This window comes from Halichoerus grypus, chromosome 7, assembly GCF_964656455.1.
Source record: "Halichoerus grypus chromosome 7, mHalGry1.hap1.1, whole genome shotgun sequence".
Lineage (NCBI taxonomy): Eukaryota > Metazoa > Chordata > Mammalia > Carnivora > Phocidae > Halichoerus > Halichoerus grypus.
In genome coordinates, this window is record NC_135718.1 from 127,476,774 (window position 1) to 127,529,740 (window position 52,967).

Consider the following 52,967-nt stretch of genomic DNA (forward strand, 5'->3'; position numbering starts at 1 on the left):
GGCTTCCAGGGGCTCCGTGAAACCCCATAGACAAGGAGGAGCCAGCTCGGACCCAGCATGGGTGACTCGGCTTCCCCACACCTTGAGCCCTTGAAAGGGGCTGGTGACAAATTACGACTAGAATGGCCTTATCGATGGCTACGTGCGCTCCCCACTCCCCATGCACCAAGCGCTCCTCCAGTTTCCAGACACACTACCCCATTAGCCTTGCTGACAATCCCCGTTTTTCACAGAAGGGAAACAGAGAAAGGGGGTAACTCGCCCGGAGTCGCGGAGCTGGGAAGTGGCGGGGCCAGAATTTGATGGGAGAAAGCAAGACTCTGGCTTCAGAGCATGGAGTCTCCGGTGGGAAGAGCTGGATGCCAAGGCAAGCAGCCCCTGGAGAATCCATCATTCTCTCCTGGCTTTTCCTCCTCAAAAGTGGGTTTATCATGTGAATGCATTTCATGACCTGAGCTTGTTAGGAGAGAAAATCTGATGACAGGAGGACGGCGGGGCCGACGGGTGAGCAGAGCTCGGAGGTCATTTCCCTGAGCATATACACAGGGCACCAAGAGCTCTGCCAGGTGAGAGGTGCGCCCAGAGCAGGGGGAGGTGGGAACCTCGTGGAGACAGTGGTGCCTGGGGGATTGCAGGGGACGGTGCAGGGCGGAATCAGGGTGTCTGGTGGCACAGGTCGACCTGCTGCAGCCTCACCCAGGTCCCGAGTATGGCTCTCGGCCATACTCGCTCCCTCCCTCAGTGTTTGGTTCGGCTCGCGCTGCACGGTGAGCACAAGAGTGACAGAGTCATGAATGAACCAGGGGGGATGTGTGCATGCCTCTCTGCACCTTGCCACTCGCTTGTGAACCCATCACAGCGTGCTTCTGTGCACGCATCCGTGGTCCCTCCGTTCTCTAGGAATGTCATGGGGGAAGCACAGGACGAGGCCCAGAGCCCATGCCATCGCCTGTCGGATTTGGAAGGGCCCCTGCCTTGCGCTGATGACCTAGGTATGCCCCTGCACCCTGACCCCCGTCTGCTCTCTCCTTGGCGAGTAGGACAGGACAGGGCCACCTGCCCAGTCTCTTCACTTAGGGACAAATGCCCCAGGGCCCGTGCAGACCAGCTATCCGCGGGGCTCCCATCTGGAGACAGAACCCATGTCACCCTGCAGAGTTCTTGTTCGGGTGATAGGGACCTCGACTGGATTCCACGGAGTCAGAGCAGGGGAAGCCCTGTGTGGGGACAGCGTCTAGGGTACTCACAGGGTCTTCCCGAAACACTGGGTGACTTCAGGAGAAAAGAGATACATGGGACCTGGCCTCAGGGAGGCTCAGAGTAAGACAGCAAGGCTGCCTCCATGTCCCCTTCAGAGTATGGTCATTGAAGGAGACACCACACCTGCTAGGGCAGAGGGATGATCATGAGGACCCTGGTGGGAAAGGAGGTGCAGGAAGCAGAACCCAGGACCACACCATCAGTCCCTCTTGCTGCTCCAAGGAGAGGATGAGACAGGGGGTGGAGCCCCCATGGGGATTTGGCGGTTGGAAAATTCTGGAGTTTCAGTTCTGGATTCCATGCCCCTCTCTCTGGCAGCAGGGAGGGTGGGGCTACAGTGGATCTCCCAGAGACAGTGGTGGGAGCCCTCTGTGGGCCTAAGGCCCTGTATCCCGCCTCCTGCCTTTTGGCCACTTACAGAGGCCCTTCTCGTTCCCCACCAGAAGCCCTTGGATTCTGTGATAACCGGGGCTCTTCAAACACACCAGGCCAGCCCTTCCTTCTAGGGCTTTCTATGTGCTGTTCCCTCTTCCCATCCCTGACCCCTGGCCTTGACTTTCTTCTTCTCATCTTCTGAGACTTGATGTAGAAACCTTTTCCTCTAGGGCGCCTGGGTGGCTCAGTTGGTTAAGCGACTGCCTTTGGCTCGGGTCATGATCCTGGAGTCCTGGGATCGAGTCCCGCGTCGGGCTCCCTGCTCAGCAGGGAGTCTGCTTCTCTCTCTGGCCCTCCCCCCTCTCATGCTCTCTCTATCTCATTCTCTCTCTCAAATAAATAAATAAAATCTTAAAAAAAAAAAAAAAAGAAAGAAACCTTTTCCTCTAGAAAGCCCTCCTGCTCACCAATGCCAGGTGGGGTGGCTCTTGTCTGTGCTTCCCCAGTACCTTCTGCCCTGCCTGCTGTGACACTGAGCTGGGATCTTCTGTTGGCCGCCCCTCTCCCACTGGGCTCTGAGCTCCACGAGGGCAGGGATGTGCCTATTTAAATCACAGCATCACCTACGCCTGACACAGCACCTAGCACATATTTGGTGCTCAGGAGACATTGGATGGATGGATGGATGGATGGATGGATGGATGGATGGATGGGTGGGTGGATGGATGGATAAGAAATGAGGCCAAGACCCCAGGCTAAGCCCCTCCTCATTGCCCAGGGACCATATCCTTTCCATCTCTGTATCCTGGCCATCTATCACAGTGCTTGGCACGTGGCACAGGATAAGTGGGTCTATATTGTCTCTTGAGAGTCACAGGGGTGATGCCCGCAGGTACAGACAAAGGGAATGCAGTGTAGGATTAGAAGCATAACTGTGGTAGCAGTAACAGGAGGGTCCAGGGTGCTCAGAGCAAGGAGAAATCAATCACTCTGCGTGGAAGAGTATGGGAAGGCTTCCCAGGGACAGTGGGGCTCCCTTTGGTGGATGACAAGTGGAGAATTGAGGGAAGGCCTTCCAGGCAGAGGGAGCAGCTGGAGCAGAGTCATGGGAGCACCACATTCAGGGGGTTCCTCTAGGGAGCTGTTGAGTTAGGTGCTCTCCCATCCCATATCGTTTCCCTTCTGCCAACTGGGCTCAATGCCGCCATGCCATCTTCTTCAATTCAGGGACCCTGTGGGCCCTGGTTTACACTCAAGCCCTAGAGGACTTGCAAATGGCGGGACCAGCCCATGGCTCTCAGCAGCTCATCTCTGCCTGAAAAGCTACCTGATGAAACCGGCCCTCTTTCCTCCCTCATCGGCTCCCTGCCCCTCAGACGCCTGCTTCCTAGTCCCCCGCCAGGAAGAGAAAGAAAACAGGCCCATACAAAAAGGCCTCCATTGTTCCCAAGGAGTGACTCACACAGGGACAGGAACACTTGTCCCCGCACTCAGCGCTTGCCCCCAGTGGGCCTCCAGGTGACTCACAGCAGCTCCCGTCACAAGCCCTTCTGCTGTCGTGAGGCCTGGGCCCTGAGTAAGCCTGTGCCTCCCCCGGGGCCAGCCGCCCTCTCCCCTCCCCAAGCAGGTGGGAGGGGGCTCCTTTGAGTTTGGCAGTTCCCAGGGGCCTGTGTCCCTGAGGGTCTGCTCTGGGCCCTGACTCACTGTGAGACAGGTTCTCACCTCAGTTTCCCTCCCTCTGAAGGGGAGCTGACAGACAAGGCATGCGATGTGTGCTGGCTTTTATTATCGGCATGCGTGGGCATGTGGGGGTACAGGCACGAACAGCAGCTCCCAGCCGGGCCAGCTCCTGGTTTCCAGACCCGAGTCTGCCTCCCATGCCCAGGAGGGCCCCAGAAGCTGGGGGCGAGCAGGGCGGGGACACAGCGAGGATCTATGGTGAAGGGGAACTGCTGCCCCTACTTCCAGCGCCCAGTGACCTTGGCCTTCCCGCGGGTCTTGGAGCTGCAAAAGAAGCAGGGCCCAGTCAGAAGCGGGACCCAGGCCAGGGCAGCAGGTCTCCACAAGGAGGAGGCAGAGGGGGTTGATGCGGAGGGCTGAGAGGGGCAGCCTGGAGCTGCCTCCAGATGTAGAGTAGGGCAGCAGGCTGGAGGGAGTCCTTGCGGGCCCTGCTGCAGTGATCATGGGGGAGCCCAAGGCCGAAGCAGCCTGTGCCCTGAAGGGGAGGGGGAAGGGGTGGGAGCCAGAGCCCTCAGAGGAGGAGTGGGATGGCTGGAACACAGGGAAGGAGGAGGCAGGGCTGGGTGTTGGAAGGACCTAGAAACTTACACTTTCTGGTTATCATTGATCCTGTTTCGGAGAACATTGATCTGTAAGTGGGAAAGATAGAGTAACTTTGGAGCTCATTGATTCAGGTCCCAGGTGGCTGGGGGTGAGGGAGAAGCCGGCTTAACACAGTTGTGGGGGAGGAGGGAGGAGGAGGGGAAGGAGGGAGGAGGAGGAAGGGGGAGGGGAGGGAGGAGGAGAGGTGGAGAGGAGGCCAGGCAGCGAAGCTGTGAGGGTCAGAACGGTTAGAGATCCAGAAGGGCCCAGGTCCCACACGCAGAAGCTGAGGAGAGGCTTCCTGACCACCCCACTGGCCTGTCACTGTGGGGGTCCCAGAGCCAAGGAGGGCTTGGGACAAGGGTGGCATAAAGAGGCTTTCTGAGAATCTGGTGCAAGGCTGGGCCTCAGGAAGCCCTCCAAACAGCCCCAGCCCAGCCCGAGACACCCCCCTCCCCAGGCACTCCTGCCCAGTCGCTCAAGAGGGGCAGCACCCCCATGGGCCACACCCACAGTTCACCGCCCTGTATTTCGGCCAAATCCAAGCCCGGCAGGCCAGTTGCAGAGTTAAATATGGAACCAGAGGAAAAGAGGAAGGCCCAGGCCTGGAGAGACTGTAATAGTAGCTAATAGCTACCGAGCACTTAGTGGGGTACCCGGCATTTTCTGTTCCGTTATGAGCACTTTCCCAAATATTAACCCATAGGATTACTGTGAGGTAAAACTTCGTACATGTAAAAGTGCTTGAACAGTGCTTGGAACACGTTATTACTGTTATTATTACTATTGTTACCTCTGTAACCGTCACAATAGCCCTGTGAAATAGGGCCTGCCGGCATCCTTGTCATTTAGATGGGAAACGGAAACAAGGAAAAGTAAGTGACTTGCCCAGGGTCACACAGCCGGTAAGGGGCAGAGCTAGCTACAGAACCCAGGCAGTGTGGCTCCGAAGTCCCTGCTCACTGTCACTGCACAAAATTGCCTCTCTGCAGCCACGGGGGCCTGAGCTGTGCTCAGAGGAGGGGCCCGTCACATGCGAGATGCAGGAAAAGCAGGCCCCGAAAGGGAAGCTGGACTCCTCGAGGCAGAAGGGCCCCCCGGGGAAGTGCGCAGGACCCGTCCCGGCTGAGCCGATCCTTGCCGGCTGTCTGTACACCTGGGACCCTCCGGGCTGTGAGCCGGAGGCTCAGCTGGCTGCGCCCACACCGGGGCTTCAGGGGCCGTAGGGAGAGGTGAAGGGGCTACCTCTCTTGTGAGCCCTCCTCTCCACCGAGAGGCCTGGCTCTGTGCATCCTACTCCTCCCGTCTGGCTCAGTGCATCTGAGCTGCTGCCTCAAGGCCTTCAGGGACAGAGGGAGGGAGCCCCCCCCAGGGCTGGAACCCCAGAAATGGGTCTTTGCTCAGCCCCAGCCAGTGAACCATCAGACTTCAACAAGCTGTAGCCCAGGGGTGGACGCGCAGCCTTGTCAGGGACAAGACACCCGGGCAGGTGTGTGAGTTGGCGTGGGTGATGGATGACAGGGACCGGGGAAAGGGGCCTGACTGGCAGCGGCAGCGCGGGACCTGATCAAACCAGGAGGAGCATGGGATGGGGGAGGGCAGCAGTGAGCAGGCTCACTTCGTATTTCTGCTGCTTGAACTTCTCCTGAAGGTCGAACTTCTCTGCCTCCAGGTTGTAGATGCTCTGCCATAGCTCCTTGGCCTTCTCCCTGCACCGGCCAGAGTGGGGATGCGGGGGAGGGACAGGGAACGATAAGGAAGGGTCTTCATCTGCCTTTATCCCAAATCCGACCCAGCCCCCAGAGGCCCCAGCCCTCCTTCCCACCTCCAGGCCTGCTAATGGGACCCCCAGCCCACCTGGCTCAGCATGGGGCCCAGATGGCAGTGCCCAGTGCTTAGGAACAGGTACCAGGGGCTGCTAGGGCAGAGCTCGGGGGGAAGAGGGAAAAGCCCTTCCAGCACTATAGAGCGTAGTCCAATCCCCCTTCCCACCACCTGGGTGCAGGTGGGTAAGGAGAAGCTCAGAGGGGTGAGGTGCCTGTTCAGTTCTCTTTCCCTATTCCCTGGAGGCAAAGCACTGAGATGGCCTGACCGGCTCCCTCCCAACTCCACTCCCACCGGAGTCTTGGGAAAAAATATGTGGTATGGCAGCGCCCCCTGGTGGTTTATGTGGAGAATGTGCCCTCTGCCCCGCCTGCCCTCCCCACGCAGATGTAAGCAAGGTCCCGAGGACCACCAGCCCCCACCTCAGCTGATCTTCATTCAGGTGGTCGATGGCCAGCACCTTCCTCCTCTCAGCCAGAATCTTCTTCTTCTTCTCCCTCTCTGTCTGCCTCTTCCCGCTTTTCCGCTCCGTCTGGAGAGGGTGACAAGCAGGGGGCGTTGGCTAGAGAACACAAACCCCCTCTCCCCTAACCCACCCCAAACCCAATAGGGAGTAAGACAAGGCCTGCAGAAGGACTAGGTCCTAATCCTCTTCTTCCTGAGACACCCACGCCACCAACTGCATGGATTTCCAGGAGAAACTGAGGCCGGGGCAAGGAGGGCCATTTCAGTCCTGTGTTCCTTTGCCTCTCCAAATTCTTCCATCTCTCTCCCGGCTCCCTCCTCCCACTTACGCATTCTCCACACTCCTCCCCTCCAGGCAGGCACCCTCCCCTCCCAGGGAGCCCCCAAAACCATGAGGAGGAAGAGGGTTAGAGGGTTTTGTACCCACCTGGGCCTGCAGGGCCAGGACACCATGAGAGAAAGGCCCAGAGAGAAAGAACGAGACCCGGACAGAGACGCAGAGAGAGAGCAGAGCACAGGGCCGGAGGCAAAGGCAGAGAGACAGGGGAGAAGGAGAAGGTGATTCAGACGCTCCTGCAGGCAACCTTGTTTATTAGGACAGGAGTCTGGGGGTGAGGCACGGACTGTTTAGAGAGCGGGGCCTCGCCAAAAGTCTGGCTGGAGTGGTCGCTGTGGGGGCGGAGGCAGGCAGGCTGGTCTGGTTCTGAGCTGGGGACTTTAGAAATCTAAGAAAATGTTCTGATCTCTCCACTGCCTAGAGAAAATCAATGTTTTATTTCCTCTCCTCCCTTGAGAATGGAGTACCTAGGAGGAGTGGGACACAGAAATTAGGAGCTGAGGGAGTCCGCAGGAATAAACCATCTCACAGCTGTGTGGGACACAGATGCTTGCCACGGGAGCCCATCTGATCTCCGAGCAGGCAGGGCAGACACCATTAAAGCGACTGGACAGGTGAGCTAGCTGAGGCTCTGAGCTTGCCCGAGGCCACACAGCTGTACCAGAGCTCTGGTTCTAGGCACGGGGCTCTTCCAGATGCGCCAGCCAGCTTGGGGGCCCCCGGGCACCGCTGACATGAGGGGGGGCCTCTGCCTGCAGCCCCCACCCCAGCAGGCCCCTCCTGGGGAAAGCCACAGTCAGGCAGAGAGCCCGGGGGGCGGGGGGCGGGGGGGGGGCAGGAGGAGGCTTCGGTCTCTCACACCAGGTGGGAATTTCCTCCTGGAATCCAACTTGAAGTCTGTGGACACCCCACTCCTCCCCATACGCCAGGACCCCCTGAGACAGTTGCTGCTCCCTGACCTACCTTCTGGATGTAGCCCCCAAAGTGCATCATGTTGGACAAAGCCTTCTTCTTCCGGGCCTCATCCTCGGCCTTCCTCCTGTTCTCCTCCTCCTCTCGTCGGGCTCTCTCTTCCTGGTTTCCATGGGGGGGGGGGGGGGAGGAAGAGAGCAAATCGGGGGGGGGGGCACAAACCCCTGACACTGGGCTGAAGTCCATGGTCTTTATGGGTCAGTTGAGTGGCGCTTTCTCTCCATCGGGCAAGAAGCCTCCTGAGGGGAACCCCCAGCACAGGGCCCGGCACATGGGAGCATGAAGACTTTTGTTGATGAATGAGGGAAGAATGATTCCCAGGTGTGGCTCCTGTCCCCGCCTCAGGCAGGGAGCCCCCCACCCCCACCCCAAGGAGGCCTGGTGCCCTGGAAGGACCTCCAGCAGCAATACGGGAAGAGGGCCATGGGCCCTCCTGTTCCCAGGGAGCCGGCACAAGGGCAGGGAAGAAGGCTGGAGAGGACCTACTTGGGTTATAATGGAAGTTTTGTACCTTTCGGCCCCTTCCATCCATTTCACCCACCTCCACCTGCTGCCTCTGGCAACCACCAGTCTGTTCTCTGTACCTATGAGCTTGGTGTTTTGGTTTTGGTTTTGTTTCATTTTAGATTCCACATATAAGTGAAATCATACAGTATCTGTCCTTCACTGTCTGACTTATTTCACTTAGCATAATACCCTCAAGGTCCATCCATGTTCTCACAAATGGCAAGATTTCCTTCTTTTTTATGGCTGAGTAATATTCCTCTTTGTGTGTGTGCGTGTGTGTGTACACATTTTCTTTATCCATTCCTCCATCGACGGACACATGGCTTGCTTCCATGTTTTTGCTACTATTAAGAAGCTTACAGTGAATGGGGCACAGATATCTTTCCGAATTCATGGTTGCATCTTCGGGTAAATACCCAGACGTGGAACTGCTGGACGGAGGGTCTTATAAAATAGTAAGTCCGGGGGCACCTTGGTGGCTCAGTCGTTAAGCGTCTGCCTTCGGCTCAGGTCATGATCCCAGGGTCCTGGGATCGAGTCCCACATCGGGCTCCTTGCTCAGCGGGGAGCCTGCTTCTCCCTCTGCCGTTCCCTGCCACTCTGCCTACTTGTGATTCCTCTCTCTCTCTCTGTGTCAAATAAATAAATTAAATCTTAAAAAAAAAAAAATAGTTAAGTCCGGGAGGACCCAGACATTTCTGTCTTGTTTACTGTGTATCATCAGAATCCAAACAATGCCCAGCACCCCACCAGGGGCTCGTGGACTGAATCAGTGTGTATGAAAACAGAGGGGCCTGGGGGGCCTGGAAGGAGCTGGAAGCACGGTGGGGGGTTCTGTGGGCCTTGCACTAGGGGTCACTCACAGCCAGGCGAGTCTGCCGCTCCTTCTCCCGCTCATTCCGGATGCGCTGCTGCTCGGCCCGCTCCGCCCGCCGCTTCTCCTGCGGGGAGAGAGGCCAAGCCTGCCCAGTGTGTGCACAGGGAGGAGGTGTCGTCCGAGGTGCCGGGACCAAGCGGGGAAAGCGGCGGCAAGAGAGCCCACGGGGGATGATTCCCACCGAGTCTCAGGGCAGGGCAGGCCCTGCCTCCGAGGGCCTCCGCTCTCAGCCAGCTCCGCGGGCGCGGACGCAGACGGCCCCCCGACAGGTCCGAAGGCCCCGGCTAAATAAAGACAGGCCACAGCGGGCATGCGCAGACGGCCTACACGGACCATCACTCATCATGGGGTTGTCCTCAACGATCTGACAAACGTCAGGCGGGCTTCTCCCGTCTCCCCTGACTGCTATGCCCCTGGCCCCACGCCGGCCCCGGCCCCTGCTGCGTGTTCACCGACAGATGGCCAAATCCTCAGCGGGGGGGCCAGCCGGAGCCGCGCAGCCGTGTGCCAACGCGACAGCGAGTGTGGTGGGGAGAAAAACAAAGGAATCCAAATAACCTCCGCTCTCCCCAGCAGAGGCCGCATCACCCTCCCTGCGTTGGTGGGGGGAGCTGGGTCCAGTGGGAGGGAGGCAGGGGCCGAGGTGGGACGACAGCCAACTGACCGGTCATCCCACAGCCAGAGCCCGGGGCGCCCAGAGACGATCAGCAGCTCCAGCTGCCAAGCACCATCCAGTCTGGTGGGGAGGGAAGCGGGGACCCGAGAAACCACAGTGCAGGGCCTCCGGAGCGGCTCCGGGCCGCAGGGATCCTGGGGGAGAGCCCGCTTCCCGCAGGGTCAGGGGCCCCAGGGAAGGCTGCCCGGAGGAGGCGGTGCCTAGCACAAAGCGGGGAGGACAGAGTGCGCGGCCTCTGGGGGCCTTTCCACGGGAGACTGGACACCCACAATCCTGTCTTTGAGTGAGATGAGCTCCTCCTCCTCTTTCTTCCTGTTCTCAAAGTGAGCGTCGATCAGCGTCTGTAGTTCATTCAGGTCCTTCTCCATGCGCTTCCGGTGGATGTCCTGCGAACGCACAGCACGCTCAGGGCTGCCGCACCCACGGGTCCGGAGGACAGCGGCTGGGTAGGGAGCACCCTCCGCAGAGCAGAAGCGATGGGCGGGCTGGGGGCCTGGCCCGGGAAGGGGCCGCGGCGGCCTGAACCCAGGATCAGGCCCGGCCAGGTCTGTGCCGAGCACCATCCCACCTGCCAGTCACCCCACCCCGCCCCCCGCCAGGCCCCCAGGCCTCCTCGGGGCCTCCGCGCTCCCCACAGGCACACTCACATCAAAGTCTACTCTCTCGCCATCGGGGATCTTGGGCGGCACCAAGTTGGGCATGAATGGCCTGTTGGAGAGAAGAGGAGGGAATCCGTGAATGTCATCCCCACCGTGGCCCCAGCGGACTGTGGGTGCCCCGGGCGGGCAGGGCCCTTCCCCTTCCTGCGGAAGCGCGGCTACAACAGTTAAGCCACATCACGGTCAAGGACAGCAACCTCGCACCCGGGGCCACCGGGCTCTCTCACACGTGCCCTCTCAATTCATCCTCCCCCTACACCCGCAACGTAGGACCGCCCTCTCGCCAAAGACGCCTGAGGCTCAGAGAGGTAGGGACGTGCTCAAACCACACAGCTAGGAAGCGGAGAAGCTGCGACACGTGTGGCTGACCCCACAGGATCTCCCATGAGCCCTGGAGTCCTGTGGTTTGGTCCCAGCCCCAACGCATGCTTGCTTTGTGACACCAGGTCCAGTGGGCTCTGGTCCTCAGTTTCCCCATTTGCCCTCAGGTCTGGGTGGGGCTGAAATGAGATACTGCAGTGGCCATTCAGGTGGCCAGGAAAGGGAAAGGCTCTGGACAAATGAGCAGAGCTGGGATTATCTCCGGGGCTGGTTTCAGGAGGTCCCATGGAAACGGGGAGAAGCCTGCGAGTGTGGGCGGAGACGCCATCTGCTGACAGGTTGAGCATCGCAGAAAGGGAAACCTTAGTTGGCCAACCCCTCCCCCCTGCTCCCCCCTCCCCCGACACCCAGAGCTTGCAGGTGCTTTCACATGTGTGGACCCAAGCCACCCTGCCCCGCTCCTCTGCGACACTGTGAGGCCACCCAGGCTGGCACAGTGTCATTACTTGGCTCCCCCAGATTTTCTTTTTTTTTTTTTTTTTAGGATTTTATTTATTTATTTGACAGAGACAGAGAGAGCAAGAGCCCCAACACAAGCAGGGGGAGTGGGAGAAAGAGAAGCAGGCTTCCCGCTGAGCAGGGAGCCCGACTCGGGGCTCGATCCCAGGACCCCGGGACCATGACCTGAGCCGAAGGCAGACGCTTAACTGACTGAGCCACCCAGGCGTCCCTCCCCCAGATTTTCTTCCCTCTTCCCTCAGGTCCCAACTGAGCTACAGAGGAAGGTGTTCCAGCCTTGGGATAGGACAGGGCATCTGTCCAGGGCCGCAACTAGTCCACCCCTTTCCTCTAGATGAACACAGTGCTGTCCACGACGGGGTACGCAATTGGTAATGGAGTGTGGGTGGACTTCAGTCCCCGCTCTCCTCACGCCGACTCTCGTGCAGTACACAACCTGTACTACCAGGCCTGTGCCTGCCGCACCCCGCAGCCCATGCCCACTGGGCCATACTGCCCTTCTGTCCTGCCCTAATCATCCCTCAGGGCTTCACCACAGGTGTGTCCCACTCACCTCGGCTTTGGTTTGGACTCCTCCACTGGGCCATCTGGAGAGAAGCACAGAGCCACAAGGTCAGGAGGCCCCAGATCTGGTCCCAGATCTGCCCCTGATGAGCTGGGCACCTACGGGCCTCCATTTCCCCATCTGCACAGTGAATTCCTTCTAGCCCTGGGGATCCCTGGTTCCAGGAGCATCATGAAGAATTAAAGCAGCAGGGTCACAGACCCCACACTCGCTCTCCCATAGCAGCTCCCAGGGGGGACATCTCAGGGCACAGCTGGGTCCTAACAGGAAGCACACACTCCCAGAGTGAAATTTCCAAGACTTTTCTCATTCGCCAATTCTGGGCAAGGCAGCTTTGCTTCCCAGTGAGGAAGGGTCCCATGGCACTGTCCCAGGGGATCCTGGCCCCAGGGTCCCCACCCAGGTCTCTGACTCCTTAGTTGCTCCCTGGACTTCCTGGCCTCCAGGAGGGAAGCTGAAGGACAAGACCCAGCTGGCCCCTCCCCTCCGGAGACGTGACTGGGACCACTGCACCCTTGCCAAAGCCTGCCGCATGACAAGGACCACCACAGTGACCCACCACATGGACCATCTATGTCTTGGGATTTCATCCTATAGACACCACACATTACAAGTGATTTTGCCTGAGTTCCAGGAGCCTTGTATGAGTAGGTGACTTCTGGGGGCCCTGCCCAGAATGGGGACTGGACATTGGTCCCCTCTCCCACAGGGCACCACCCAGGCAACTTCTCTAGAATGAGGGGGACAGAGGTTTGGAGCCCAACACCCAAAACCTGCATGGTCACCAACTTCTGTCCTCCCCTCCCCTGAGCCCCTCCTCGCCCACCTCCCTGGAGGAAGCCCTGTGGTCAGTCTCCCCCCAAAGCTGCTTGTAGGGGTTCCCTTGACACCCCAATACCTCTCTCCTGATGTCCAACAATCCTTACCTTCAGCTTCTTTAGCCTCCCCTTCTTGTCCATCTCCTAAACAGAACATGAGACATCAATAAGATCCTTGTTCTAGGCTCAAGTCCCCCTGCCAAGAGTCTCCCCCACACACAGGTCCTAACCAAAGTGCACCCTGCGGCTCCCGTGGTCAGGGGATGTCTATTCACGCACATGCCCCTGGGCGCAAGGCTCTGCCTGACATGAAAGGAGCACACAGTCAAGGTCATTGACCAGACCATCGGCAGCTGAATCCCAGCCCAGGCAAGATGTGCGGCTGCACAGGCTGGAACGTGGCTTCCAGGTATATTTCCTAGTGCCACAGGGGTGCCTCTGGGGGCTCCTGCCACGTCCTGAAGCACCAGGACAAAGCCTGTCACACCCTCACCCCAGACAGACCCTTACCTTCTGCATTGGTCTCCTCCGTCTCAGCCTCACCTTCAGCCTCTTCTGCTGCCGCCTCTTCCTGCTCTGGAGAAGCGAGCCAGACACAGTGAACACCCAGGCCCCTACTTAGGCTAGCAGGCAGAACCCAGATCGGAGAAGGCTCGGGACGGAAGTTAGCAACACCCAGGATCCAGATGAATTTTGGGGTCACCGATATGAATGACAAGGGGCTGCTCAGTTCCAGGTTTAAACCAGAAGTTGGCAAACTATGGCCCAAGGGCCAAACCTGGCCCCCAGACTGTTTCTGTAAATAAAGTTTTATTGGAACACAGCCACATCCATGTAGGTACTGCCTATAGCAGCCTTTGCCTTACTGCAGCGGAGTTCAGTAGTTGCAACAGATACTGTGGGGCCCACGAAGCCTAAAATATTTCTATCTGCTTCCATTACAGAAAATGTTTGCTGACCCTGGTCAACCATGACAGAAGGGCATGATCCGGCCTGTGAAGAGTCCTTTTGTTCTACACTTGCCTCTCCCGGAGTTTGGGAACTGGAAGTGGGCCTTTCTGAGCATGGAGACCTGTTCTCTACCTGAAAGCCACTGGGAGGGCCAGAAGTCTGAGGTGGGAGGGCGTTAGGGTGTGGTAGGTGCCGCGGGTACCCGCGGAGAAGGGCTTGCAGGCCTAGCAAGGCTCATTGCTGGGGGCGGGGAGGTCTGGTGGCTAATAGCTGTTTCTGCCTGACTTAGCGCCTTTCCCCAACAGCCTCCCTGGAAATATGACTCCACCCCATTCCCCAACTTTCCACCCCAAATGTTCCACCCAGGCATCTGACACCACAGGATGTATCCTGCTTAAGGTGCGGTGTTGGGAAAGCTCCTGCCCTGAACTCAGGAACTCTAGGGACCCTTCGGCTATATCTAAAAGAAACCAAACCAGCAAGACTGTGGGTGGGTGGATGAGATGCCCACCCTGTAGACATTTGTACTGTCCAGGGTTGGTAGGATTTTTCTATTTTCATCCCTCTGCTTGGTAGGATATGAACCCCACCCAAGTCAGGCACTTGGAGTAGACAGATAAGACAGGATGACGCCCGGCACGCGGCTCTGCCTGTGGAAGGTGTTTGGGAATGCTCACTGACGGATGGGCTGACATGTGGCGGCCTCCTGGCAGAGGGAGAAGAAAAAGCCTCAGGGCGGGAGAGAGAGGGGCCGTCGTGAAAGAAACACCGGCCACCAGTCACTCTGCCTGATGCTCCCTGTCCTCTTGTCCTAGGTCTGGGCCTGGGGATGCCTCTTTTTTGATCCCCTTCAGGATCCTTACCTCAAAGAAGATCCTTCCAGAAGGGGTGAGAGGAGAAGGCTGGCCAGCAAGAGTATGGCCAGTTTGGGGGTCCTCTTCAGGCCATGTTGTTAACCCCTCCCCCCATCCCCATCTAATGTTTCAGTTCTCTGTAGAATACCCCCCATCCTCATCCAGTGGTCAGGTAACGTGCTCGCCGAGGCACTCCCAGCCTCCCCAGACCACCCACCGCAGCTTGGGACCTGACTATGAGAAAGCTCTTACTCAACTTTAGCCCAAGTCTGTCCCCCTTGCCCTAGTCCTATCCCCGGGGACTGGGAACAAGTCCAGGCCCCCCACCCCCACCCCCAGCAGGGCACATTTGAAGGCTGACGTCATGTCCTTTCTGCTCTGGCTATTTCCAGTTCCCCCAGCTGCTCTTCAGATAACTTTGTCCCCAGGCCCCTCACGCCCTGGCCACCCTGCCTGGGTGCTGTCCAGCTCAGAGCGAGGGCCCAGTATGTGCAGCAGGGGCAGAGAAAGGCCACTCATTCCAGATATTAGTCCCCCTCTGTGGCCACATTCAGAGCAGGCTGGGGGACAAGCCAGCCCGGGTCCTTCCCACCACCACCCAGCCCAGGAGAAAGATCAGGAACCAGGGGAAGAAGCAGTGGTCTGGCCCCTCTGAGGCTGGGAGGAAGTGACTGACCCACACCTGCCCCCCTGCCCCCGCCCCTGCCCCCCCTCCCGTCCCCCACCACAGAACAGGGCCAGGCTCAGGACAGCAGGGAGCAGAAAGCACAGGAAAGTAAAAGCTGTACTACCGTCTTCGTCCTCTCTCCAGTCCTCCTCTTCTGGGGGTCAGGGAGTGGCCGCAGCAAAGGGGAGAAGCAAGACAGGTTAGTCTGGGAGCAGAAGGACGGGGACGGGAGCAGCGGGACAGCGCATGGTTTTGAGCGTGAGCTTTGGACTTAAGCTCCAGTTCCAATTCCTGATTCACCACGTCTAGCAACTTGGGCAAGTCCCTTCTCAGCAGCTTCCCAGGTGCCTTGTCAGTAAAATGGAAATAATCATCCTCCCTTCTCCGTCGACGTAAGGATGAAATGATCTACCATGCGTGCAGCACCCAGCTGTTACCTGGCACTTGGGAGTCATTCAGTAAGCGGTAACCGGCCGTTTCCGGCTCTGCTTCCAGACACGGAGACAGAGGCCCCGAAGAGCAGAGTGGGAACAATGCACTGCCATCCAGTTTCTCCCGTGTTCCTACCCTGAATGAGCCTCTCTGATATCCCACAGAACATCTCCAGTTTCCAGGAGCCACAGTTGTGAAAGCCCCACTGGAGAGCACGGCACAGGGCAGATGTGCCTGGTCTGGCTGAAGGGAGTAGCCCCGTCAAAGGAAGGCACAGCATTATAACACAGGGAACAGACCAGCCCACAGTCAGCAAATACCTGCCCAAAGGAAGAGCTTACAGCAATTGGTACTCTTTCTCTCCTGGAAGAAGAGACAAGCTGTTGTCCATTCTGTAGGCTCAGTGGCCATCCATTTAGACCTTGCTCCTTCTTGGTCATTTATAGCCGGGGACTTAGCTATGTGGGAGGCAGGTGGAGTCCATTCCTTGCAAGCAAGGCAGATGCTACATGGAGTTCAGTCCACCGTCGCAGCAGAGAATTATTTTGTTAATTCACAGCCAAAGCCTACTGTGTGTAGCAGGCAGATTAGTCCCAAATTCAAAGGTCTGTATCTCAAATACAACCCCCTAAAATTCACGAGCCGGCAAGTCCTCCAAAGCAGAGGAAAAGCCACCGTATCGAGCGTATGTGCAGGGAACACAACAAAAAAGTGGACCAGCTGGATTTTTGATTCAAAAAATATTTCAGAGAGCTTCTGACATATTTGGTGTTCCTTGAAAACCAAGGTGACTCCAGTGGCCCCTCTTAGTTTCCCCCGTGAGTTGCTCTGGTGTCTACTCTTTGGCCAGGCACCCTAGAATAGCCTTAAATGTGTGAGAGGCTCCTCGTTTTCCCTAGAAGGCGTAAGGAAGAAGGGGGACAGCTACTGAAGCGCTTGGCTCTCTCCCTAGACCTTCAGGGAGCCCCTTCTTCTGATGTCCACACGCTGTGTGCTGAAATGATACTTCTAAGAATTTGCTGAGCCTCTAAGGGGCAGGATGAAACCCGCCTGGGGCGCAGAAGCCTGAGGGGACTGAGGGCTATTCTGGGGCACTTGGGGGGCTGGGTGGGGACTGGAGTGAGGCCTCTTAGTCACTTCCATGTGTCAAACACTCAGGAAGAGAGAAAGGTTAGGGTGTTCTTTCATTGGGATATGAGGCATAAAGCTAAGGAAAGAATTGTGAGAACAGATCAGAGTAGGAATGGGTCTATGGGTCAAAATGGACTTTCGAAAGATAATGATGTCTTCATGCTTATCTAAAATGTTCCAGAGGGGCGCTTGGGTGGCGCAGTCGGTTAAGCGTCCAACTCTAGGTTTCAGCTCAGGTCGTGATCTCAGGGATCGAGCCCAGTGTTGGGCTCCATGCTCACTGGGGAATCTGCTTGTCCCTCCCCCTCTACCTCTCCCCCTCCCCACTCGTGCTCTCTCTCTCTCTCTCTCAAATAAATAAATAAAATCTTTTTAAAAATGTTTCAGGTAACTGAACACTTCCATAATCTCATTTGAAAAATTATTAAGCTGAATGTTTTTAGGGGTGATAATGGTGTCATGGTTATGTTTTTCTTTAAATAGTGCTTATCTTTTAGAGATACCTACTGAACTTTAAGCATGAAATGATATGAAGTCTGGGGATGATTTGGGATGTCTGCTCTAAAATAAGTGAGGGGAGATGAAGCATAGATGAAAAAAGATTGGCCATAGTTGATGATTCTTAAAGCCAGATGCTGGGCATTTGGGGAAGCAGGGTGGTGCATAATTCTATTTTTGCTACTTGTACATGCATTTAAAACTTATCATGGTTGAAAAAAAATTAGAGAAAAAATCAAAAAAATAATTAATTGGAAAAAGTGGCGATTCTGTGTGAACAAAATGATGGACAGTCGAGACAGGTTTAAACCTTTTGCTTAAGACCTGAGCAACCAAGGCTAGGACTGATTCCCATTTAGGAGCCATGGATCTTGGCTCAGCTGGGAGTGAGGGGCAGTGACAGGATACTGGATTCCCGGGATCTCTCTTTTCTGGCCCTCCCTCTGCCCGAGCTCCGTACCTTCCACAGCTTCTTCTGCTCAGGGGAGAAGACCACGGCCGCAAGAGAGGAGACAAGAGGTGGGTCAGTTTCCAACCAGGCTGCCTTTCATCCGAATGAGTACACAAGCGTGTGCTTACCTTCCTGCTCCCTGCCATGCAAAAGATGCTGTCAGCACCCCACACGCACCCCACACGCACACACTCGTCTTTCCCCAAAGGTAAGTCCATTCCTTATTTCCCTCATTGCCTCATGGAGCTCACCCTCCTAGGCCCACCTACAAAGGCACCCCCGAACGGGCCCAGTCTTCTCATCCAGGGCCTCCTGCCACGGTCCCCAGCAAACCTCTGCTTGGTCTCTCCAGCATCTGCCCGCTTAACAACTCTCTCCCTGCACGAGCTTTGCCAGACTGTACCCTAGAATACCCTGCCCTCACCCTTCGCTCCCTATCCAAATCCGACACAGGTAAGCCTGACTACCCCAGCCCCCACTGCTCTCCCCCTCCTTAGAGCTCCTGCCCTACCCACAGCCCACCCTCCAAGCCCGGTCCCTCTTGGCTGATTACTTCCAACATTTGACATCTTAACATCCCATAGGAGAGCAAATTCCATGAGGGTAGGAGCTCTGTATCCTGATATCCTGATACCTCTGCATCCTTCCTGGTGAGCATCACCCTCCAGGAGATCATTGTTAGATTGGCTGCCAGTGTCCCACCCCAGGGTGTCCCCAAGAAGGGTGGTGGACAGGGCACTTCGGGAGGAATATGGTTCCAAGATGAAGTGCTAGCAGTGAGCTCTGATTTGGGTTTTATGGGGCATGATCAGCTCTGTGGCTTCAGGATAGCCACTGAACGTCTCGGATCTGTTTTCAGGAGACACACCTTCTAAGCTCTTCTGCCTCCTAGTCTCGTAGCCAGGTAGGACCCCAGCTGACCCTGGGAGCTGAGCTTTCTTTATTTCCAAAAGTCTCCCAGCCTGTGGCCAGCCCAGGATCCGCAGCAGAGGCCAGATCCCGGAACGGGCACAGCTGCTCCCCTCCCCATCCCAGCTGGTTCCTGGGCCAGGTGTGAGGGGCGGGGTGGGGAGAGGGCCAGCACCCCAGACAGGATGCTCCAGATACTCACTCCTCGTACTCTTCCGCCACCTCTTCCATGTCAGACATGGTGTCTGCTCTCCTTCCAGAAAGAGAAAAATGTCAATATAGGCAGAAGGGGAAGCCCGTCCTCAGCCCCAGGCTGCCACCCCGAGAGGCCCTGGGGGGGGCGGGGGCTGGTGAAGCAAGCCCGCCCCTCCTCAGCCCTGTGACCTGCAGTGAGGAGCCTGCTTCCTCCTCTGTCGGGGGGGATAGTAACCCCCAGATCACCACAAGGGCAACCAGCCGATGCCCATTTCACTCCTTGCCCCTCAACAGGCAAACCTTTTGGAATGTCCCTGTTCTGGTGCAAATCATTGTAACTCTCAAAACAATGTATCTATAGTTTCTCAACCTTTCCAGCCCACAACCTTGCCAGGCATTCAGGGCAGCAAAGCTGTGCAGCCCCCCTCCATGGGGTCTGCTCGTCACCGCACAAAGCTCCCCTGGGAGGTTGGTTCAACGGACTGTGGCACATCCATAGCGTGGACTATGTCTCGGCAATGAAAAGGAATAAACCAGTGATACTCGAGACACCTTGGGTGAATCTCCAGGGAATTACCCTCACGGAGGAGGAAAAGGCCAATTCACGTGATTTCACTTATGTAACATTCTTGACATGGCAAAATTATAGAAATGGAGACTAGACTGGTGCTTGTCGAGGGCTGTGTGTGGGGTGGAAGAAGGTGAGGGGAGGTGGGCATGGTGATGAAAGGCACACAGGAGGGGCGCCTGGCTGGCTCAGTCCGTGGAGCGGGCCACTCTTGATCTTCCGATGTTGAGCTCAAGCCCCACCTTGGGTGTAGAGAATACTTAACAATTTTTAAAAAGGCACATAGGACTTTTGTGGTTTTAGAACGGTCTAGTGTCTTGAGTGTGGTGATGAACACATGAGCCTACGCAGGTTAAAACCATAGAGAATTTCACACACACCTGGTCTAAGTAGAGCTGGGGAAGTCTGCGTCAGGTTATGGTTTGTAGCGAAGTCCATGTCCTAGTTTCGATCCATACCACAGATGTGCACATGTACCGTTGGGGGGACTGGGCAAAGTGTACATGGGACCCGTATCATCTCGGGATTTCACATTAAACTACCGCCGATCAGTACAAATTCCAATTAAAGAATGTTTGCCCAGGGAACTCAATTTGAGATACTCCCTTAACTGGGATAGGAAAGGACAATTCGAATCCTCTTCCATCAGCTTGCTGAGTGTGTTTGGGCAAGTCTTTGTTTAACACCTCCGAACCACGGAGATACAGCATACACATCCTGGCTACTCAGGGGTCTTTATGAGGAGTAAGTGGACATTAAGGAAAGTGGAAAGCATGAGGCAATGTCAGGTTTTATTGTATTTCCATGCAATTACAGGGAGGGGCGAGACAAACCCAGATGTGAATCCTGGCTCCATCTCACATTTGCCTGTGACCTTGGAAAGGTCACGTAACCTCCTTCCCCCTCAGTCCCCTCTTCTGTGAAAGGGCTCCTCCGCTGGGGAGGCTGTGGGGCTCAGAGCTAATAAAGTACCTGGCCCAGAGCAGACCCCTGATGAATACCCATTATAACCCAACCCTCCTGGGCCACAGCAACGTGCCGCCCAGGGGCGCCACTCACACTGGCTGAGAGCTGAACGGCGCCCCCCAGAGCTGGGCAGCATGAAAGCTGTCCATCTGCCCCAGCGAGGAGAGGGGTAAGGTGGTGTGAGGGCAGCCGCCTCAGTGAGGCTTCTCGTGAGCCACCAACTTCTGACCCAAGCCACAGGGACGGGGCCACAGAGCACCGCTTACCACCCTCTCCACCTCTCCCTGCACATCCTCCTGGAGTGACGCCCCAGGCACCCACCTGCGGACACCCAGGGACAGTCCCTGCTCTGGAGGGGTGGGGTGATGTCTGCTGCCAGGCAGCCGCTTTCAGGTTGAGGAACTCCGAAGGAGCCTCTGCTCACGACTGCCCCTCTGCGTGGAGAACTCCCCCAGACCCAGTGCCCGTGGCAGCCTCGAGCTGGCCGCTCATCTGAACCTGCTCCAGAGCTGTCCGGTCCTGCTGGGCTCAGGACGAGCGCGCCTGTAGCCCGGCAGGGCCCTCCCCAGCTCTCTCTGCAGGAGTAGGGTGGGGGCAGGGAGGGAGGGTTTACACAGAGCTTTGGACAGGAACTCTGAGCCACGGTTTGGCTCCCCTGGGATGGGGGTGGGCGAGAAGAGATGGCCGGCATGAATGGTGTCATGCAGGAGGATGGACCCTCACTGTGCTGAAGAAAGACCCAAACTCCAGAGCATCTCCAAATGGGTCTTCGGATGAGAGTGGCCAAAGAGAATAGCCCCCTAACCCCAGATATGCTCTGCCCCAAGCCCCAGGGCAGTAGCCAGGACTAGCACCCTGGGAGGAGTCTGTCACCTCAGGCAGGACAGAGAAGTTTCTCAGGGGAGCTATGCATGCCAGCATGGGGCATGTGGCCTCTAGCTTTCTGTCCTCTCCTGCCCTGCCCTCCCACCAGCTCAGAGCCACCAGCCATGGCTCAGGGGCTCAGAGGAAGAAAGAGCAGCTTGGAGCCCTCTCCCTGCTCCCGGGAGCACCATCCAACTCCTAAAAATAGCAAGGATGGAGAGCAGGGAAGGGCTTGAATTCACCCGAGAGGACGCTGCCAAGCCAATGGCCCAAAGGCAAGACAGATGAAGTGGCAGGGGATGGGCTGAGGTTACAGCTTTGGAATGAGATCCAGTCAGGACCCTGGCAAGGCGAGGAATGAGAATGTGCAAAGCAGCTGTGTCTTCACACCCAGACCCTCACCTGCTTCCACAGACCGCTTTCTAGCCAAACTCCCTCACAGCCAAGAGATCAGGGTCACCTTCCTGGAGGAGTAAGTCAAAAACAATACAAGGCACAAAGAACAATGGCCATAAGGTCAAAAGATCTGGATGTAGGGGTGCCTGGCTGACTCAGTCCATAGACCGGGAGACTCCTGATGTTGGGGTCGTGAGTTCAAGCCCCACATTCGGCATAGAGATTACTTTAAAAAAAAAAAAAAAGATCTGGGTTTAAAACCCAGTTTTTGCTGTGTGACCTTAGCTAAGTCACTTAATCTCTCTAGGCTTCAATTAGCTTATCTATAAAATAGATGAGCTTCAAGTTCCCGTCTTGCAGAAACAAGTCTCTGAGTCTCTGAGGAATGTAGGCCCCAACCCTCAGCCCTTGTCCCCAGCATCCAGCTGGACTCCTCCCAAGCCTGCAGCTGTCAGCCCACCAGGAGAGCTAGGGGACAGGGTTGAGGCGGGCCAGTGGGTAACCCAAGCCGCTCAGAGGACCTGCCCTGTGAGACTGGGGTCAGAGGAGGAATTCTGGAGGTCAGGTGGCTTCCCAACTGCACAGGGCCCGGAATGTCCTTTGAAATTCCTTGCACTCCAGGCAATCACTTCCGTAGACATTTGCTCCGCCTGCCCAGGAGAAGCTGAAAATCAAGGGAATATGACCTTCTCTGCCACTCCCAGACCCTGAGCAAGGTCTGTCCCTCCAGGGCATGTCGGGATGAGGTGGGGCAAGGGTCACACTCGCAGAGACCCTGGGGGCAGGGGGCAGCTAGACTCTGACCCCTGGAGCTGGGCTCACAGCCCATGAGAGGACCTTGCGGTGGGGTCTCTCCCCCCTCAGCCCCCCAAGTGCTGCTTGGCAGTGCTTTCTCTCTGCAGAGGGGGGTGGTGCTGGCTCTGGAAGTCAGACGAACATCTCCTGTCTGCTTGCAGAGCTGCTCCAGAGGTCCCTGCCTGCCCTGCACGTGTGCTCTTTCTCAACGCTTCCAAGACAGTTACTGACTTGCTGGAGATGAGAATTTGACCACCAGGCCCTCTTTGTGACTGATACGACCGCAGTCTTGCTCTGCTCTGAATCCAGAAGGACCTGCCTGGAAAGGTTCAGGGGGCCCTGGGCCTGGAGGTGAGGGTCGGGACCGAGCAATCTGGGGGAGGCCCCGTTGCTTAGAGCTTCATTGTCTTTTGAGCAGGCAGAGGCCTGGTGATTATCTCGTCCATTCTACAGATGAGGAAATTGAGGCCCAGGGAGAGAAAGGTAGTCACCCAAGACTTTCCAGCTACACAGTATCTTTAGTGGCAGGTCTGGGACTCAGATCCAAGGCTCTGACTGCTAACAGAGGGTCGCTGCTGCCCTATGGCGCTAGTCTCGGAGTCCCATCCCGGCGACACCTCCTCTAAAGTGTGGCCTCTTCTCGGAGGGAACGTGGACCACCAGCAACTCTGACATCCCCGCAGTGTGGACGCAGGCAGACTCTGGGAAAGGTGCCAGGCTGCAAGACATCTTCCCTCTCCTCTCTGCTCTCCCCATCTCGAGCCGTGCCCGAGTCTTACCTCAAACCAGGAGCTGCCGACAGATCCCGAGGTATCTGCTCAGCCTCAGCGGGGACTGGGTGAGGGCAGGGGATGGAGAGGGCTTTAAGCAGGCCTGTGGGCTGGGGCCCCGTAAGCCAAGCCCTGCGGTGGGAGGGATGGGCAGCCGGAGACGCGGCGGGGGCACGGGGGGTGCTGGGTGCTATTTTGGCAGGTGCCGGGGACAGGGCTAAAGGGACATGCAGCCCACGCCATATAAGCCCATGTGGTTGTCCAGCTGCTCAGATAAGCTATTTAAAACCAGAGCAGATACACAGGCAAGAGAGGAGGGAGCAGGCATGGAACAGAAACCAGCTATCCCTCTTAAGAATCCTGATAAAGCAGATGCCAGAGGCCCAGGCCTGGGAAGGCAGGCTGGGAGCAGTGCTGGGGGGCAGAGGGCAACCTCCGAGACACTTCATGAGTCTCTGGGCCAGGGGGTCTGGTGGGCAGAGGGAAGGACTTATCTGCAGCTACACAGAAAATGATGCTGTGGGGAAAGACGTCTTCCAGGCTACTGGCTGTTTCTACTGGGCTGAGGGGCCTTGCAGGCAGGCTCGGAAGGCCTCAGTGAGGACATCTGCAAAGTGGGTCTGCTCCATGCCCCCCTAGAGCCATGTGACAAGCCCTCCTCACTGGGAAGGAACTAAAACTGCTCCAGGGGGTCAGATACAAAGTAGAACTTCCAATCAGGAATGATGGTTCTCCTTGGACAGGCAGCTGGGTTGTTTGAGGGGGCCATGAGGACCGCTGAAGTGCATCCCCCTAAGGCTTGAAGATGAAGGAATACGGGACCACGATCTGCTAAACCTACTAGATTGTAAGATCCGTAGGCCAGGATCCAGGGGTTTTGTGGTTGGCTTGCATGTCCTCAGCCCCTAGCACAGTGCCCAAGACATCCTGGGGCTCAATACAGGATGGAAATCGGGGGCGGAAAGCAAGTCCGAGCTGACTGCCCCCCTCAATGTCTCTGAGTCTCCAAGGCCTCTCCCCTACCTCTGAAGAAGGAACATCCCTCCTCTGGGCCAGGCCCACTCCTCCCGTGTGCCCCTGAACTCTGAACCCCCCGGCCCTTCCAGATCTTGCCCATCAGTGATGCGCATTCTTATCTATTTCTCCATGGGTGAAGAAAGCCAGTCTCCCCCTTTCCTGGCCTCCTCCCCCCACCTGACCATGTATCCAAGCCTCCAGGTCCTGGACTCTCTTCTCAGTCCTGCTGCCTTGGGAGCTACTCTGCTGTGCCCACCGCCACCGTTCTTGAGAGAATGTGGGATTTCCACTTGCGGCTCCCTGACTCCGCTGTCATACTCTTGCCCCATCAACTCAGCTGAAACTGTCCCCTCCAGGGTCCCCAGTGGCCTCGGAGCCCAGTGGTCTGATGCCCCACCTTTAGGCTTATCCCGCCATGAGCCCCTCTAGGCGGCCAGCAGAGCTGTGGCAGGGCAAGCCGAGGCCACAGGCCTGCCAGACAGCATCCTGGGGGAGCAGGGGGCACGGGCCAGCAGAGAGGAGGCAGGGGGGGCAGGTGGGGGGGAGCAAGCTGACAGAGGAACAGGGAACAACCAGGCTGTCCCTGAGAGATGGAGGAAAAGCATTATGGTCCTTCTCTCCTATCTAGCCCACCGGGGCCCAGCCTTGCTTTGTGTCCTGGCCTGGAATCTCCTGGAATCTAGGGATTGCTTGTCTTAGGCCTTCCCTTCACTTGAGCCACTTTCAGTGGGTTACTGTTCCTCATAAGCCCAACAGTCCTTCAAACAGGCCATAATTTGTTTGCACAGATGCCTGGGAGAGGCACCTGAGCACCTAAATCACCAAAGCCTCCCCGAAAAAATCCAGTAGGTTCTTGGCACTCATGGACCATGTGAGGCTTTTACTAACTGTTCTAAAGCAGGGATTTAATTCAGAGAAGCGGGGGGACAGGCAGGCAGTGAGAAAATCCAGCCACGTTCCAGCAGCCACACCTTGACACGGGAGGGCTGCTCCCAGCCTGTCATGGGTGCCCTGTCCTTACACTACATGAGTTCCCTCCTACAGCTAATGGTGGAAGGGAAGAGGAAACAAAGAGATGGTGCTTACCCAGAGTTTTACTGGAAGAAGCATACACTGGAACACTGCTTGCAACTTTAAGGACCCACAAAAGAGCAGGGCATGTGTGGGGTCCCAAGGACACTAGGGCAGGAGAGTAGACCGGGCAAGGAGTGGTAGGTATATGGATAGGGGGACTTCTCTCTCCAGAGGGTGCTCAATGTCACCTCCCCCAAGAGTCCTCCCCTGCCCGCTCAGCCATCCAGTCACCAGCATGCTGCACTCTGTCCTCACACCTGTCCCCAGCTGAAATCATCTTGTGCATATAATTGTCTCCTTGTCGCGTGGCTGTCCCCTGCCAGGAATGAGATCAGGGCCTCTTTGTGGGGGAAGGGAAGAAGGGAGGCATGAATGCAAAGGACAGGGAGTCACGGGGTCATGTCCCCCAACACTCTACCCTGCGGCCTGTCCTTGATGGTCACCCCAGGGAGGATGTGCAGGCATGAAGCGTTTCAACACCCTGAGGAAGTAGCCACCACGATCCCCCAGACACCCCGGCCCAAGCCAGCCCCCTCCGCCCCCACCCAGGCCTCCACTCTGGAGGAGGGTTTCTGGGAGTCTCTCCCAAGAAAAGCCTATGTGAGGACAGTCCTGGCTGCAAAACAAATTCACCTGCCAAGAGACTTCCCAAACTTGAGAACATGAGCGTCCAAAAATCCTAGGTCCTTGTTTGAACCTTGAGTCCAGCAGGTCCTTTGAGTCTCTGGGCAACGCTGGTTTTGTCCTCAAATTCTGGAGGTGGAGCTCTTGCAAAAGCTCCAGCCCTTGGGGGAATTAGTGGGGTGCAGGGCGGGGCCTCCAGGTCCCACTATCCCTAGCTCAGTGCAGGCTCGGGACCAGCCACCAGCTGCAGATGGGCCAGCCTGGGGTCACTGGGAGGTCTGCACAGATGGGGCCCTGAGCGCCTTCTGTCCCCTGGACCTAAGACCCAAGACAGGAGCCCTCACTCCTAGTCACAGAGGCTGGGACAGGCTGGTAGTCCCTGGCTGGTGTGTCAGCGCCCACAGCTTGGGGAACTAAGGCCTCGTGATGCCCTTAAGGGCTGTGTTCTGAGAAACCCTGGGGTTTTCCAGGTATGTCTGGGGACAAGGGACAAAGTGGAAGTGGGGAGGGCTCTGCACTTCTCCCTCCCTCCCTCCCCAGCTGGTTCTGGGTAAAACCAGAGCAGTCAGAAGAAGAGTTCTAATCAAATTTAAATGGGGAAAAAAAAATAGGTGTGTGTGTGTATAATATACGTGTAGATGTGTGTGTAGTAGAGTATATAAATATGTGTGTGATATAAATGTATATCCATATATGTATAATACAACGTGTGTACACACACATACATACATTTTTTTTTAAATTACAGCATTAAGGGGTTCGACAGAGCACCAGACTGAGCTCGGTTTCTCCTAGATGCTCAGAAAGCTCAGCCTTGGGGCGCCTGGGTGGCTCAGTCGTTAAGCGTCTGCCTTCGGCTCGAGTCATGATCCCAGGGTCCTGGGATCGAGCCCCGCATCGGGCTCCCTGCTCGGCGGGAAGCCTGCTTCCCCCTCTCCCACTCCCCCTGCTTGTGTTCCCTCTCTCGCTGTGTCTCTCTCTGTCAAATAAATAAAATCTTTAAAAAAAAAAAAAGAAAAGAAAAGAAAGCTCAGCCTTCTCCAAGCTCACACGGGCCATGACACTGGGGGCGGGGAGACCGCGCTGGGGAAGCGTGGCGGAGCCGTGGCACGTAGTCCCAGCCCCCCCGCCAAGCCACTAGGCTAGGACCGGGTGGCCGCCCACCCCAACATGAGGAAAAGAGGGGCTGCAAGGAAAACGACACCTGACCCCCCCCATCCAGTCACAACAATCCTCCTCACACACTGCAGACGACCCCGCTCAAAAGCAAGTCCTCCGGGAAGGAATCCATTCTTAAGGTCTTATTAGTCACACCTGAGAGTGAATGAGTTTATCAGCTCTTTCCTGAGAACAGCTTTTTCAGAAAGAGGGTGAAGGGGCGCACAAAACGGCACCAAGCCCCTGGCCGAGCAGCAGGCCAAGGAAGCGACAGGCAAAGGAAGCAGGGAGACAGGGTGCACGGAAGACACAGGGCAGGCCTGGCCAATCTGGCCTGACGGGCCTCAGCAAGCTGGAGGCAGGCCGCAGGGACTGAGGGGGGTGGCTCCAGGCCTCAGTGAGGGACAGACATCACAGGCACGTGGAGGCACACTCCAGGGGGGACAGCACCGCCCCGCCCCTGGACGTGAGCAGGGCCTGGAGGCCACCTCCGGACAGGACGTGGAGGCCACACGGTGCTGACGAGAGCCGGTGCTGTGCCCGGGCGGACACCGGGTCCCAGGATCTGCTGTGCCTGCAGTGGGACGAGAAGGGGCCGGGGCACACCCGCCCCCAGACGCTAGAGTGGGAAGGAGGTGGCTGAGGCTCCCTGACACTCGTGGCGCCAGGTCCCGAGGCAGAGAGGGTGCAGGGGTGAGAGACAGGGATGCTACTGTCGGCGGGGCCTGGCCTGAGGGAGGGCCCCTGAGATGCACACTCGCAGGTCCGTCCTGGCAGGGCTCGTCACACCTGTGGGGCAGAGGTCTGTCAGGAGAGACAAGGAGGCTCCTAGGGCTGAGAGGGAAGGGGGTCTGTGGACAGGAAGGCATCCCTTGGCCCGAGGCCCACACCCACAGTGGTCAGAAACCCCGAACCTGCTTGTTGAAGGGGCTTTGCAGAGCTGCGGGCACAGAGAAACCAGCTCAGGGGTCCGACCAGTGTTCTCGAGGTTGGGTCAAACCAGCCTGAGAGCAGAACCCTGACATTCCGGCTACTGGGACTATGCAGTTGGAGGGGCGGGGGCGGGGGCGGGGGTGGGGTCTCCCCAGGGCCAGCCCCTCTCCGCCCCTCACCTCTACATCCAGGGAGGAGTCTTTGTTTCCCCCCTGGGTCCTCTTGGTGGCTCCTGACTCTTTCCGCACCTCCTGGTTGGAGACATGGGGGGTTAGGGCAGAGTAAGGCACACTGCAGAGGGGGCTTGGGATTCCCCAGGCCCCTCCCCTTCCTGAGAGGGAAGACCCCAGACCCATTCCTCCTCTCTTCTGCCTCCCGGTGACAGACTTAGGCCTCCCTACTCCGCATGGTCTCCGCTCCGGGCACATCTCCATTTCCCTCAGGGCTGCCCCCCCTCTCTGACCCAGGTCATTCCACCATGAAAGGCCCATGGCACAAGATCTCAGGGAGGGACGACGTGCCTGCGGGTCCTGATCTCCAGACTCCTGGGTCCTGCTGAGCCACAGGCTGAGCTTTGATGTCACAACCCCTGAAAGCCTCAAGCGATCCTGAAAAGAAAGGCTTGCAGCTCAGGGCTTGGAGCTGCTGGTAACAGCATGGCGTCTTCAGAAAGGGCCCTGGCACAAGGATACGATTCTGCCTTGCTCCCATATCCACTCAGCACGTGCCACGTATACCCGGGAAGGCCCCCAGCCCACCCCCACCCCCAAGGGAGTGCTGTGCGCAGCTAAGGAGATGGGCTCGTGCGTGGCAACTCGAGTCAACGGCAGGTTCTACCAAAATGGACACATGAAAACACCCGGTTCTACGTTCGGAGGCCTCAGGCCTAATCAGCCCAAACACCCAGCTGGGCCCGAGCCCCTCACCTTCCGGCTGGAGGCCGGGTCTGCTCGGCTCTGGCCTACCAGCTCCTTCTCAAAGAGGTGGCGCTTGCTGGCTACGCCCACGGGAGCCACAAAGAAGTCGGTGCGGGAGGAGCCGGGCAACTTGACCGATTCTGATCTCTGGAAACAGAACACAGACGGCTGAGCCACGGAGGTGAGGCGCCCCGGCCACACCCACCAAGCCGGCCGGGTACCGAGGCCCCTCCGCAGGAGCCCTGCCCACCTGGACAGCCGAGTGGTATCTCTCCAGCTTCTCCCCTAACTTGACTGTGCCAGCCGGGGGCCGCATGCTGGCGCTGCGGGACAAACCAGGACAGGCCAGGACAAACCAGGTGAGACCTCTGCCCTCGGCCCGCCCGGAGCCCGAGTAGTGCCCACCCACACTCTGGACAAAGAGAAGACGGCCTCCCTCACTGAACGAGACTCTAATGACTTGGCCAAGGTGAAAATCGACTGCAGAAGTCCAAGGACCTTCCTCACCTCCCTAGAAACATCCCACTCAGCAGGACACCCCCAGGATCAGAAGTGTCTGCCATTCCTCCCCCGTCTTGTCACTTCCACCTCACACCTCACACGTCTCCTGAATCTCTCCCGCCCCCACCTTCCCCACCACCGCAGTCACCTTCCTTCTGCTCCCTCGGCCTGCCAGCCCAAGCTCTCCCCCTCCTGCCGCCACCGCTCCCACCCCAAACGAAGCCCACTCTGTCCTTCCTTCCAGCTCAAGCCTCTCAGGCCACGGGGCAGGGACCAAACTCCCTGGTAGAGCATACAAGGCTCTCGTGGTCTGGTCCCTGCCTCCCCTCCTGACACCAGTGTCCCCCCGATGCCCCAACCCCTTTCTCCACATGCTTATGTGCCAGTTAACCAGATACCTCACGCTTTTCACCCTCTGTGCCTTTACTTGTGCTGGGCCCTCTCTTTCAAGTCCCACCCGGAAGTCAATTGCTCTGTGACATATCCTCTGGCTCCCGCAGGCTGGGCTGTTGCCACCACTCCGGGGCCACGTTCCTGCCCCTGCACCTCCCTGCTGAGGGGCTCTTGCATGTTTACTGGCCCGATGGGAGATGCTGGAGAGTAGCAGCCATGTCTCATTCATCTGTGGGCCCCCTTGCCGCCACCGTCACCCCAGGCCTAGCCCAGGACAGTCGGCCTCCGCAAATGTGTAGGGGCAGACAGACACAGCACGAGTGCATGGAATTCCTAATACATAAGCACAACTGCTTTTCAGACGCCATTTCAGTTTCTTTTCTTCAAAACACAGTCCTGGGGCGCCTGGGTGGCTCAGTCGTTAAGCGTCTGCCTTCGGCTCAGGTCATGATCCCAGAGTCCTGGGATCGAGCCCCGAGACGGGCTCCCTGCTCAGCGGGAAGCCTACCTCTCCCTCTCCCACTCCCCCTGCTTGTGTTCCTTCTCTCGCTGTGTCTCTTGTCAAGTAGATAAATAAAATCTTAAAAAAAAAAAAAAAAAAAAAACCACAGTCCTTAAACTACTTGCATCAAAATTATGGGGCACGGGGATGCTCATGGAACATGTGGATTCCCAGGCCCCCCAGCATCAGGCCTGCTAAAGCAGAGCCTTCCCCTTCCCTGTACTCTTCATAGGCCCCCTCCTAAGAGGCCCTCCTCCTCCTCTCCACCCCAGCTTCTTCTACCTTCAGAGCCCCACCCAAACCCTGCCTCCTCCAGGAAGCTCTCCCTGATCCCTTCCCTCCCTGTTCCATCTCCTTGGGCCTCCGACCCTCGTGTCAGTCCAGTGTCCCTGCAGGACCTGGAGCCCTGGCTGAGGATGGCACCTTCCCCTCAGGTGCCCTGTGGCCCCGCCTGGGAGTACACACGGCAGGCGCTCAACACGCATAGGCTGAACGTGACCAGATCAGACAAAGCCAGAGCCTCCAGGCCCCTGACCTGCGGGTTAAGGTTGTTTCTGAGTTGTCTTTCCTGGGGCTCATCTGAAACAAGAAGGAAAGGCTCTGATGAGTGAGAGTCCCAAGGAGGCCAGGGCCTTCCACAAGGGAAGGGCTCACCTCTCTGAATATTCCTCCTCCTCCTCCTCCAACCCCCAACCAAACCTCCATTAAAGACCTTCCTCTTGTCTGGGAGACACCTGCCCCCACCCACCAGGCTGGGTCAAAAGCCCCTCCTGTGCCCCACCCCCCACCTCAACCATCTATTTTCCTGTCTGCATTCCTACTGCCCATGAGCCCTGTCAGGCAGGGACCAGCCCCGATCAACACCAGGCCTCCAGCTTCCTCCCCAGGGCCTGGCACACATCAGGGGTACAAAGCACAGTCAGTGAAAAATGAATGAACCACCCAGTGAACCAAGGAAGTGAGAGTAAATACCAGAAGGTGAGATGAGAGTCCCAGTCCACACAACTTGTACTACTGGAGCAGAGGCAGAGCACGGAGCTCTAGGAGAGCCCCACTGCTCTCAGCCCCTACCCTTTCCCCCTGTGCCAGCCTCCCAGGTGAGATCAGGAACTGATGAAGGCAGGTGTGGGGCCCCTGCCACTGAACCCGCCCGGTGCCCTCTTCCTGCAGCTCCGGCCTTGCCCACTAGGTGGGGCTGCTCAGTCTCATCCACCCCCACCAGCTGGGTCATTAACCTGCTCTCCTTCAGTTAATCCAAGTCATCTGCTCTTGGCCACCCACGGGAATCCAAAACCCCTCTCGAGCCAAAGGATCCACTTGATATCTAACCTAAGGCCTCATGCTGTAATAAATGCTGATTTCCCCGGCTTGCCCTCCAGTGGACTGGAGACAAAAGGTGCCCTGGGCTCTCACCCGAAAGGAGATGGTCCTGGGGCTGGAGCGTTTGAGGGAGCTGCTGTAGGTGGCCTGGGTGGGCGAGAGTGTGTCCACCTCTTCCTCCTTGCTGGGAATTTTCACCTGGATGGAGTGGGGGAGTGTCACACAGGAGGTCTGGGTAGCCCAAAGCCCAAGCCTCCATGGGGACCGCATGTGGCCTGGCTCATCCCAGGAGCTGCAGGAGGAAGGGAGGGAAGAAAACAGTCCTATGCCTTCCTCTGGGGCCTCCCACCTCTCCGCCTCTGCTGTGGGGACGGTGGACACAGTTCTGTGGGGCTGGGCCACCAGACAGAGCTTTCTAGCAGAACTTCTGGAAGGACCTGTGGCTTCCCAAAAGGCTGCTGGTGTCCTGAAATCCAGGCCCTGGATGAGGATGGGGTGCAGGGTGGCGGTGCTCTCTGTCACACAGTTGATGCCCTTTTCAGCTAGCCCCTGCTTTAGTGTCTGTTCTGACAGAGACTAGAAGCAGGTAGGGGGAGAGGAAACGGCCCAAGCCAGCCTCACAGTGAGAGGACAGGAAACAGCGAGGTAGCCAGAGACCACCTGGGGCAGGACGAAAGGGGCACGTGCAGGGCTGGGAGGGGCAGGGGCACTGCCGACCTGGAATGTGATGGGCGGGAGGCGGGAAGCCACAGTCGGAGGGTCCGGCGCCCCCTGCTCTCCCAGCTTGGCCGAGGATGGTGGGCTCTTCTCGGGGAGGGCCCTTCCCCTCTGCCCTGTGGTGGGGGGGGGCTGGCTTCCCCCCGAGGCCAGCTGTCCCCCTGCCTGGGGCTGCCCTGAGGCGGCCGCCCTCTTTGGGGCCAGCTTTGTCTCGGTGGCCTGGGTCTTCTCTGACACCAGAGACTTCACAAAGAGCGATGCTTTCTCAGAAACTACTCTCCTTTCCGTGTCTGAAGTCTTCCCTGGGGCTGGCAGCTTCTCCGACACACTTGTTTTTTCTAGAATTGACTTCTTCTCTGACACAGATGTTTTCTCAGGGCCCAGAGCCTTCTCTGAGATGGACGTTTCCTCTGAGACCAGTCTCCTTCCAAGTACTAATGTCTTCCCCAGGACGGGGGGCTTCTCCGAGACTGCCGACTTCTCTAAGACCTCCTTCTTCCCACCTTCGGACTCTCGACCCGCCAAGCTCTCTTCCTCCCCGGCCCAGGGGCCCCGCCGCTCCCGGCTCAGTCTCTGGCGAGGTGGCGGCTCCCCGTCCTTCTTGGGCACAAGGGGCTGCTGCTTGGCCTGCCCTGGGCCAGAGCTGTCCCTTGGCTCCTGTGCCCCCGGCGGGCTGGGGGCCTGCGCAGCCTCCACCACCTGCAGCCTCTGCCTCCGCTCCTGCCGGGTCCTGAGCATGGCCTGGGTGTCCTCCTCCTCATCTTTAGAGGCTGAGGTTCGTGGCTTGGGCACCTCTCCTTCCTCCACGCTCGGCAGTCTAGGCCAGAAGATGGGAGATGGGGTGGGAGATAAGAATGAGAGGCTATCAGAGGTGGGAGAGACCCTGGGGCGACCTGACCCAGTGGAGAAGCTTCCGGGGCTGCCAGGGAGGGGGTGAGGAAGTAGAGCCCTGGCCTCCCCCGCCCCCCAACTGTCACTTAAATAAGGATCGCTTTTACCTGCTTTACATATTGGGTTTCCGGGAAATCATCTGAACAAAGCACTCCGTGCTTTTAAAAAGTTGATAGACCTCTACCAGGACCAACTACCCCGTGTTCAGACCCAATCAACAAACACTGAACGGCTACCTTACAGGTGCCCGGCCCCGTGCTGGGCGTTGGAGGTCAAAAGGAATAAATGCAGTCTTCGCCCCTTAGAGCTTAGATCAAGACCAGAGACATTCAGGGATGTGTCAAAGGTCACCCAGATAATGTGCGGTGGAACTGGGAGTAGAACCCAGAGCTTCCCAAAGGCCACCCTGCACTCCTGTTAGTCACGTGGCAGCCACGGCCCTGGCGTGGCCCGGGGCACACACAGAGTTGTCCCTTCGCCCGGGGGGCCCAAGGGAACAAGAGTAACATGAGGAGACTGTCCAAAACCTGTAGCACTTGGCCTCCAGCCAAAGGAGATTCCTTTCCTCCCTCACCCCCCTGCCCTCCGTGTGCTTTGGGGCAAGTTAATTCACTGTCTGCGCCTCAGCTTCCCAATCTGCAAACAGGGTTTATTTGGGTGAAATGAGACTCCTTCCCTGTGAGTGCCCACCACTGTCCTGGCACACGGGGGACTTGCTTTCCCTCATAGCCCTAAAATCTAGGCGGCAAGAGTAGCCCCCGTGTCCCTCCCCTCAGGAGCGAATCATGGAGTCAGGGAGACAGGGAGGCAGCGTGGGCTGTGGAAAGGGTTAAGCCAGACACTGAGAGATCTGGACGAGAAGTCTGGCCCTGCCACTCCCTGGGTAAGCGATCTCAGCAAGTCGCCCGTGTTCTGCTTCCAAAGAGGTTGGGGGCTGGTGTGTGGACGAGAGTCTAGGGAGGGTGAGGAGCTGGAAGCTTATCTTCAGACCTTCATCACATTGGCTAGGCAGGCCAAACCTGTCGTACGCCGTCTGTCTGGGCCTGCTAAATCCATCCCGGTCACCTGGGATAGGGAAATGGTGCCTCGTCCCCCCACCCTGACCCGAGCACCTCTGGGCAGCCGGTGCACCATCCTGGGCAAGCCTGGGAGCCTCATCGTCCGTGGTGGAGCTCAGATTTCGGTGCCGCCGCCGGCGCTCACGTTCCTGCTCCTCCTCATCCTCTAGAGTCCACTGCCTGGCCAGGCTGCAGGGGGGACAGGGGAGAGGGTCAGTGAAGGCTGCAGGGGGGATGATGGGGGAGAGGGTCAGTGCAGGCTGTGGGGGGGAGGGGGAATGGGGGAGGGTCAGTGCAGGCTGCAGGGGGGGGCGACGGTGGAGAGGGTCAGTGAGTGCAGGCGGGGGGGGGGGGACGGGTGAGAGGGTCAGTGCAGGCTGCGGAGGGGGACGGGGGAGGGGGTCAGTGCAGGCTGTGGGGGCGGATGGGGGAGAGGGTCAGTGCAGGCTGCAGAGGGGGACGGGGGAGGGGGTCAGTGCAGGCTGCCGGGGGGGGGGGGGGGGGGGGGATGGGGGAGAGGGTCAGTGCAGGCTGTGGGGGGGGACGGGGGAGAGGGTCAGTGAGTGCAGGCTGTGGGGGACGGGGGAGAGGGTCAGTGCAGGCTGCGGGGGGGGTAACGGGGGAGAGGGTCAGTGCAGACCAGGCCAGATCCCTGGATCCCTGCATCCCCATCCCCCAGAGCCAAACCCCTGCAGGGCTGGGGGAAAAGAGCAAACACCCTCTAGGCCTGGCTGTGTGTGAGAGGACCGTACTGGAACCAGGGCTGGGCTGAACTGGGACGTGCTGTAAGATACACATGTATCCCCAAGACCTGATATGAAAAACAGACTGTAAAATATCTCATTAATAATTCTGCATATTGGTTACATGTTGAAATGATAATATTTTGGATATACTGGGGAAATGAGATATAATATTTTGGATATACTGGGGAAATGAGATATAGTATTAAAATTCATTGCCTGTTTCTTTTTACTTTCTTAGTATGTCATCTATAGGAAATTGACAATTTTAGAGGCGCCTGGGTGGCTCAATCTGTTAAGCGTCTGCCTTCCGCTCAGGTCATGATCCAGGGTCCTGGGATGGGAGCCCCACGTCGGGCTCCCCGCTGGCGGGGAGCCTGCTTCTCCATCTCCCTCTGCCGCTCCCCCCATTTATGCTTTCTCTCTCGCCAATAAATAAAATCTTTTTAAAAACTGACAATTTTAAATGTGGTTCAAATTTGTGGTTCACATTACATATGTATTAAATTTCAGCTAAAGACAGTAAAAGCATTTGGACGGAACCAGGGTTTCTCATCCTGGGCTCACTGACGTTTCAGCTAGATAACTCCCTGTGCAGGGGCTCTGCTGAATTATAGGGGTTGAACAGCACCCCTGACCTCTACCCACCTGACGCCTTAGCACCAGCTCCCAGTTGTGACAACCAAAAATGTCTCCTGACTTTGCCATGTCCCTCGGGGTGGGGGGTGGGGGGGTTCCAACACAGATGACAACCACTGGGTTAGACTTCTAGAATCCAGAGTGAGAATGTGGGGCCTCCCTCTCTAGGAGGGACTACGAACATGAGAGGCTGGGCATGGTTCTGCCTGAAGGAGATGGATACACTTGACAAGTTCCTTTTTCTTTTTGGTCTTGGATTCTTAGATAACATCGATCAATGGACAATCACAGAGAAACTTTCTCAGAGTTTCTCAACAACCCATGGGATTTCTCAGCTGCTCAGAGGGGAAGCCCCACAGACAAGACCAATTACACCTGGAAAAGATTTCAGTATCAGCCTCCCTTCTCAGGAGCTCTTTGAGCCTCTCTCACCTTCTAGAACCAGCTTTCATTTGTCAGGGAGCAAGGGGACTCCATACACTCTACTTTGGGTTCCTGCCCCCCAATCACTCTCACAACCAGTCACCCACCTGTCCATCTCCTTCCTCACTCACTGCCTACCCACCCAGCCACCTGTCTATCCAAACACCCATCAACTCAGTCACCCCCCATTTCCCTGCCCAATCATCTTTTTTTTATTTTATTTTTTTTAAGATTTACTTATTTGAGAGAGACAGAGAGCAAGCGAGCACAGGGAGGGGCAGACAGGGAGGGAGAGAGACAAGCAGACTCTACACTGAGCGTGGAGCCTGACTCAGGGCTCGATCCCGGGACCCTGAGATCATGACCTGAGCCGAAACCAAGAGTCAGACGCTCAACCAACTGAGCCACCCAGGTGCCCCCCATCAATCGTCTTTAGCTACCTGCCCTTTCATCCTCCCACCCACCTCGCTGCCAGCCCTCCCCACCTTCCATCCACCCACCCTTCCATCCCAACCAAAGAGCAGATACATCATTGCTAAGCAACTGCAATGGACCAGCAAGTCAGGAACTGGGGGATTCATAGAACAAGCAGGATCCCTACCCTAAAGATACCTCTATCTAGAAAGACATGTATCATATGACCTCACTGATATGAGGAATTCTTAATCTCAGGAAACAAACTGAGGGTTGCTGGAGTGGGGGGTGGGGTGGGAGGGATGGGGTGACTGGGTGATAGACACTGGGGAGGGTATGTGCTCTGGTAAGCGCTGTGAATTGTGCAAGACTGTTGAATCTCAGATCTGTACCTCTGAAACAAATAATACATTATATGTTAAGAAAAAAAAAAAAGAAGAAGATAGCAGGAGGGGAAGAATGAAGGGGGGGTAATCGGAGGGGGAGATGAACCATGAGAGACAATGGACTCTGAAAAACAAACTGAGGGTTCTGGAGGGGAGGGGGGTGGGAGGATGGGTTAGCCCGGTGATGGGTATTAAAGAGGGCACGTTCTGCATGGAGCACTGGGTGTTATACACAAACAATGAATCATGGAACACTACATCAAAAACTAATGATGTAATGTATGGTGATTAACATAACAATAAAAAATTTTTAAAAAGATACCTCTATCTAGTGAGAAAGAGAAGCATGTCCACCAATAACTCCCCCAACCAAAGCACAGAAATTGCTCTGCAGGAGAGAGGATGATTACTGTAAGGCAAGATTATCAAGAAAGGCTCAAGGATGAGACTGACCCTGGCTGGGTCTCCCTGGGTGAACAGGATTTCAAAAGAGGTGACAGGGGGCTGGGGAGAAACCGGTAGGCCAGGCAGAAGGGAGGGCCTGCGCAAGCCTGAGGTCAGAGGGAGGACGTTTGTTGGGACAGGAGGATGTGCTTCACCCAGCGCCCTGGGAGAAAGTTTGGGCTGGAAATAGCACACCGTAAGTCAGCAGAGTGGGCCCTCTCTGGAGCCTTCCTATGACTCTCCCAGTACTACCTAGGGCCCTACAGATAGGAAGAGTCTGGAAAAAGTCTCTTCTTCCCTCCCAGAGTTACTGTAAGGCCATCCCTCTGCCACCGTCAGGTGTCAAACCTGCTTTCCCAGCCTGTCCTGTGGCCCAGCCCTATTCCTCCTGGGCCTCTTCCCCTCCTGCAGGGTATCGCCATGCAACCAAGCCTCAATTTAAGGAACAGACATGTTTCTGGGAAAAAATAATCATGCAAACCCACGGATTTTACAAACAGAATTACATATGAAATGCATCTATGGAGGCTCCAAGGAAAGATTCTCCAGGCAGCCTCTCATAAGGCAGTCTACTCCCCCTGCCCTTGCGTACATCCCTGTCTGTCCTCTTCGCCAGTTTTCCTTCCTAAAATGAGGAGGATGAGCCACACAATGGCTCCAATCTGTTTTTCTAAGCCCAACATCATGTTGATCCAACATCCACCAAACAAATATTTTTTGAGCACCAACTACGTGCCAGACACAGTCCCAGGCATTGGGATGCAGCAGGGGAGGAGTGCATAGTGCAGGGGGTGTGGGGGTGTGGTCAGCGAGCCAGGAAATGAGTGCACGAACAAAACGATGTCAGGAAGTGACGCGAGGACAACAGAACCAGGTAAAGGGTAATGTGAGAGAAGGTGACCGGGACGGGAGGCCTCTCCGAGAGCTCTGAGGAGGAGCCCGGATCTGGTGGCAGGGTGTCCCAGGAGGAAGACACCGCAAGTGTAAAGCCCCGGGTGTGACGGCTGGGCGTTAGGGGAAGGGGGGGCTGGAGCCACAGCGTGGCCCACAGGGAGCTAGGACAGGGAGGAGAGGCCAGAGAAAAGGGCCTCGTGGACCAGGGAAAGAATGTGGGTTTTACTCAAGTATGCTGGAGAGCCACTGGATAGTTTCACATAGAGGAGTGACATGATAAAATTTGTTACTATTATTATTTAATCTCTCTGGCCACTGAAGGAAGAAGAATTGAGGGTGGCAGGGGGAGGGGGAGATAGGGGCCCCCGTCAGGAGGCTCCTGCCATGGCCCAGGTGAGAGCCATGCTGGCCTGAACTGTGGTGGTGACAGAGAGAAGGAAAGAGGGATGGACTGGGAACACATCTTGTAGATAGAGCCAAGGGGAGATGGGCTGGATGGGGATGAAGGCAGAGACAAAGAGAAGAAAGAAGGAAGACTCCTAGATTTTTGGCGTGAGAAATTCCTGGTGCTGTTAGTAAGATGGGAAAGATGGGGGGAGGGGAGTTTGGGGAGATGGTGGCCGGCAGTGGGGGGCAGGGGGAGGAAAAGTTCCGTTTCTGGCTATTGAGGGTGAGGAGAAGACACCAGTGCAAAGGAGACCAAGGCCCTGAGCCGGGGAGATCAGAGGAAAATCAGGGCGGAGTGTGAATCTGGAGGCAGGAATGAGGTCCTGTCCAAGGCCAATTGGTGGGGGGGGGAGACCAGCACAGAGTAGTGAGCAGGGGTGCTGGTCCCAGAGCCAAGCCGGACTCGCAAGGGGAGAATGGGAGTCAAGAACGAGGAACCGGGGAGGACCAGCAACTCTTTGGAGAAGTTTTCCTCAGAAGAAAAGCAAATAAACTGGGACAGTAGCTAGAGCAGAATGGACTCAAGGAATGGTTTTGTAATTGAGGTAGAATTCATATACAATAGACACACATCAAGTTTTGTTTTCTTTTTAAAAATGGGGAAATGAAGGAGAGTGGAGAGGGTTTGAGAAGTCTGAAAACAAAGTGTGAAGATGTTGTCCTGCAGGGAGAGGAGAGCCCGCAGGAGAGGGTGTCTCTCATCTCTAGCACCCACTATGGGGCCCGGCACTAAGTGCCAATGAATGTGGAATGAACCAGTGTGACTGTCAACTTTCAGATGTGAGGGCTCTCCTCCTCCCTGGGGAATCGCGAAACGTCTGTCTTGACAAGGACGAGCATGAAGGGGGGGACAAATTCTGAGCTTCCCCAAAGACAATCTGCCCATCTCTGACGCCTGACCACTCCTCAGCTAAAGTTGGCTCATGAGAGATCATCAGTTCATGTGTGTGAATGAGTGAATGAATGATTGACTAATCTTCAAATACACAGAGCTCACAGGGGTCATGTGAGGGCCTATGGGAATCATGTTTAAATTCTGTGGTCAAGGCCATGGGACTCTGACTGGAGCCCTTCTCCACCAGACTTGGAAATGCCAGCTTCAGCTGGCTTTCATCTAAGGCCATGTTTTCATCTCTCACCTTCTCTGGACTTACTCCCTCCCCCTGTGTCCAATTTGGGACCAGTTCTTGCCCTCCAAAGTTGAGGAATCCATACACTGGGGAAAGGGCCCCCACAAAGCCAGAAGCTCCTCTCCCCTGACCACACCCAGCTGGGCTGGGCTGGAGCCTCCAGGATTCCTCGGTCCTGAGCAACCCCGTTCCCACACACACTCCTCTCAGCCCTGGGGGAAGCAGCTTATTTGTTTATCCTCCAGTGGGGCCATATATGGAGTGTGATCTGCCAGAGCCTTGTCTCTTCGGAAATGACTCACCCCCCCTTGTTCCCCAGGCCAGCCCTAGCCCTAAGGGGTCTTCAGGGCTGGAACTGCAGGAGGTGCGGCCCAGGTGTCCTTGAATGTCCACCAGCTTTATGCCACGACCCCACAATCCCCCAAGATGACTTGGTCACTCCCCTGCTGCTCAGGAATCATGGGGCTGCCTTCAACCCCTGGCAGAACATGAATCACTTCACCTTCACCACCTTTACCACCACCTCACCCTGGGGAAGAAACGTTATTGCCATTAACTCTTGCTTATAGGGGCGCCTGGGTGGCTCAGTCGTTAAGCGTCTGCCTTCGGCTCGAGTCATGATCCCAGGGTCCTGGGATCGAGCCCCGCATCGGGCTCCCTGCTCGGCGGGAAGCCTGCTTCTCCCTCTCCCGCTCCCCCTGCTTGTGTTCCCACTCTCGCTGTGTCTCTCTCTGTCAAATAAATAAAGTCTTTAAAAAAAAAAAAAAAAAAAACTCTTGCTTATAAGATGAGGAAATGGACAGAATTGGGGGTGGAAGGGGGAAAGGAGGGGCAAGGGTCAGTTTTCAAGGGGAAACCCAGCAGGTGCAACTGTTGAAATCCCCATAATAAATATATGATAAGTAAGGGCGTTAGAAAGGTGCTTAACGTTCAGTAGCACACAAATATTAGTTGAATATGGTAAATAATAATAAGTCAATAAATAAAGGAATCAAGAAGTGAGAGTACTAACACCTAAGTGCTTACTATAATGCCAGGCACCGTTCTTAGTATTTTACAAAGAACATGGACATTAAACTTCACAACAACCCCGTGAGGTAAGGTGGTGTTATCCCCATTTCACAGATGAGGAAATGGAAGGTCACTGGGGCTAGTAACTTTCCCAAGATAGCACAATTAATCAAAAGAAAAAAAATAAGATTCCATGCCAGGTCAGCTTCTCAAAAGCCTGTACCCTTAACCACAATACCAGATGCCAGAAGAGGAGGTCCGAGGAGGGCTGCCCCTAAGCCAGAGTGAGTCCCCACCTTCTTGACAGCCTGTCAGTGTATGTTCAGAGGAAGAAGCTGGGGAGCCTGGGAGGGCCTCTGACCATGTGGGATTCTCCACCCCAGGGCAGGCCAGAGCTCATGGTGCAGCCTGGGAGAGCAGAGGTTTTGGGGAAGCCCCATGGCCAACGCATTGACCAGAGCCAGGCCCAGGAAGGAACCTGGGTCCCACCATCTGGGAGTCCCAGCCACTCTCCCCAGCTGATGTCACAGCCTTAGGCAGCCGCCCCACCACTCCCTCCTTCCCGACAATTCTTTCCTCTACCTCCTGCCCTTCACTTGGGGACAACATCCCTCTCTTCGCCTCCGTGTACGGCCACTATCCTCCCCAATACGTCACTCACACCACTGCTTTCAGCTGCTTAACAGATAGAAGTTAGATCTAAGGAAGAACCTCCCTGCGGGAGACCTCAAAACAAGCTCAAAAAACAGATCAAGCCTCAGCTGCTCTGGTTAAATAGGGGAAGGGTGGGAAGTCTGCCCCAGAAACATCTGTAGAACCCTGGGCCTCAAGGAGCAGGATTTGCAACTCTTTGAAGGAAAGAACAGACAGCTGGGAGGCCCAGCTCTGACTGGCCTTATGACCTTGGGCCAGTCTTCAACCCCTAGGGAAGACAGGTCTCGGGCTGTCCTTCTGCACAAGGAGGGGTCACCACGGGCAGTCACGGAAGTCCCTTCCAGCCCTGATGGGCGAGGGAGAGGTGTCAGGGGAGGACGGAGAGCCGTGCTGGGAGGTGGGAGACCTGCTCAAGGCCTAGGCAGGGAAATGATTAACCACTGGCAGCTCAGTCCCAGGCACTCTCAGACCCACCCCTCACCCCCTGCAGACAGGCCCAGCCCAGCCTCACCCGTCACCTGGCCAGCCCCGGGAGGAAAGGACAAGGCCACGGACCAGGGCACCCTGCCAACCAGCTCGCCACCGCCCCCATCCCAGCGCTGGAGCATCTGAATGTCTACTTCACGCCAAGGATGGGTGGCAGGCTGGCCCTCCGCTCCCCACCTGGACCCTGCCTGGAGCCACACCGGTCACACCCTCATCACAGGTTGACAGTGACTCACAGCCCTTTCCCTCCTGCCCGCTGAGGCTTGTTGTTCAGCCGGGGAGCAGAGCGGGAGCGGACCTCCGCTCCAGGCGCCTCATCAGAGTGACGGCTGGTACCAGCTGGGTCTGCCCACGGGGCTCTGCGCGGGCTGGGGCTGGCAGGGAGGGCAGGCCAGGGGCTCCTGTGGCAGGACTGGTTCCCCAGGGCGTTCCTGGCACTCACCCTGGGCATCCCGTGGGAACCCGGCCCCACCCCTGCAGCCACATGTCCATCTGAGCAGTGGACAAGCTAAGACCAGACCCTGCTCCCATTTTTAAAGTTCTCGTGCTCCAGCTGCCCACCCACCACACACACACACACACACACACACACACACACACACACACCCTATACATATCCAGGCACGCTCTCAGACACAAAATCACATATATCCCACCAGTCGGTGAGCTCCTGATGAAGTAGCGTGTGGTTTGCATTTTTCACCCAACGCACTATACTGAGGTCTTCAATAAACGTTCACACCAAACATACTGAGACTCCTACAGCCCAAACTCAGCAACGTAAGAACCTGCTACTCACACAGATATCTCCATACTACACAGGCCATAAACACGCTCACCCACACATACACCTGCACGCACCCATGTAAGCACACATCCACGGGCACAGATATGCCCTCACCTGGGAGCAAAGACACTCCCACATCAACCCCCAGGCACAATGACCCCCGTGCAGAGTACAAGGTCTGGACCCCCAAGCTCCACCCTCAGCACAGACCTTCCCCGGGGTGTGCCCAACCTCCCGGGCAGCCTAGATTCCTTTTCCCGGGGCACTGAGTTCCTTCCATTCTCGGGGCTTACCTTATCCCCTCTCTAGAACCCTTGGGCCCCGCCACATGGGGGGTTACTAGGCAACTGTGCTTCAGAGCATGTGAGGTCCTGAGGGTCTGAGGTGGGCCCCCAGCCCTCGGGAGGATGAGACTGAGACACGAGAGAAGCTGTAGAGCCCTTCTGGAGGGAGGCGAAGGAGATCCTAGAACACTGGAGAATGCCTGAAAGCCACCTTAATGGGGAAGGCCTGGGGAGGGTGCTGGTCTGCTCTGCAGAGAGAACCCTGGCCTCAGTATCCAAATGCCCACCTGGGAAGGGCAAAAAGGACAATTTCTACTTGGCTTAACCCTATGGGATCAAAGGAGTAGGAATCCAGCTCTGAGCTACTACACGGGCCTCAGTTTCTTCAAGGGCAAGAAGGGGGTAGATGGCAGGGAGAGTGGGGGGTGAAGAGATGAAGATGCTGGGTGAACACTTCTGAGGGGAGGTGCCCCGTAGCTCCAAGAGGAGTCACCAGGGTCACCAGCCACAGTGAGGGGTGCTGCCTCCAGGACAACCCTCCAACATCCCAGGCTTATCTAACCCTGACAGGATGTCCAGCAGGCAAGGATAAGATACCCAGTGTCCTGACCCTGTGACAGACGAGCCTACAAAAAAAGACTGAAGCACAGAGGGGGACAGCAACTATCTTGAGGTCGCCCAGCCCAGACACCACCCCAAAATGCCACACTCTGAATTTGAGCCTCATTAGTGGGAGGGGGCTCTGTTGCCCAATGGTCTCTATTCCCTGATCCCTGTTCTTCTGATCCTCCAGGGAGAGAGTGCTGTCCCCACCCCTCTTCCCCAAGAGGGGGTGAGGGATACCTCCCCAGGGGCCCACTCTCCTAGTCTCTACCAAAGAAACATGGCAGCGGGGGAGGCCTCTCTGGGAGCGAGGCTTGGCGGTAACTCTTGAACACCTCCCCAGTCCCCCCAAATGTTCCCTCCACCCCGCAGGGGGTCATGGGGGGGCCTCTCCAGGCCGGGGACCAGCCTCCCCCAAGCACCCTGTGTGTGGCCTCAGTCCCCGAGAGGAGGAAAGGAAACCGTGGGGGAGCGAGAACATCCGCCCTGCCCCGTCACCTAAGAGCTCCCCACTTTGGCCCCAGTGGCTGCCACCACCCCCACCCCCCCAACCTCCCCCCACCCCCAACCCCGCCCGACTACAGCAGCAGCAGGACCCAGGCTCGGAGCCCGGCTCCCGGGGACGGGAAGGGGGCCGACGCCGCGGCGGGGAGAGGAGAGCCCGGTGCGGCTCCCCGGGGCCGGCCGCGGCGCTCACCTGGACAGCGCGGACCAGTCCTTCCTGCTGACAGCCATGCCGCCGAGCCCGCGGCCGCCGAGTGCGCGTGCAGGGCCGGGCGGCCGCCGCCTCACCTGCGCGCCCCTCCCCCGCCGCCCGGCCCAGGTAAGGTCACATGGCCGCTAATCTCAGCCCGCCCGGCCCGCCGCGCTCGCACCCGCCGCCCCGAGCGGCCCCCGGGGTGTGGGCGGCCCCGCACAAAGCCGCATTGATCTCCGCCCCGGCCGGCCCGACCGCGCGCCTGCGAGCGCCGGCTAGCTGTCCGACCGGCCGCCGGACGGACCGACGGACGCCCAGGCCGGCGCGGGGTCGATCGGCCGCCGGCAGCGAGGGCGGGGGACTTCCTGCTCAGAACCAGTCCGACCAGCTCGGCGCTGAGCCGCCTCCTCTCGCAGGGGCCGGGGTGCCGGGGAGTGGGGCGGCGGGCGGGGACCCGACGATCGGGGTCGGGCCGAGCTCGCTGCGGGTAAACCGGCTTAGCCCGGAGAAGCCCAAGAGCAGAAGCCGAGCGGGAGAGTTAGAGCAGGTACCGTGACCTCGGGTCCGGGACCCGAGCACCGGCTCCCGGGCCTGCAGCGCCCGCCGCGGCCCTCCGCCCCTAAGAGGCCCCGAGAGATGAGCCGGGCAGGGTTTTCGCTGAACCGCCAGCAAAACCACAGAACGCGGCCCGTGTAAAGCCAGCCTCCCCCCAGACGAGATTCTTAGATTCAGTTCAGTAAACATTTGAGAGCCCGCAGTTCGGAAAATGCAATGATGTCAAAGGCATTGTCCTGGCTTTGCTGGTGCTGGTCTTTGGGCTGGAGCGGCGGGCTGTGTAACAGGGCAGAGGAAGCTCAGCTTCTCCCCGGGAAGGAATGAGCACGATCACCGGGACTGGGATGCTGAAGGCCGCTCGGGGCACCAGCAGCAGCACCTGGCTCCCTTAAAGGGTGCCGCTGGGCGGGTGGGTGCCAGGGGCTCTCTATCCAGGAACCAGTCTCGGATGGGCTGAGAGACGGCCAGTCACTGAGCATGGAGACTGATCTCCCCTGATGGATCAGAACTGCAAGGTCAGCAGCAGCAGTTCCTGCTCTGAGAGGGATGGGTCGCAGCCCCAGGCACCAGGAGGAGGAGGAGGAGGAGGAGGAGGAGGGGAGGCAGAACTGCCAGCATTCTGGCCTTGCTCCCCAGCCTGGCCTCCCTTTGGCACTGATCCAGGACTGATGGTCTCCACTGTGCCCTCCGGCTCTGAGATCTGACCGTGATGAGCAAGCCAGTTGCTGAGCAGAAGCCTGGAAACACAGACACACAGCTAAGGCATCTCCTTCCCCAAAAGGCCCCCTCCTCCAGGGAGCCTTTCTTCTTGGCCTAGGCGGTGAGGAGTGAGGTTTAAGGAATGATTGCCGGACTGGGAGCCTGGAGATCTGGCTTTGAGCTCGGATTCTGCCATTTAGGAACCATGTGACTTGGGACAAATCACTTTCGTTTCCTCATCTATGTAGTGGAAATAATGATACTTTTTTTTTTTTTAAGATTTTATTTATTTATTTGACAGAGAGAGCGAGAGAGCACAAGCAGGGGGATCAGTCGAAGGAGAGGGAGAAGCAGGCTCCCTGCCGAGCAGGGAGCCCGATGCGGGGCTCAATCCCAGGACCCTGAGACCATGACCTGAGCCGAAGGCAGACTCTCAACCATCTGAGCCACCCAGGCGCCCCGGAAATAATGATACTTTGCTTCCTTCCAGACTGTGGGGGTCAAATGAGTCAATCCTTGAGTGTTGGTGGCACGGGGGTGAGCAGTGTTAAGGTTGACAAGGCCCCAGAACGTTTTGAACAGAAGCCAAGGCAGGACCTAGAGCCACTTGCTCTTCGAAGGAAAGAGAAAGAGGGAATGATGGTAATCTATGTCCCTGGATCCTCTGATACAGGGCCTGACGCTTCCCAGGGAGCCCGCTGTCTGCTGGGGACCTAGGGAATGCTCTTTCCAAGGTTTGTCAGTGGCACCTCAACTTAGGAAGAAAAATACTCCCAGTCATGTGACACCTGTCCTTCTAGGGACACTTTATGAAGCCAGGGAGACAGTCAAGTATCTCTAAGTCCAAAATCCAACACCCTCTCTGTGGATATAAAAACCCAAAGACATGGAAGGTTGGTATGTGGGTGATTCTAGAAGTAAGGAAAAGTGAATTAGGTTCATGTTAAAGCCCCCAAAGCTGTTTGAGGGCAGGCATTACAGATTTACTAGACGTTGTCTATGCACCAGACCCTGTGCTTGGTGCTGTCAACGTAGCAGCTTCCTAGGGCTGCTGTAGCAAGGTCCGCAGATGAAGGGGCTTAAAACAACAGAAATTTATTTTCTCACAGTTCTGGAGGGTAGAAGTTCAAGTTCAAGCTGTGGGCACAGACAGGCTGCCTCCCCAGGCCCTAGGGGAGAATCGTCCTCGCTTCTTCCCAGCTTCTGGCAGTTGCTGGTAATCTTTGGAGTTCCCTGGCTTCCGGGTGTGTTATTCCAATCTCCACCTCTACCGTCACAAGGAATTCTCCCTGTGTCTCTGTGTTTGCGTCCAAATTCCCCTCTTCTTATACAGACGTCAGTCATTAGATGAGGGCCCACCCCATGGAGTCGTACTGACGTACCTCATTTTAACTTGATTACATCTGCAAAGACCCTAGTTGCCAGTAAGGTCAGGCTCTTGGGTACCAGGGCTTAGGAATTAAACATGTCCTTTTGGGAGCCAGAATTCTACCCACCACAATCAGCCAAGTGGCTTTGACTTCAGGGACACAAAAATGGTAAGGCGTCGGCTCCTGACCTCCAGACCTTCCCACTCTAGCAATGGAGATGCACACCCAAGCCTCATTCCAGACAGACTGATAAAAACTGAAGTTATGTCATCAGGAGGGATTAACTCTAATGGAGGGATTGGGAAGTCTTAAAGAGGAAAGAACATCGGGGTTGGCCTTTGAAGGTTAAGTGGAATTCAACCGTCAGAAATGGCAGCTGAGCATCCAGCTACTGGACACAGCATGAACAAAAACAGAGGGGCAAAAGTGGAAGGTGTTTGTGGAGCAGAGAGAAGACTCATGTTCTTGAGGCTTAGAGCACCTTCCTTCCAAGGCTGAAGGGAAAGAGGGGGGACAGATAGTGAGGACCCTGGGTTGTGCTCAGGTGTTACCTTTTCACCATAGAATATGTAGAACTTGAAGGAAAAGGGAGGGTTAGTGGCCTTTGAATGGGAAAGGTCATAGACCCCGAAAGACAACTTTGGAGGCAGTATGAGTAGAGGTCAGATTAGAAGTGGGAGGCCATGCTGGGGAGGGTGTTTTGTACAGTCCACAAAAGAAATGAAGGGGGCTTGAGCAAGGGCAGCCAAGTAGGGGGAGAGGAGAGGTGTTGGCAAGAGCTTTCGAAGTTCAGTTGTCAAGACTGAGTTGACTGATTGTGGGCGGCAAAGGAGGACAAATCCCTGTGAAGCCCATCTCCCTAGGCTGAGGGGCTGGGTGAAGGCAGGTGCCACTGATGAAACTGGGCTGCAGGAGGAGGAGGAGGTTTCGGGAGGAAGGTGACTTTAGACCACTAGGGGTTCTTTAGCCTCAGCATTATTGACATTTTGGACCTGATCATTCTTTGTTGTGAGGACTGTCCATGCATGGTAAGATGGTCAGCAGCATCCCTGGCCTCCACTCATTAGAAAGTAGGGTCCGTGAAGACAGCCAGGTGGAGCTGTCCAACAGACGGCTGGCTGTGGGGAGTATGGGTGCTCCAGAGCCCCCAGCAGTGAGCTGCAGAGCAGGCAGGAGGAGGGAGGGTTTCCTGAGGACAGGCGGGGGAGAGAGGTGTTAATGTTCAAGATGTCTGTGCCCCTGCACTAACCCCCTGAGTGTCTTAAGAGCAAATGCCTTATTCGCCTCAGTATCCGCTCAACTCTATGCCTAGTATAGTAGGTGCTCAGTAAAGGTTTGGAGAATTGCACTAACTTGCTTTGGGAAGAACAGGAAAACCCAAATCGGCCAAAACCCCTGCTGAGTATAACCTTAGGAGCTGGGTCTGGGAGAAGCTGAGATGGCGGGGGGGGGACTCTAAGCATCCCTTGGCCTCCGGGATATAGCAAAACCAGGATATGGAGCATTAGCAACTACCCCTGTTGTTGGAAGGGGCGCACGAGGTACAATCTAGCAAAGGTGAAGATATGGTTCTTGACGCCCCAGCAATTGCGCTCCTGGGGAGAGAAACTCAAGCAGGAGCAGTAGAAGAAAGGTTCGTGAATATTCCAAGCAGCACTGTTTATAGTGGCAAAATTCTGGAAACCACCTCCATGTCTGTTAATAGAAAAATGGGTGAATAAGTGATGGTATTTTTGTCATGTCACAGCAAATGTATCAACAGGAGTGGATTTCATCACCTTCACCTCAAAGGGGAAAAAGCAGGAAGCATGCATTTATGTTAGGTTTACCCAAAAAATGCAAAAGCAGACAATATCTTGTTTAGGAATTCATAAATACAGAGCAGCGCTATAAAGAGAACAAAGAGAATAGTAAACACAGAGCTGAGGATTCTGTGGATTCCTCTGTGGAGAGGAAGGGCCTTGGAAAACATTTACAATACCCTCGTTCCTAACATGAGTGGTCGGCACATGGATGTTCGTTTTATAACTCTTCAACTGTACGCACGTTAAAAACCACAAGCGTGTGCTGGTCACTTCCTCCAAGGACAATCCACGGAGATAGGGCTTTTCACATGGGGAATTCCCTGGTCAAGGGCAGGAATTTTCAGGACTTCCCAGCCAGCAGTGGGGGAAGGGGGCATCTCTCTCCTCCCAGAACTGACGTCAGGCTCTGGAGCCCCCACCCCCTACCCTTATCTACATAGCTCATAGGTCGTCCTCTCCTCCAAAGAGGCCAGAGTGGGGACCCAGGGGGATCCCTGGCCCCAGACTAGCAGGTTTGTAAATCACACCCTGACATTTCAGGTTTATTCCCATTCATATATACCCGCTGAGCACATGCCATGCCAGACCACTCTAGGGGAAGGCAGAAAACAAATGAGGTAATCACACTCATACCCTCAAAAACCCAGGGCGGTGGTTCCCTGGCTTTGGGTTTTTACTAACGAATAATATGTTTTAAATATGAATACCCTGGGGCGCCTGGGTGGCTCAGTCAGTTAAGCGGCTGCCTTCGGCTCAGATCATGATCCCAGGGTCCTGGGATGGAGCCCCACGTCCGGCTCCCTGCTCAGCGGGAAGCCTGCTTCTCCCTCCATCTGCCACTCCTTTAAAAACATATATGAATACCCAAATGGTGTTGATACCATTTTATTTTGCAAAGTAAGAACATTAAAAAACAATGACTACCTACCCTGCTCCCACTCCGTAAGTAAAGAATATGTTAGGACTAAAATCATAACATTAAGGCATGCATCATTTTAGAACAAAGGAGAGCCCTCGTCACTGAGTACATTAAGCTTTATGGAAACTTCCACCACAGCAGCCCTGGCTTCCCCATCGTGCAGCCGTTGAAATGTGGGTCACAAAGAGTGAGCGAATCAGGAGAGTTGTGTCTGGGAAGCCCCAGCACAAGGGACACACGGGCATCCGCCCCACCTGGGACAAGCAAGCCATTGCCCGCTCTGTGCGCACACGCACCAGCCTCACCTTCCGATGAACGGCTGCGAGCATTCACACGCACGCACACGCACGCACACGCACGCACACACACACATCCCCTCCCCCAGGGGCTCCTAGGTTGGAACACCCGGCCCCCCAGATGAGGCCACACTTCTCTCTCAGACCTGGAGTAGAGGCGGGCTCGCCCGGTCTGTGCGGACCAGTGAGGGGGTACTTGTTGGCACTAGGGCTAGATGCGTGCTGGGCCGGCCCAGAGGTGGGCCACCTGCTCAGGTCCCTGGACCTCTGCCTCTGGCTGGGATACCAAAACTCTACCCACATCCAGTTTTTTCAGGAGACTGGGGGTCCAAGGACCCATGTTTTCATCCCAATTATATCTGTGACCTTCAACAAATCACTTTCCCTCTCTGGGCCTGCAGACACTGACCATAGTTCTCTGGTGCCAGGGCCCCGGGGCTACAGGGACTCACTCTTCTCAGCCTCAGGGGACCCACTGGCCAGTTTAGGATTGTGTCTTGGGAGTAAGGGAATACCCTTGTTCCTCAGCTCCAGTGAAGGAGCCTCGGCCGGCAAGCTTCGGGGGTTTTTGAGGCGAGAGCCCCGATGTGGTCAGGAGAGGACCTGCCATCTGCACGGGTCCCAGCAACCTGTCCCAGTTTTCAGTAGCTTGATCACCCACCTGGAATGAAACTGCCCCCCTGGCTGCCCAGCCCAGATCCCTGCGGGGAGTCTGACTCACTTCGTGGGGGGCCTCTGGGGCTAATGTTTAACTCAGCTCCCTCCCTCCGCAGGCCCTTTAGTCCCAGCAGCCCTGGACACTGGGCCTGCCCTGATCGCCCTGCTGGGGGTGGGCTCCAGACAGACAGGGGCCCAGCCTCCCGCCCCCCATGGAGACAGGGACTTCACGGGGAGGGAGAGGCAGCCGCGGGCGTCCTGAGGGCTCTGGGACAGGCAGGGGTGGGAGCAGGGGGCATTCTGCCCTGGTCATTCCTACCAAGGTGGGAGGAGCACCAGATCCATCTCCAGCTGCACAAGAGATACTTACCCAGCTTTGCCACAGGCATCCCAAAAAACCCTCCGTCCCTCCACCCCCAGTTCTGGCCCTGGTGTTGGAGGAAGACCTCTCCTTTGCTCAGTTGGGTGGCATTTGCATCTCATTTGAAGGTTTTCCCTTTCGGTGGGGATATTGGAATTCCTCAGGTGCATACGCAGGGCTCCTGACCCCCAGCTGTGTCCCTTCTGGAAAGTGGTTGGTTGGGTTCCCTGTGGCAGAGAACCTAGGCTGACCTGGGTTCCAAGGGCTGGTATGCAGCTATCAAACCCTACAACTCCAGGGGGATTAATTCACCTCTCCCAGCCTCCAGGTCCTCATCCTGCAAACCAAGATAAGAGTATTGGAGTACCTGGGTGGCTCAGTCCATTGAGTGGCTGACTCTTGCTTTCGGCTCAGGCCATGCATGATCTCAGGGTCCTGGGATCGAGCCCCCTCCCCCCCAGTTGGGCCCTGCACTGAGCGGGGAGTCTGCCTGGGGCTTCTCTCTCTCTCTTTCCCCTCTTCCTCTGCCCCTCCTCCTGCTCTCCCTCTCTCTCTCTCTCAAATAAATAAATACATCTTTAAAAAAAAGAGTGTCTACTTCTTAGCATTTTGTGAGAATGTAATGATATAATTCTGATAAAGCATTGAGCATCATTTTTATTATTACTAAAATAGTGACTAAGCATATGGACTCTGACTGCCTGGGTCGAACCTTGGCACCTCCATGCACTTGCTGCGTGACCATGGGAGGGCAGGCGTTAACCTCTCTGTGCCCCTTTCTCAGAGGGGCATCGTGAAGGTGAAGTGTGAAGATGTGTAGAGTGGCGCCCGGCATATACTCAATGGGAGGTGTTTTTAGTGGGAGGCCCAGCTCCCAGCTCAGCTCCCCCTGTATCGGTCCAGTGTTGGCCCTCCGTGGTGAAAGGGAGTAGACTCATGGCTCTCCAGATACCAGGCCTCCCACCCAGGCCCTGTTCACAGCTACGACTCTACTAGCAGCCCCCTCCCAAAGGTTGCTCTTCCCCGCAAAGCAGCCCTGTGACAGAGCCTACCTCCTCCCTCACCCATTCAGTTCCCATGGTCTTCACTCTCAGGAAGCGTTTTGCCCCTTTGCCCTTGCTCCGCTCTCCCAGGAGATGGATTGGTTCTAGCCCTGCTGGGAAGCAAGAGGGACCAGATGATGACCTCCAGAAAGCCTCCACACGGGCCGGGCCGTGGCACTTTCCCAGAGGGCCCTTGCCTTGGGTGTGTTGAGTTGGCCCCGCAGGCTTTCTGCACCCAGGTGTTTGTTTTGAGTCAGGCCTGGGGCTGGGCTCCGGCTTTTGTAGGGCAGGGTGGAGACCCCAGTCTGCCAGGGCCCCAGGTTAATAGTTGACTGGCAGAACTGAGATTTGGCTCTGGAACTTGGGGCCAGGCTCTCTCCAAGGGCTGAGCAGAGACAGAGCAAGGAGACCATGCTTTGGACCCAGGCCAGCCGGGAGGAGCTCTGTGAGGCAGGGCAGGGTGGGTTTCTGTGGCTGCCTGGGCATGAAGCCCAACCCCATCCTCTGTGGCGCGGACTGGCCCCATCAGGTTCTCCAGCTTCGCATGTGTGTGTATGAGACTGGGTGTGTTTGTGCCTAAGGGTTTCTGTGTATGGTAGGAGCTGTTCTCTTTGCACACAACTGCCCTTCTGCCTCCTGGGCTGTTTGTAGCAAGAACCCCGGGTAGAGAGCTGCCTCGCCTACCCCATCCCAAGTTGTTGGTCCCTGCAGGGGCCGATGGGCTGAGCAGCCCTGGGTGCTAGACCCTGCCCCAGGGAGTAGCCAGCACTGCCCTTTGTACCCAGCTTCTCGTATTTATGGCAAATAATACACTGGGAGCAGAGGGCAGAACAGGGAGTCACAGGGCGGGAGGAAGGGGGACTCCTCAGGCAGCTCAGCCTCTCCTGGGACCAGTGCTGAGGTGGTTAAAAGTCAAAGGGCCCCGGTTTTGTAGGCTTAGTTCAGGAGTCACCAGGACACTGCCCTGAAAAGCCAGGCTCTGCTCTTCCCAGAACTTTGGTCTCTGCTCCAGAGAAGCCACTCTCCTCGGTATGTGGGAGGGCAGAGAGGGAGGCTGCCCCTCCCCCCATTCCACCCCAGCAGGTTCGCACCCCTCACTACGCTTTGGGTCCAGGTATCAGTGGGATGGAGGAAGAACCAGACCTAGAGGACAGATCACTGGCCGGCCCAC

At 56.7% G+C, this 52,967-nt stretch overlaps 2 protein-coding genes across 4 annotated transcripts; both read right to left on the reverse strand.

Annotated features, from left to right (window-relative positions):
* Positions 1-3,401: 3,401 nt before the first annotated feature.
* TNNT2 (troponin T2, cardiac type) lies at positions 3,402-26,827 on the reverse strand. Of its 3 annotated transcripts, XM_078078256.1 has the most exons (17): positions 25,669-26,827; positions 21,386-25,351; positions 18,593-18,643; positions 17,610-17,620; positions 17,491-17,505; positions 15,094-15,123; positions 13,008-13,073; positions 12,606-12,641; positions 11,668-11,701; positions 10,263-10,323; positions 9,885-10,001; positions 8,926-9,003; positions 7,547-7,657; positions 6,204-6,313; positions 5,576-5,666; positions 3,964-4,004; positions 3,402-3,639 (listed from the first exon to the last, which is right to left on the reverse strand). In XM_078078256.1, the coding sequence occupies exons 3-17, from the start codon at positions 18,628-18,630 to the stop codon at positions 3,594-3,596; spliced, it is 885 nt and encodes a 294-aa protein (XP_077934382.1). In that variant the 5' UTR covers positions 18,631-18,643; positions 21,386-25,351; positions 25,669-26,827; the 3' UTR covers positions 3,402-3,593. The 3 variants fall into 3 exon arrangements, with proteins under 3 accessions (XP_077934382.1, XP_077934380.1, XP_077934381.1); XM_078078254.1 differs by lacking the exons at positions 17,610-17,620; positions 18,593-18,643; positions 21,386-25,351; positions 25,669-26,827 and having other exon boundaries at positions 15,094-15,120; positions 17,491-17,531; XM_078078255.1 differs by lacking the exons at positions 15,094-15,123; positions 17,491-17,505; positions 17,610-17,620; ... (1 more) ...; positions 21,386-25,351; positions 25,669-26,827 and adding an exon at positions 13,960-14,430.
* Positions 26,828-26,974: 147 nt separating this feature from the next.
* LAD1 (ladinin 1) lies at positions 26,975-44,430 on the reverse strand. The gene is made up of 10 exons (XM_036086715.2): positions 44,092-44,430; positions 34,104-34,238; positions 32,101-32,917; positions 31,477-31,581; positions 30,599-30,642; positions 28,918-28,990; positions 28,677-28,814; positions 28,272-28,358; positions 27,930-28,001; positions 26,975-27,606 (listed from the first exon to the last, which is right to left on the reverse strand). The coding sequence occupies exons 1-10, from the start codon at positions 44,127-44,129 to the stop codon at positions 27,601-27,603; spliced, it is 1,515 nt and encodes a 504-aa protein (XP_035942608.2). The 5' UTR covers positions 44,130-44,430; the 3' UTR covers positions 26,975-27,600.
* Between the last annotated feature and the right edge of the window lie 8,537 nt (positions 44,431-52,967).

Excerpts from the sequence above, each read along its gene's own strand:
- LAD1 (XM_036086715.2), bottom strand. The coding sequence starts at position 44,129 with ATGGCTGTCAGCAGGAAGGACTGGTCCGCGCTGTCCAG. Across the intron at positions 30,643-31,476 it reads CCAGGACCATCTCCTTTCGG|ATGAGCCCCAGGAAAGACAA; the intron begins GTGAGAGCCCAG and ends TTCTTGTTTCAG. Across the intron at positions 28,359-28,676 it reads ACCCGGCCTCCAGCCGGAAG|GATCGCTTGAGGCTTTCAGG; the intron begins GTGAGGGGCTCG and ends CTTTCTTTTCAG.
- TNNT2 (XM_078078256.1), bottom strand. The coding sequence starts at position 18,630 with ATGTCTGACATGGAAGAGGTGGCGGAAGAGTACGAGGA. Across the intron at positions 10,324-11,667 it reads GAGTCCAAACCAAAGCCGAG|GCCATTCATGCCCAACTTGG; the intron begins GTGAGTGGGACA and ends TCTCTCCAACAG. Across the intron at positions 3,640-3,963 it reads ATCAATGATAACCAGAAAGT|CTCCAAGACCCGCGGGAAGG; the intron begins GTAAGTTTCTAG and ends CTTCTTTTGCAG.